Source organism: Eucalyptus grandis, chromosome 2 (genome assembly GCF_016545825.1).
Source record: "Eucalyptus grandis isolate ANBG69807.140 chromosome 2, ASM1654582v1, whole genome shotgun sequence".
NCBI classification, from domain to species: domain Eukaryota; kingdom Viridiplantae; phylum Streptophyta; class Magnoliopsida; order Myrtales; family Myrtaceae; genus Eucalyptus; species Eucalyptus grandis.
Genome location: NC_052613.1, coordinates 21,091,723 through 21,163,811, shown reverse-complemented (window position 1 = coordinate 21,163,811; position 72,089 = coordinate 21,091,723). Strand labels below are relative to the sequence as shown.

At 38.5% G+C, this 72,089-nt stretch overlaps 2 protein-coding genes and 2 long non-coding RNA genes across 19 annotated transcripts; 3 read left to right on the top strand and 1 right to left on the bottom strand.

Moving 5' to 3' along the window:
- Nucleotides 1-22,248: 22,248 nt before the first annotated feature.
- On the top strand, nt 22,249-24,447 carry LOC120289408. Its single transcript, XR_005547372.1, has 4 exons — nt 22,249-22,390; nt 22,478-22,702; nt 23,465-23,600; nt 23,688-24,447. It is a non-coding gene; the product is annotated as an uncharacterized LOC120289408 (long non-coding RNA).
- A 4,831-nt stretch (nt 24,448-29,278) lies between these two features.
- On the top strand, nt 29,279-35,550 carry LOC104428400 (glucose-6-phosphate isomerase). 6 transcript variants are annotated; one of them, XM_018868209.2, is made up of 9 exons: nt 29,279-29,309; nt 29,716-29,783; nt 29,986-30,037; nt 30,125-30,205; nt 30,294-30,346; nt 30,781-30,935; nt 31,099-31,363; nt 31,513-31,738; nt 35,301-35,550. In XM_018868209.2, the coding sequence occupies exons 1-6, from the start codon at nt 29,280-29,282 to the stop codon at nt 30,821-30,823; spliced, it is 327 nt and encodes a 108-aa protein (XP_018723754.2). In that variant the 5' UTR covers nt 29,279; the 3' UTR covers nt 30,824-30,935; nt 31,099-31,363; nt 31,513-31,738; nt 35,301-35,550. The 6 variants fall into 6 exon arrangements, with proteins under 6 accessions (XP_018723754.2, XP_039162268.1, XP_018723753.2 ...); XM_039306334.1 differs by having other exon boundaries at nt 30,762-30,935; XM_018868208.2 differs by lacking the exon at nt 30,781-30,935 and having other exon boundaries at nt 35,301-35,369; nt 35,509-35,519.
- A 1,361-nt stretch (nt 35,551-36,911) lies between these two features.
- LOC104428430 lies at nt 36,912-43,637 on the bottom strand. 11 transcript variants are annotated; one of them, XR_005548148.1, is made up of 17 exons: nt 43,213-43,637; nt 42,413-42,547; nt 42,094-42,332; nt 41,940-42,018; nt 41,759-41,827; nt 41,489-41,663; nt 41,229-41,285; nt 40,953-41,043; nt 40,772-40,870; nt 39,398-39,931; nt 38,704-38,878; nt 38,465-38,588; nt 38,248-38,308; nt 38,068-38,165; nt 37,707-37,947; nt 37,452-37,561; nt 36,912-37,246 (listed from the first exon to the last, which is right to left on the bottom strand). It is a non-coding gene; the product is annotated as an uncharacterized LOC104428430 (long non-coding RNA). The 11 variants fall into 11 exon arrangements; XR_005548147.1 differs by having other exon boundaries at nt 36,912-37,243; XR_005548149.1 differs by having other exon boundaries at nt 36,912-37,238.
- Nucleotides 43,638-47,870: 4,233 nt separating this feature from the next.
- LOC104428455 (probable transcription factor At1g11510) lies at nt 47,871-49,650 on the top strand. The gene is made up of 2 exons (XM_010041443.3): nt 47,871-48,026; nt 48,301-49,650. Exon 2 carries the CDS (start codon nt 48,352-48,354, stop codon nt 49,219-49,221), a length of 870 nt encoding a protein of 289 aa, XP_010039745.2. The 5' UTR covers nt 47,871-48,026; nt 48,301-48,351; the 3' UTR covers nt 49,222-49,650.
- The last annotated feature ends 22,439 nt before the right edge of the window (nt 49,651-72,089 follow it).

The window sequence follows — 72,089 nt, the reverse complement described above, 5'->3', positions numbered from 1 at the left end:
AAAATCAGCTCAAACCGCCGGCCAGAACATGCGAACGCATCTCCTGCAGAATCGCGAGCTACAGTGATCCGATCGCCCGGCTAGAGAGAAAACCGTGAACAGTACCAGGCGAATTCCGAAATGGCCTTGCTTTCGCAGTTGTTTTTTTTTTTTTTTTGGTGACCCTGGGAACCGCCACCCGCCGTTCGCGGTCGCGTAAACCCGTGGAGACACGTGAGGACCCCACCACCCACGTGCTCCGAGTAAGACCGGCATGTATCGAACACCGACGACGCAGAGTTTCGAACTCAGGCCCTTTCGTGAGAGGTCCCTTGCTCAAACCACTATGCCACCACCGTGGTGGGTTGCTTTCGCAGTTGTTGGTCTTTCATAAATCTAAGAATTTCACCTCTAACTATAAAATACGCATTCCTCCAACTGTCCCTATTAATCATTACTTCGATCCCGAAATTCAACATAATAGGACCGGAATCCTATGATGTTATCCCGTGCTAATGTATACAGAGCGTAGGCTTACTTTGAACACTCTAATTTTTTCAAAGTAATAGCATCGGAGGCACGACTTGGTCAGTTAAGGCCAAGAGCGTATCGCCCGTAGAAGGGATGAGCCAATCGATGCACACCATGAGGCGGACTGGTTGACCCAACTCAAGGTCCAACTACGAGCTTTTTAATTGCAACAACTTAAAAATACGCTATTGGAGCTAGAATTACCGCGATTGCCGGCACTAGACTTGCCCTCTAATGGATTCTCGTTAAGGGATTTAGATTGTACTCATTCCAATTACTAGACTCAAAGAGCTCGATATTGTTATTTATTGTCACTACCTCCTTGTGTCGGGATTGGGTAATTTACGCGCCTGCTGCCTTCCTTAGATGTGGGAGCCATTTCTCAGGCTCCCTCTCTAGAATCGAATCATAATTCTCCGTCACTTGTCATTACCATAGTAGGCTACTATCCTATCATCGAAAGTTCATAAGACAGAAATTTGAATGATGCGTCGCCGGCACAATGGCCGTGTGATTCGTCAAGTTATCATGAATCATCATAGCAACGGGCAAAGCTTATGTCGACTTTTTATCTAATAAATGCATCCCTTCCAAAAGTAGATTCATGATACTTGATGGATCGTATGGCCATCGTGCCGGCGACGCATCATTCAAATTTCTACCTTTATCAACTTTCGATGGTAGGATAGTGGCCTATTATGGTGGTGACGAGTGATGGAGAATTACGGTTTGATTCTGAAGAGGGAGCCTGAGAAATGGTTCCCACATCCAAGGAAGGCAGTAGGCGCGTAAATTACCCAATCTTGACACGGGGAGGTAGTAACAATAAATAACAATACCGAGCTCTTTAAGACTCGGGAATGAGTACAATCTAAATCCCTTAATGAGGATCCATTGGAGGGCAAGCTGGTGCCAAAGAACTGTAATTCCAGCTCCAATAGCGTATATTTAAGTTGTTGTAGTTAAAAAGCTTGTAGTTGGACCTTGAGTTGGGTTGACCGGTCCGCCTCATGGTGTGCACCGATTGGCTCATCCCTTCTACCGGTGATACGCTCCTAGCCTTAACTAGTCGGGTTGTCCTTTCGATGCTGATACTTTGAAGAAATTAGAGTGCTCAAAGCAAGCCTACGCTCTGTTTATATTAGCATGAGATAACATCATAGGATTCCGGTCCTATTGTGTTGGCCTATGGAATCGGGTAATGATTAACGAATGTCGGGGAATGCCTATTTTATAGTTAGAAATGAAATTCTTGGATTTATGAAAGACAAACAACTACGAAAGTTAACCACCCGCGGTGGTGGCGTAGGTGGTTGAGCAAGGGAACTTTTCACGAGAGGTCCCGAGTTCGATCCACGGCGTCGTCGAGCTTTAAGTGCAAGCCGTGTCTTACCCGGGGCACGTGGGTGGTGGGTCCTCACGTGTCTCCCCAGGGTTTATCCCAGTCGCGAAGTGGCGTACGGGGGTTCCCTGGGTCATCAAAAAAAAAAAAAAAAAAAACAACTACGAAAGCTAAGGGTTTGGCCATTTCGGAATCTGCCGTGCATTGTTCATGGTTTGCTCTCTAGCTGCCCGATCGCTGCACTGTAGCTCGCGAACCTGGAGTTGCTGCGTCCGCCTGGTTTGACCGACGGTTGAGGCTCATCTTTGGCGACAAGAGGCGCCTTTCACCGCTCCTTAAACCCCCACTGAAGCATCTCCTGGTACGTCCCCTCTTCGCGGACTATATTGAGATCGATGGGTTAGGGTTTTGCGTTTTTGTTTCGCGAGTCTGCTGTAATGGAGTTTGATTCGGTGAAGAACCGAGCGAATGTTGAGGGGCTGAGTAGTCGGTCTTCCCCTCCCCCTAGGATTGTGCGACCCCCTTCGGTGATTGCTGGAAACCATAATACTCGTCCTGCCCTTTCTGGTCCTGCGAATTCGCGACTTCCACCCGTGTCTGTTAGAGGAAGGCCGAACAGCAGGGGAAGATCTAAGACAAAGCGACCCTTTTCTAGAGGTGTTTTGAAAAATCCTGGTGTTCGTTCTTGGGCTGCAGTAATGAGTGCTGCTAACAAGGGCTATGATCTGGATTATTCGCCCTCGCAGATTGTAGACGGTAAACCAGTCGTTCATATGGACGAGTCTGATAAGGAAGCATCGAATCCTAAACTATTCGACTGCCTTGTTGGTTACTTCATCGGTAGGAAACTACCGTTTAGGATTGTGGAGGAGTCCCTCAGGAGAGCCTGGGGACAGGCGTTGCTCGAAGTTCTATCCAACGGTAGAGGAATATTTCTTCTGCGTATTGCTGACAAAGAATTTATGAGGAAAATTCTGGAGGGCGGTCCTATTACAGTGGCAAGAATTCCATTTGTGTTGCAGCAATAACAATCGGGAGTCGAGCTTAAGAAGGATACGCATATGTCTGTCCCAGTATGGGTAAGACTGAGAAATCTTCCCTTTGCCTATTGGTCTGCTCAGTCGATCAGCAAAGTGGGGAGTGCTATCGGTAGGCCACTATATGTGGATCAAAGAACGAAACAGATGTCTATGTTGGCATTCGCACGTGTTTGTGTGGAAATAACGGTGCCGCAGCCACTCTATGAGACTATAGATCTTACCACAGATGGGAAAATTGATGTAGTTGAAGTGGAGTTTGAATGGAGACCTCTGGCTTGCCTTAAATGTGGTATTTTCGGTCACACCTGCAGGGATACTGTTCTTGTTCCTAGTTCTGAAGCTTCTGTAGAAAATGCAGGTACCTCTAAGGACATCCCTCTATTGTCCAAAGGCAAAGGAGTGGCTTTGCCGCACTCATCCTCACAAGGTGGTGATATCCCACTCAACTTCCAAGCTGGGCGAGTTGTTGCAGACCCTTCTGTGGTGGCGTATGATAATAGAACTCTGTTGTGTGGTGAGTCGAGTGCTCCCCGGGTGGATCTTCCAGGACCATCTGAATATATGGCTAATCACCCTATCATTGCTGAGTCCTCTGAACCTGAAAAAACTACGATATGGAGTGGAAGCAGTGAAGCGGAAAAACAAAAAGAAAAGAAAGAAGCAGGCTCAAAGAGCTGCCGCAGTTGCTGAGGCTACTCAAAAGGCTGAAAATGATAAGGCTTCTTTCGGCCTTTCACCTCTTACGGAAGAAGGGCAGGTTTTAAAGCGAGACTCCGGTTCTTATTCGGAAGTTCCGCAGGGTGAGCAGCATAACCCTGTAAGTGTTGATCCTCCTTCTCCGACCGACTCTCCTACTGTGGATTCTTCGTTGGTGGTGGAGGAGAGCTCTGAGGACATACGCAAATCGAGTGCCCATGAGGAGGCTTCAGACAATGATTCCTCCTATAGTGCCAAGCCTTCAGTTCAAAAACCGCCCCTGCAGTGGCCTGCTAATCTCCAGGATCAGTTTCTTAAGCTTTTGGATGATTCTCCCCTTCTTGTGGATCCGAAAAAGGCCTCTGCGGCCTCAAAGACCTCTAGAAAGAGGTAAGTCTGCTCTCTCGGTGTTTTTTGATGTTTTTTAGATTCTGGAACATTAGGGGCATTCTTGATCCGCTAAGGCGTGCCGAGCTTAGGCGTTTTATAGCGGTAAATAAGCTGTGCTTTGTCGGCTTGCTGGAGACTAAAGTTCCGGAGGACTTTTTTGAGTCTATCTCTTCCACTCTGATTAGGGGTTGGAAGTGGGTTGCAAATTATAATTGCTCTCCTCGTGGGAGGATTTGGGTTGGGTAGAACCCTGAGCTAGTTTCGTTTTGCCCTATCTCTATTTCTGATCAAGTTATTCATGGCTCTATCAACTGTATCCTATTTGGTTTGACTTGTTCTATCTCTGCCATATACGGTGAGCACTCTTTTGTCCGTCGAAGGCCGCTTTGGGAGGACTTATAGCACTATGATGAGATCTTTCAGGATGTGCCATGGTTAGTCGCTGGAGATTTCAATGCGATAAAAGATCCTTCGGACCGAGTCGGAAGTTCCACCAACCTGGATTCCGTATTTTGATGAGTTTGCTCAATGTTTGGAGCAAACCGAGTTGGCGGACCTTAGATTTGTGGGGCTCCGTTACACTGGTCCACTTCGGTTGGAGCATTGAGAAAGTTGAGGAAGATAGATCGTGCTCTAGTGAACAATGAGTGGAACCTTCGATTCTCATTCTCTGAGGCGTCGTTCTTTAATCCAGGTATCTCTGACCACACGCCAATAGTGGTCAGAGTCCTTCATCCGCCCCGTAGAAGGAAGCCATTCAAGTATTTTGAATTACAGGAGCAACATCGAGATTTTAAATCCATTGTGCGGCGGGATTGGAATACGCGGTTTCAATTGTTCCTATGTTTTAGTTAGTCTTCAAGCTTAAAATGCTCAAGGCCCGCCTCAAGACTCTCAATCAGGAGTCATGTTCGGAGATCTCTTGCAGAACTGATGAGGCTAGAGCAACTTTATCTGTGCTTCACTCCGATCTTCAAGCTGACCCGGCGAACCTGCAGGTTGCGGAAAGGGAGAGATCTTATCGCGAGGTCTTTATTGAATTAAGGAAACAGGAGGAGTCCTTCTATCGACAAAAGTCGAGGATTAGTTGGTTGAAAGAAGGGGATAAGAACACGAAATTCTTCCATCATTCGGTGAAAAGAAGCAGCTTAATAATAGGATTCTCTCCATCAAAGATTCAGCTTGGAGCTGTAATATCGACCCGATGTTGGTGTCTCGGTGTTTATTAACTTCTTTTCCTCCTGTTATCTCCTCATGAAGCCGTATCTAAGCCGACTATTGAGGAGTAGGAAGCGATCATTCGTCGGCCTCGTTTGAAGATCAAATCCGAGCCTTGAATGAACCCGTCTCGATCTTTGTTATCAAATCTACTTTATTCTCACTAGCTAAGGGCAAGGCCCGGGTCCGAATGGGTTCTCCGTTGAATTCTTCAAATCCAACTGGGAGATTGTTGGGCCGTCGGTGTTGTGGGCTGTTCGGGACTTCTTTCAATCCGGGAGGCTCCTAAAAGAGGTAAACGCTACAATCCTCGCTCTTGTTCCCAAGATTTCCGAATGCTAGTGCTGTCTCAGAATTCAGGTCGATTGCATGTTGTAACACTATCTATAAAGTGATTACAAAGATTTTAGCTAACCGAATAGCGATGGTCTTAAATGATATTGTGAGTCAATCTCAAAATGCTTTTGTAAAAGGTAGGAGAATTAGGGATAATATTCTCCTTGCTCAGGAATTGTTTGCGGGGTTTCATCTCCGGCAAATCAAATAATGAACTTAAATTGCATTTATCATGTCTTAGTGGAGTGATCATTTAACATGGCTTAGATCTTATCTTATGTCTATCGATATGTTATTCTATCTTTTTCTTCTTACTAATTTTCTTGGAATAGATTATGATTTTCTATTGACAATATACATACACCTTTGTAAGTATGCCAATCTATCATGAACATGAAATTTGTCCATCCTTGCGAACTGTTATTTATATATGGATGAATCCAACCTTAGTTTAATTTTAATACAATAGTGCAGAATTTCTTTATAGACATAATTTTAACATTATATATAATTATCATCTATAGTCATCAACAAAAACATTTTTTTTACTTTTCAAAAAAAATTATATAGATATTACACAGAAAAGTTAAAGGAGAAAGTACTACTAAACTTTAAAGAGAATTGTATATTTTAACTTACTAATGAATAATATACACTTTACTGTTTAAGTTTATTCAAAATTTTCGTGCAAAATAATTTTTTGGCTCCATATTTCATTAGTGAATCTCAACCCCCAAAAAAATATAATAAAATAAAATAAAAGAACCTTAGCCTGGCTCCGTCTGTGTTCCCATTCAATCTACTTTGGTTCATAGTATTACTTGAACACAATGTTTCCTGAGAATTTAAGAAATACCCTCACCTTGGATATCCATACTTCAAAACATGTATAGAACATGGAAGAGAAAAGGTTAAGATGGTTGCCACACAATACCATATCAACTACTTTCTACACGAGTAGAGGAGAGTGGAAGGTAGGAATTAAATTGAACCCTCATAAATCTTACTAATGATGGATTACTACAGGGCCAATGCACTATCCCATATAGTATCCACGACTAATTAAAATAACATAAATCAATTAATGAAGAATTTCGAATATAAGTACATATCAATAAGAGGTGCCACTTTTGTCAACATGTAGTCACAACATTCCAAGGAAAAAGACTAAAAAGAAAGATGTACAATTTACTTCTTGCTGTTCAGATAAGAGATGAACAGCATACTTCACCATATATAAATTTTACAGTAACACTGCACGATCTCAAGTCAAAACCACAACACAAACTTCCTAAAGGCAACTAAAGGAGCCATGAAAACTGCTTGCCAAAAGAGCTACACCGGGTTTTGTCACATTATGCTGCATTAAAGAAATACATACTACATGCATCCTGTGTCTAGACTAAGAACAGAAAAATGCCCAGCCTAGATTACCAAAGCTAAAGGACCGGCAAATGGTCACTGAAAACCACACGTAAGCCCCAGCAAACTTAGCTTCTTACACCTCGGAAGGGAGTACCAACTTAAAAGACCAAATTTCTCCTCCTGACAGTCCCCAAACACTCAATCTTACTAATTCACAGAACTGCACAGGACACATTGCAATTGACTCAATCCCAATCAAGCAAAAAGGAAAAAAACTTCAAAACTGAACACACAAACAGTAAGTCAAAAACAACATACCTTATAGAGAAATGACTAACGGAGAGCTTGTGTCAGACACTTGAGCTGCGCGATCTCGCTGAGCAGCGGAAACACCGAGGGCCGGCGCAGTGCCTTACTGAGCTCGAGCTCCTTCAGCCCTTCCAACTTATGCAGCGCCAGCCCGTTCAGCCCGGGGGGGCGATATCTTCACCTGCAAGCACTCCAGCCCCACCAAACTCCCAGCTCGCTCGGGAACAGGTTCACCTCGTTCGCGAAGAACTTCAGCGTCTTCAGCCTCCGCAGCTCCCCGACCCCTTCAAACTAAACTCGTTCTCATACAAATACAGGTACTTCACCGTGGACCCCTTCAAGGCCAGGGACAGAACGGATACTCATAAAAATAGCTAATCTTGGAGACATTGGAAGTGCGGAGTTCAAGAGAAGTACTAAAGAGAAACAGGACCATTTATATTGAAGGGTGTAGAAATTTCGAAAGATTCAATCATGGCGTGAAAATTTTCTTTGTTTTTGCACTAAATAATCAATTTCAAATGAGAATCTTTTTTTGTTCCATATTAATATTTTCTTTGAATTTCATTTGGAAATTGTATAATATTAGTCAATTTGACTCCACAATTACTCCATACTATATCAATACGTGAGATAAAGATAAAAGCAGCAAAGGCAATTCCAAAAGAGTTTTCCTGGGCCCATCCATTTTCGACTAGGGTGCTGGATTCGCCTAGTGATAATATTAACCGGGCGTGCAATCGGAACTGAGTGGCTCAGAACGGAATAAGAAGAAGAAAAATATTTTTAGCCTCATAACACTAAAAAGACACAAAAGAAAGTAGAAAGAAAACATGATCGCAAGGTACGAGAGACGAGACGCACAGACATCCCACCTTGTACTGCCTGCATAATTTATAATCGTTTAGCTATGGTCAAAAGAGGAGTACGGTCGCTCGTCTCTTTCCTCTCATCCATCACTTTCCAGAAGAACACTTTCATTCACCTCGTAAACTCAAATCTTTCTTTCAAGTTTCGAGGACTTCAGGACAGGTCACTGAGAAAGGAAGTGAGCTGACAAGGCAACTCTCGATTTGTGTCTTCGTTTGAAATTGTCTCTCGCGATTTCGTCTTGTTCTGCAGAAAATATTTTGTTACAAAAAATAAGTGAAAGACGGGATATTGGGAAGAAGCCTTCTAAGCATGTCCATAAACACTTTAAAAATGAAAGCTTCATTTCGCTTTTTATTTTCATAGAGGTCGGAAAGGTTGGTCTAAATAGTTCAAAGGTACCCATCATGCATGGCATTTCCCTTTCGATGATTTAATTTTATTTTTTTTAATGGGAAGTTGGACAGCTAGAAGTATTAAAGTTTGTGTTGATTATCACACAATAATTCCGCAAACCAGTATCACATCAGTGATTCGGACAAAGATAAGTTTCTTCTTCCATTTGTCTTTGAAAAATTTAAAGAATCACTCTTTACTCATGTTAAAAGTCATACCATTCTTGCAAAATTCGACCATTCAACTCGCTTTCGTCATTCTAAATCTTCACAAATTCCGACTTATTTAACTCATTCCCAATATTCACATAACTACTATCCGTGAACAACATTGTCTTCGACCTTTTCAAGACCAACCAATCCTCCATATCAATAAGCTCAAAAAATTTAAGAGTTCAATTCATTCAGTTGGAGGATCAAACTAGAAAATCACAAGATGTTCAAAGAATAAAATAGCACTTAGACCAAAAAACAGAAGCTATTGGCGTTATCCTGTCGGAGCCAAATTTGGACAATGTTTGCACATGGGATTAGCAATGAAACTTGTGCTGCAAGTCTCTTCACAATCATCAACATATGAATTATTTGTTTCTGAAATTAATGATTTGCCAACGGCTCTATGAGCACTCGTTCATTCATCTGAAAGATTACCAACATATTCAAATAGGTAAAGCATGTCGTTGGCAATTGGATGTCTTGTGTGCTGCAAGTGAACTCTTACCTACACCATGGCAGATTGAATAAAGTAGAGAGGAAGAGGATTAAATATCGAAGAGTTAAAACTAAATGATAAGGAAAGAAAATAGACCTAAAAGCCCGTTATAAGCATTATTTCAATGAAGACCTAAAACTGTTTATGGCAGAAATAAAAAAAAGATGGATGACACGTGCGCCTCTTAATATGAACATAGCTAAAAGTAGAAAATGTTAACGCAGAGATCAGAAAAATAAAAATAAAAATCATACTCTGCTATTTTGTTTTTGCACGGAAATGAAGGCTTATGTTGTATGATTTTTTCTTTTTCTTTTTAAATTTTCCTATTCAATTTCTCTCTTTTAAGTAAAATCATTACACTTTTTTTGAAATTCTTCGCATGGGACAAGGTTCGTCCGTGCCAAAAAGCTGCGGCTTTACATTAATAAAAACTTAGAACGTGGTATTAATTATTTTGTTAAAAACCTAGCTTTTATCTTGAAATCTCCGTTTTGATATTCATTTGTTATTTCTTCCATGAGCACGTCTTTCACTCTTTTTCTTTGTTCTTTTCTTGTTAATCGTGCAATTCCCACCACAGCTTTTATGACTTGCGATTGATTGAAGTATCACCTAAGAAGTACCGATACTCTCCGGAAGCCTTCGTATCATATCCGACACACTTCAATACACTCCGACACGCGGTAAATAAGTGTCGGGAAATTCGACACGTGGTCAACTCTTCCCGACACGCTCAGACATGCAAATCCGAAATTCCGACATGCAATTTTGATAAGCATTGGGTCAATTTTAAAAAATTTCAATACTTAGAATTCAAAATATAAATATAAGAAAAAAATAACGAGAATAACAAAAATAAAGAGGAAATAATAAAATTCTCACTCTCAAACTTCTCATTTATAAGTTTTAACATTCCCGTGAGTGACGATGGAACACCCCTCTTCTCACCGGCGTCGCTCCGCCACCCCTGCAAACTTAAAGTTGTGATTTTTTTTTTTTTGCTTCTTTCCACCTCTCGCAGGCATCACTTATGAGTTATCTCTTTTGGTCTATGTCATTAGCTTGTGAGTAACCTCTTACATTTTTATGGCGAATTTTGTTATTTCATTTTCTTTTGGTCGTACTTGAGAGTTCTTGTCCTAGATTTTCATTTTCTCGAACCTTGTTTTACGGAGGAGTTCCAAACTAGGCTATATCATGAACTCCGAACTTTTTCTAAGACTATAAGAAATCTCACTAATTTTTGACAAGTGTGAGAAAACATGACATGTTCCTTCAAATTTACTCTTTTGTGTTTGTAATTTTTGAATTTTTATTCAATCTTTGTCAAATTAAAACAATGAATGATATTAACAAATTTTGAATTAATATTTTTAGTATAAATTAATTATATTATCTTTTTATTTTATTTTGTATTTATATATAAAAATATATATTTAATATATAACGTGTCAAAACGTGTCGAATTCTCTATTTTTAGAAATAACATGTCGATGTATTATGTCGTATCATATCGCGTGTACGTGTCGGTGCTACATAGATTATCACTGCTAACTCGATCAAATCAATGCATAGTTTCAACAAGGTCTGAGAGAACTTCACTTTGAATGATCCTGCTGTCTAGTGACTGAAATTTAATGAAGCCAAATACCCTAGGACCAAGCATAGAAAAGTGCTGCTAAAATATTAAAAGAAGTTTTTTTTTCTAAGTAAACTGGTCTTATTTCCACCACCTCACTTGAAAGAAAATGAATGGTGTGGATCCCTCAAAAATACTAAAATATTTTATTCTCGAGTCAAGGAATTGTTGAACCGGAATTACATGAATACTCGGTGACCAACAAAATAAGAGTTCTCAAAAATAAAGTTGAAAAAAAAAAAAAAAAGTTGTAGATGGTAAGGTATTTTCCCATTCACATGACAGAAAAAATTTTAAACTCTCCATAAAATAATAGGGGATTACAAAGAATGTCAATGTTATTGAAGAAATTGGTGAGACTGTCAGCAAGAAGAAGACTCCTAATGCCAACAATTTTGTTGCTTCCCTCACGTCGAAGCTGGAGGCTACTATGTCAAATGATGTACGGGACTATATTGATGACAATTAGCACACTGACTTGAGCGGGGAGTATTTGGAGAGAACTAAGGTGGTAGGTGGAGTCAAGGAGAGCTGAGCTGAAAGAAAATTGGAGTGAATTTCACTTTATTGAGATGCAAATAGCGGCATGGAGAAGCCAATTGATTGAATATGAGATCAATCTCGTAAAGGAATTCTATTCTCGATTTTCTTAGAAAAAGGTTATGAACTTTCGAACTGTCTACAAGCCCACCTCCGTCCCGGTGAGTCGTCTGCTACTTACAACTGATGTTTTGTCCCTGCTAAATGCTGATGAGGATGCTAGTCTCCATGCTCCTCTGTTCCTCCGTCATGTTGGAATATTGCAAGGGCGCAACCTTATTTGATGAGTACGTCTTGGAACTGGTTCACACAAGACAATACCGTGAGTCCCACTACTGCTAATCCTTGTAAATTTTATAGAAGCTGTCTGTCCTTTTGAAGGTGTATCCCGACAAGTCACCCGCCTGCCCAGCCAAATTCAACATTGGGACTGACTTTTCCTGCTTAATGAAGCAATGAAATTCTAACCTATGTCAATCTTAAGTTCTTTGGCGACACACACTGACAATTGACTAAAACTCACCCCAACTGTGCTTCTTCCTTCTCGAGGATGACAATATATGCTAACATCACTAGCAGCTGAAGGAAACAATCGATCATAGGTTACAGTATCGGTGAAGTATCGTATATGCTTTCACTTGCAACTCAAGTTGTAATGTACTGTATCTAAGAATAGTGAGCTAAATTTCAAGGGGATTGAAACTAAGATTTCTTGAAATTAATGTAGTGGGTGAATTTTTCAGATTTATGAGTGACTTTCTCTGGCATGGCAAAACAATGTATTAATGATTCAAAGTGGATGCTTGTCAATGTGAAATTTCTAACCCTACTCTGATTGCCACATGTTAGTGAGACTAGATCTTAACAGAAACTAAAAGGCCCATATACATATGTGTGTGTGTCTAGATAGCTCCTTTTCTTGTTCGCACTATACTCTTCCTTGACAACTTAAGAAAGCATACCTCTTTCTTTGGAAAAATCCCCACCACCTTTGCAATATTCTGTGTCTGCACCATCCCACCTTCAATCTACAATAATTAAGTTCTCAAATAATGACACCATTTTGTCTATTAATAATTATGATATTTGCAATCCCTAATGAATCCCAATTTTGCAAATAGTTATGGCAGGAAGTATTTCAAATTGCGGCAAAGCCATAAGCATCTAGAGTAGTAGTGTATTGTTATTGTTTGCAGATATAACAGTTGACAGTACAAAAAGACAAACCACAGAACACAATATTCTAAAGACCTCAAGCCTTGGGTATTTATTTTTCTAGTAAAACAAGCTATAGATAAGTAAGGATGCCTACATGCATTATCCACACATGAAGAAATTCTCTCCGACGTGACTTGGGAATCTATTTTCTAGTGAAATAAGCTTTAGATTCATAACAAAGACAATACACATTATCCAAATATAAAGAAGTTCCCTCCCATATTTTCACAAATGCAACACTTACATGCCATAAAGATAAAGGGTCACCACTCAAATTAAATGTAGACAAAACATCAGTAAACAACAGGCGACTCACTGAGATGAAGACCATAACTTACTTTTGCATAGACCGACTTTTGATATTGATCTTATGTTCAATCAATCGACATCTCAATACCACTACCCACATCTCAATAAGGTGTAGCTCACTCTAACTTTCTTTCGTCGCGGCCTTCCTTACTCATTCAGCAATCTCAGCTCTCTCGAATGCTCTCCGCTCAAGTCAGTTTCAAGATATCATTAATATGGTTCCCTACATCATTTGACGTAGAAGCCTCCAGCTTCAACTTTGGGGAAGTAACAAAAGTGCTGGCACCACGAGTCTTCTTCTTGCTAATAATCCCACCAATTTCTTCAACAGCATTGACATTCTTTGCAACCCCCATAATTTTGTAGAGAATTCAAAAAAAAAAAATCTGCCATGCAAATGGGAAAAACACTTTACCCTTTACAATCTTAATTTTTTTCAACTTTTTCTTAAGAACTTTTATTTTGTTGGTTAACCGGGTATTCATGTAGTCTCGATTCATATTTGCTTAACTCGAAAATAAAATACTTTAATATTTTTGGAATGGTTTATACCGTTTTTGCAAATTCAATCATAGATCATAGAAGCATCAACTCATCTTTGTCATCCTTACGAATTCTAGCTTTTCGACTCCTCCCCGGTACCCACGTCACTACTCTCCGTTTTGACTTCCTCCAAGGAAATGACCGATAAGAAAGTGGACGGCATTGATTTCGACATCTTCAAGACTGGGACCTCCTCCCTTTCTTCCTTCGTATTCAAATGTTGTCAGTTTAGACTCCATTTCGGCTAATCCCTCGTCTGCTGGTCTTTTAATATGGCAGAAAATCTTTCTCCCATGTCTTAAGTATTTCTTTTCTTTCAAGCAAGGCTATGGGAATCAGACTGATCTGCTTAGAAAAAAGCTTTAGCTAATCTCGAGGGCAGAAAATAAGTGTGTTTCGTCAGATTCTTCAATGGTTTTATGGGAAAAATGCAAAGGACGACGCGGCGATGAGCATGCAGGTGGTAGCAAAAGTAAATCAGCTTTCAACACTGGGCCATTTTGTAACGAGGGATATTGAAATGGAGATTTTCAGAAGAAACATAATGAGATGTTTGAATGGTCTCAGGCCATGGGGAATGAGGAAACTTATAATAAGATGTGTCTTGTCGCGACCGCTGCTCTGACCGAGGAAATGAGCTTTATCTGCGCTCCTTCCTTTTTGCACTTCTCCTTTTGCTTGTGCTTGGCCTTTCCCAAGGCATCGTTAGTGCGCCGCCTTCTACGTTACTTTTCTTATGTTCAAACTAAATAAAAAGTACAGCAAATCTCTTTTAGAGGATTTTCCTCTTCCCCTTTCTGTCCACCGCAACAGATGAAAATTACTTTTCTTATGTTCAAATCACATCCAGTCGTTTTGGCGCAATCAGCAAGACCTATCTTTTTAATTAGAAAATTAAATTTTGCTTTTTCCAATTTTTAATGCTATCCACGTCATAAATTAGCTTAGCGATGAAAAATAGATTATTTTCACTTATCACTTTTATGAATGGAGTCTTGCATAATTTTTATTTTTCAATCTCCATCCTCTCCCTCTTTTCGCTTTTCCTGCTTTATGTTTAAACATAACTTATTCTGCACAAGCATCTTTTTTTTTTAATTGTTTTCAGACCTTATTAAAATTATGCATCGATTTGGTCGAGTTTGCAGTGACACTTCTCATCAATCAACCGTACATCCCTAAAACTTTAATGGAAACTGTACAATTATTAACAAAAGAGCACGAAAGAAAATGTGAGCCAAAGAGAGAAATTCGGGAGCCGAGGGGATGAAGCATGACACGACTAGGCCGTGCTGGACTCGTGCCTTTGATTGTGCAAAGAGAGATTCTGATGTTGCTATTCCGAGATGAAAAGGAACCTCAATTCAGTACATGTTGAAAACGATAGGGAATCCCACTGTTTCTACACATGCCTAACCTCAATTCAGTACATGCCAAGGCTATAAACTTTCGACCAAATATAGAAAAGACAAGTTCAATTTTCGGTAGCCAATGAACTAATTACGTGATAGAACTCACTGGGTATATAGCCATCATAAACACATTGCATGGTTATTTTGCTCTAACATTTATTTATAGAATTGACTTGTTTTAAATTATATATTTTGTCTACATTTTTAGACCCAGAAAAATTTAACAAAAATTAACAAAGGATAAATTTATCACAAATGTACCAGTTTAAGATTTAGGGTTTTGGTGGTCAAAAAAAGTAGTTTTTGATAAATTTATTATAGGTGTACAAATTTTTTATTTTTCAGAATATTAACCCTAAAATATTTAACTTATAGAGTTTTAGGAAATTGGTCTGGAGGATGAGGCTTGGGCTCAACTTGACTTCTTTTATGCTGCTGCAGGAGCGACTTCTTCCGTGTCAGTGTTTTAATCTCTCTTTTTTCTATTCATGCATTGGAAAGCAGAAGCTTTCTATTCTTTTTGCCTGCTTTGCTTGCTTCACCTCCCGATTGATCTTTGCATTAGGATTCTGTACAATTTCGAAACTCCGATTTCAGATTTTGGATCTCGATGCCAAAAAAAATTGGTGGAAAGTACTCAATCTTCAGTTTTTAGGATTAGCAATTAAAAAGCTCCCAAATATTAAACCTCTCGCCTCTCTATCATTAGACTAACTAAAATTTATTTATTTATTTACTATTTGGCAGAGTAATGTCAGTGGTTGATGTGCAAGTCGGACCATTGTTCCAGACCGGTATTTCCCTAAAATTATCAATGGAAGTTTAAGTAATTTGATTTGAAGACGATGTAGTAAATTTATCCCAATGGAGTGGCCAAGACTCCCGACAATGGAGGTGTGACCAATATCCTATCCAATCTACTTTGTTGTACTATTCATTCTCGATTATGTCTCGGGTTTTTATTTTCGTGTAGTAATAAACCCCAACATTAAACTAAGTTTTTATTTGGAAATTACTCATTTCGATATTAATATTTTTGGCATTATATTTGCCTAAAAATATTGGCATGTATCTGATGGTGACCATTAATTTCATCACCATGAACATTTATTGTTCAAAGAATGAGAAATGATTTCTTCTGGATCACATTTCCCTTCGGATCTACCTTTTTTTTTTTTTTTTGGTCTGATGGACTCCATCTTTGACAAACTACGATAATTATGTAAATAGTGACTGATGGGATATTACGAAGAAGCCTTCTAAGCATGTCCCTAAACACTTTCACAACAAAAGCTTCATTTCACTTTTTATTTTCATAAAGGTTGCATAAGTCAGTCGAAATGGTTCAGAGGTACCCACCATGCATCATATCTCCCTTTTGATGACTTAAAAGTTTTTTTTTTAAATGTATAGGGAGTTGGACAATTAGAAGTATTAGAGTTCATGGTGATTATCGCATATATTGATTCCACATACCAGTCTCGCTTCAGTGATTCGGGCAAAGTATATTTCTTCTTCAATTTGTCTTTGAAAAATATCAAAAAGCACTCTTTACTCATGTTAAAAGTATTTATCTCAAGAAATGACTAGTGAAAGCTCCACAACATATATATACACACACATATATCTATGTCCCTCGTCGACCGTGACCCAATCAACTTCATCTATTTTGCAATATCACCATGTTAAAGATAAAGCCCAAACCCTTACTCCTTCAATCATTCTCTCATCTCTCATGACTTCGACACCATTCTCCCCCCCTGCCATCTTGTTTTCGAGGCTGGGCCAGCCGTTTTCAAATTGCAACGTTTATTAGCAAACAGTGTTGTGGGTATGGTAGGTCGCAATAGAAATAATGGATGGTCACGCTATCATCTATATATATAAAATCTTCCTCGTTGGTGCCCATCAGCATCACCATCATATTCTTCTTTCTCATCAAAACTTCATAACTTACAAAATCATATATTTTTAAATTAAGCAAATAATTATTTCATGATTTTGTCTTTGTGTTTAAAAATGTAGATCATCTAAATTGATCCATGCAAATTTAGACTGCAAAGCAGTTATGTCCATCCATCAATTGAAGCTAGTCTCAGGAATGGCCAAAAAAGCAAAAATGCTGAGAGATATATAGTGTGTAGACATGACTAGTGTACCTGATACACAAGAAAGTTGCTTCAACAATTAAAACTTCACTTCGTTCACAAAAATCTCCAATCTGAAAAGCCAATGTACTTTTGCGATGGTCTACACATCAGTCGTGGCGTAGTCTTTCACATTTTCTTATAAAAACATTTATGAATCTGATGGAACAAACTCATTTCTGCCATCACGATTTTGAAAAGTTTTGTTTTTAAGTAGATTAGTTTGATTTCCTCCGCCTCACATGAAAGAAGACAAAGGCATGATTTGATTCCAACACCCCAGGCACCCGGAGGAGTCTCGTTCGCGTGCCGCAATGATCCACTTCAGCTTTCCCAGCATTTCTCCGAGGCGGCGCAAAGGAGGGTCCTTTGTCTCTCGTTTGCATAAAATGGTACCAAAGCGAGAGAGAGAGTGAGAGAGGATAAGCAAGGGAGAGCGACCGTAATTAAATACCTCTGCAAGTGCCTTTATTTTAAAAGCTTAGCAAATATGAGGCGGTGGAAATCGAACTAGTCTGCTTAGAAAAAAACTTTTCATAATCTTGAGAGTAGAAAATAAGTTTGTCTATTAGATTCTTAAATATTTTTATAGAAAAAATGCAAAAGAAGACTCGATGGTTGGTATGTATGCAGACGCAGAAGCATATCAGCTTTTGACACTAGAAATTTGCGAACGAAGTGAAGTTGCGATTGTTGGAACAACATTTTTGTGTGTCAGGGAGACGTCTTGTCTGTCCCAACTACACACTCTGTTTTTCGATTTTTCTAGCCATTCTTAAGACTAGCTTCGATTGATGGATGGACTAAGGATGAACATTGGTCTCGAATCCTATTGGTTGCACGGTATTTTAAATATGATGTCGGGATGGTGGGTCTTTTGCTAGCGTCATCCCAGGTTTACCCCGCCGGCTGCTGGCTGTACGGGGGTTCCCAGGTCATAAAAAAAAACAAAAAAAAAACATCAATCTCGGATCAACCCTAGACCGATCATAGAATAGTCCAATCCTATCGATCCTAATCCAAGTCTCAAGAAGACTGGATTAGTCATTAGTTATGGAATTCCTGAACTAGTATTGTGTAAGTTAGTTCTCAATCCTAAAAGTTTAGAATCAGTTCAACTTGAATCAACCCTATATGATATATTATTCATAATTTTTTTTATATAGAGAAAATCCTAAAATAAACAGTATCAACAACGTTAAATAACTCCTTGGTGAAGAGTTCAATTCAAGCAATTTCATACTATTCTTTAATAATTTAAATTTTTAATATGTCTTACGGCATCAACAACCATAATTCACAAATGAGAAAAATGTTTTTGTAGGGAGTTCTCATGGTGTCCTCAAGGGCACAATTAGTTCCTCACAACATCCTCCTTTAGTCATTTTTTTTCTATCTTATATGTCTTCTTAATCTTCAATTTACTAAAATAAAAAAAAACCTTTTCACTCGCCACTCAACATTCGTCTCGCTTGCTTTGGATCTCGCTTGTATTGCTCGCCAATTGATGCTCGCCTGGCTTGTTACTCTCCGCTCGATGCTTGACACTCAACGTTCGATACTCGTTGCTCACCTCACTTAACTAATCTGGCTTATCACCGAACCCATCGGGTCAGTCCGGTTTTCGATTGCCTTTTTAGGGAGTATAAAAAATGAAATAAAAAATTATTGATTGATCTCGAATTGACTCTAAAATCGGATCAAACCCGTTGGATCGATCTGGTTTTCAATCGCCTTTTTAGGGAATAAAAATAAAAAATAAAAAAATTGTCAATTGGTTCCAGGTTGATCATAGAATCGGATTGAACCCATTGAATCATTCTGATCTTCAGTCCCAAATTAATATGGTTGATCCTCAATTCAAAAAATTAAGAATTAGTACTGTGTAGGTTGATCATAGGATTAAAGGGTGAATCGGTCTAACCCATACCATACTCATCCTTAAGATGGACATAGCTACTTTGCACTTTAAGTTTGCATGGATCAATTTAGTTAATCTTCATTTTTAAACACAGAGAAAGAATCATGAAATGATTGTTTGCTCAATTTGAAAACAAATGATTTCGCAACTGATTAAGTTTTGATGAAGGAGATAGACCAACTTTAAGACGCTTAAAGGAAAATTGTGAATGAGCTTCGATGAGGGTAAATTAGTCCACTCAAAAGTTGAAATTTGAAAAAGTTAGGGAAGAGATGTTCATTTTGGTTGCGGAAATATTGTTTTGCTAAGATAAAATGGCAAACATAATATATAATTTTTTTTGTCTAGAGACGTGGACAAAATGTATAAATTAGGATGAGTCAGTGCAATAGATAAATGTTAAAGCAAAATAATTAAGGAGTGTGTTTGTAGTGACTATACATCAAATGCGTTCCTTCACATAATTAGTGCAATGACAAGAGAAAATTGAACTCTAGTCTCTTCTATATTTTGTCAAGAGTTTATATTTTTGGCTTCACATTAAATTTTCTTACCCAAATATTGCATGTCGCTACTCATTTTAATTTCACACTGTAAAATTACTAAAGACCTACTTTTACGTTTCGAAAAATAAGGCAAAACAATATGTTGACATGAAAAACTTTATTTTTGACTAATTTATGTGCTAAAAATGTTTACTTCTTCTTCTTAAACCACTTCGACCTCTTTAAATATTAATTCTGCTGTCACGTTCTAGAAAAGTGCATTTTTTAAGTTTACCTAAATTAAGAAATTTTGGAATGAAACCAACCCTCCTCAAAAGATTCATTTTAAAAAACAAGCGAACCAAAGCTATAACTCTCTCCCTGTGGCATGTAAATCCAATAATTTCCGTTGCCTCCGGTCCTCATTCCCACGTTTATATTAGAAGCCAACGCTAAAGGTCTTCTATTTCCCACGACAATTAATGGAGAAATCTGACCAACAATTTATTTTTTTATTATTTTAGAAATTGAAGAAACTTTGCTTTTTGGATATTTCATTTTTAAATACTTAAACTAAATAGTTTTAGGGGGGAAAAAAGGGCGTGGTCCAACCGTCCCTTCTCCCACTTTCCAAGAAAAATTAAAAGCGCATACGAAAATCACGTCACACACTCTTCCTCTCTGCATAGAACAGAGAGCCAACACCGAAATTATTTCTAAACTTTGCCAATTCTATAGCTGAAGGATCCTCTGATTTTGAAACTTTCATCGTACAGTCATCATTGACTGCCCATTCGCGTTTATTTTCAGGCAAGAAACGTAATCACAGAGGTATTTAATTATGGTCGCTCTCTTTCTCTCTCTTCTTCGAGAAAATATTCAGTGGTATGTGCGCGCCACGTCATCCGCAGATGTGGCGCGCACGTTCCACTCAGCTGTCGACACCTGTCGTGTGGGATCCGCTGAAAAATTAAAAGACTCGCTCGGCTCGGCTCGGCTCGGCTTGCTGGCAGATGAAAAGACACGCTCTGCGCGGCGGAAGAAAAAAAGACAGTCGGCGCGGAAGAAAAGACACGCTCCCGCCCAAAACACCATTCTCTCTCCTCAATCGATTTTTTTGCAATTTTTTTTTTCTCTCTCTCACTTTCTCTCCTTCCGTCGAGGAGAACAAACGCGAACGAGACTGTGTTTCCTTCTCCACTTCCACAAAGACCTGCGTTTCCTTCTCCGCTTCCACTTCCGCCTTCGAGTCCAGCTCTGCCTCCTCAAAAGCCTCACTAGTCTTCTAGCACGTCGGAAGACCTGCATTTCCTTCTCCGCTTCCACTTCCGCCTTCGAGTCCAGCTCTGCCTCCTCAAGAGCCTCACCAGTCTTCTAGCACGTCGGAGCCTCACCAGTCGCAGTCAGGTCCCGACTCCCTCCAGCTCCGACTGTTCTCTCAGAGATCGAGCTGAAGGTTTGTCCGGCTCCGGCTCCCTCCCCCAAAAGCCTCATCTGCCTCTGGCATCCTCCGTCTCCAGCATCTGCTCGTCCTCCCCGTCCCGCCGGCCTCCGCCGCGAAGCCATTGGCCTTCGGCAGGAGGGATGCGGCCTCGGTCTTATTCTCGAGCGACACTAGGCTCTCCACCGCTGAACGGGTGCTGTCCCTAACGTTGGCCCGCTCGGTCGCGAGAAGAAGGAGAGACGCGGGCTGGAGAAGGATTCCTGCCGGCCTCCGCCGCGAAGCCATCGGCCTCCGGCAGGAGGGAGGCGGCCTCAGTCTCATTCCCGAGCAGCACCAGGCTCCCTGCCGCTGACCGGGTGTTGTCCCTGACGCTGGGCTGCTTGGTCACGAGGAAGATCTTGGCGGACCTGGGCGGGGTCGACGGTGCGGAGAAGAAGGAGAGGTGTGAGGTGGAGAAGGATTCCCGCTTGCTGTGGACCTGGGTGGGGTCCGTGCATTTCTCTCTCGATCGGTGAGTTTCCTTCTTCCTCCCCTCTCGTGGGCCGGTTTCGGAATGCACAGTCGAAATCCCGAATGGGTTGTTTCTGCATCTTCTTGGGTTGTTCTGTTGCCAGTGAATGGGCAAGTAGCTAGGGAGAACAAAGATGGGTTGTTATGGGGTTGTTCTGTTGCCAGCAAATGCGCGAGTAGCTAGGGAGAACGAAGATGGGTTGTTATGGGGTTGTTCTGCTGCCAGGGAATGCGCGAGTAGGTAGGGAGAACGAAGATGGGTTATTATGGGGTTGTTCTGTTTCTGTTTCCAGTGAATGCGTGAGTAGCTAGGGAGAACGAAGATGGGTTGTTATGGGGTTGTTCTTTGCCAATGAATGCGTGAGTAGTTAGGGAGAACGAAGATGGGTTGTTCTGGGGTTGTTCTGTTGCCAGTGAATGTGCTGTTCTGTTGTCAGTGAATGCGCGAGTAGCTAGGGAGAACGAAGATGGGTTGTTATGGGGTTGTTCTTTACTTTCGTTTCTAGTGAATGCGCGAGTAGCTAGGGAGAACGAAGATGGGTTGTTCTGGGGTTGTTCTATTGCCAGTGAATGCTCGAGTAGCTAGGGAGAACGAAAGTGGATTCATTCGATCATCATTTGCCACCACGCCTCGTGTTTCTTTTCAAAATTTTTTTTTTTTTTGGTTTAATGGAACCTTGCAACAAGAGTTGTTTAATGCCACAGGAGATGTTGAGGTTCTGAGTTTTCTCATTCCTCATTAATAGTTGAGTTGAGAACTACCACTATTTTTTATTTGTACTAATTTGACAATAGTTTTGGATTGCATATTGATTTTACTATATTTTAATGTATTTTCTTTTCTTTGCTTCTATTTGCACTAAAAAAATCATAACCTTGTTTGCCGCGGATGTTTCTTAGGATGTCCCTCACATGGTGGTGCACTTACGGATGGACATCGCAAGTGAAGAAGACTAAGCTTCCCAGTCTCAATTACTTAAAGAGTTCACTGACATTTGCAATATCGACAAGGCATGGATATTTAAGTCTGAAAATGGTATCGTTGCTTATCTCATCTGCTATCCTTATGCTTACTCTTCCATAGATATACACTATGATAAAAGTGGGTATTGTTCGGTTATAGGTAAAGGCTCCAAGTCTGTTGAAACAAGAAAGGGAAGAGATTCTAAGATGTTTTGCTGTTGCTTTTTCTTGAATCTCTTGGGCCTACCAAAACCTGCAATGAAAGGCTGCATTTCCATTCCGCCAAAAACATACTAATGTGACTGGATTTGTATCCGAGGATATAGCTTTGAAGTGTCCTGAAAATATTTTCAAGGGACGAGGTGTGATTGCTTCTACTTTTAAGGTTTGTGACCTGTGGATATGAGTATCATCTTAGTGGTAACTTCCTCTTGGTATGCAAGAAAAATTGATCTCCAAAACTAATTATGACAAAAAAAAAAAGGAAAAACTGATAGTATGTAATGATATCATTTATGGTTAATTGTGCATTATGTCTTTAGATAGTATAGTGATGACACTTTGTAATGGCAATACTATATTTGGCAATAGGATGACGCCGCCAGGCTAGTAAAGATTTTGCGGTGTTATACTTTATTTTATGTATCTGAATATTGGAGTGTTGTCATGTCTTTTCATGTCTTTTCATGTACTTCTGCTTTTAATTTATTAAATATTTTAAAGATTATAACTTTCTCTTACAAAGTGCTGTTTGATAAAAAAAACAATGTGGTATAATTGCTGGAAGTGAAATTGATCTTTTTATTCTTTGTTTATGATTTTATACATTTGTTAGTTGGTCCTCCAATTTAATTAGCAAAATAAGAGTAATATGTTTGTATAAAATTTACTAGATTTTCATTCTATTTAATTATACTCCAGACTGGTTTCACGAGCCCAAATGGAAGTTAGTTTGGTGGTTGACATTAAAGAAATTCTCTAATATCATTTCTGCTGCCTTTAGTGATAATGTATCAATATGAGAGTGCAATAGAAGTCCCTCACATGGTTTTAGTATGCTATTTATTCTAATGTATTTTCTTTTCTTTTCTTTGCTTCCATTTGCAGTAAGAAATTCATAACATTGTTTGCTGTGAATGTTTCTCAGGCTGTCCCTCACATGGTGGTGCACTTAGGGATGGACATCGCAACTGAAGAAGACTAAGCTTCCCAATCTCAATTACTTAAGGGGTTCTCTGACATTTGCAACATCAACAAGGCATGGATACTTAAGTCCAAAAATGGTATCAATGCTTATCTCATCTGCTATCCTTATGCTTACTCTTTCATAGATATACATTATGCTAAAAGTGGTTATTGTTCGGTTTTAGGTAAAAGCTTCAAGTCTGTTGAAACAAGAAAGGAAAGAGATTTTTGTGAAGGTTGCATCTTCTCTTGATCGTGAAGATTAATGTGCACTTGACTTTGCACATGTGTCATAGAAGAGGCTAATGCCTTGTTTTACTCAATTATGTTGTTTATAAGTGCCTGTGTTTTAGTTTAAGCAACGATTACCTTACAAGATGTTTTTTGAACAATTATTGAATGCTGTTCAGCACTTTTGGAATATGAATATGATAGCTTGCCCTTCTTGGTTTGTCATGGTTGATTTGCAATTGGTGTTATTTTGTCAATGTAATGCATTCCCTACTTATTATTGGTCTTCCAAGCATTGTAAGGTACAATTTTGATACAAACATGCCAAGCACCTTATATTTTTTTCTAGTTGGTATTGGCTATTCTGATGCATTTTGAATCAATGGATCTCATTTTATTTTGGTTGCATTTACAGGAGCTTTCATGTAATCAAACAACTTTTTTCTGCAAATAACTCTATGCAATTTCTTGTAGTTTGGAGAGACAGGATTGAGAATACTGCGTTGGCATTGGGAATTTTTGTCATGCTCATTGCTTTAGTATTCTGTTTTAGGGTAAAGGCAAAAGCCTCGATTCTTTATGATTGCAGTTGTTATTGTTGTTGATGCATAAGTTTCAGACAAGAAAACCTCGGGCTTTTGCGTTTACCTTTGTTCTTGGAGTGCACCCAACCTTTTCGACAATCTTATTCCTATGTTGCCCTATTCTTGGTAAGGTTGAATAATGTTCTTGCTATTAGTAATTTGGACTAATAATTGTTGCTTTTATTTTTATTTCACTTTCAATTTTAGTTATTATTTGCTAATGGATTATTGTTGTTTATGTGACCAGAATATGTTGGCTAAAAGGTTTTTGCAAGTGATTATGAGGTTGTAATTAAGAAGAACCCAATGTTAGTGGGTACCAAAACTCATGTTTGACATTCACTTCCAGTAAAAGTCAAACTATTCTCAGGCGAAATGGGTATGACTTCATCTTTTTAGAATTAATTTGTATTTATTTCATTTTTATTCTTTATATAATTAGATATTTTCCTCAAATTGTAGAGGCTTCAAGTGATAATATCATTGCACACAATGTTAATGAAGAATTTGAATTCAGAATTGGTATGGTGTTTGCTAATGAGAATGAAGCCTATAATACATACAATGCATATGCAATTTGCAAAGGATTTGGAGTGCGAAAAGGACAAAAAGCGAACAATAGTAAAGGAGTATTACGAAGATGCACATTTGTATGCAATTGTGAAGGACACTCTCCATCAATCCCACCTCATGAACAAAGAAATATTTATAGGACAGTGAAGAGAACAGGATGTGAGGCTTGCATTAAATTTACAATTGAAAATGGAGTCTGGGAAGTTACCAAGTTTGAAGATGTTCATAATCATCCTTTCATTGAAGATAAGCAAAAACACCTTATACGCTCGTATCGACATATTACAGACACTAGCAAAGGTATCTTGACTTCTATGACTGGGGCTGGTATAAGGGCTACAAAAACATATTCTTATCTTTGTGATGAAGCGGTGGGGCAAATAACATTGGCTTTACATTGCGTGATTGTCAAAATTTCTTACAATCGAAAAGAAGGAATCGATTGATGCGGTGATTGTCAAAGGCTTATCAATCATTTTAATTACTTACAATCAAATGGAAGCAATTTTTCTTACACATTTCAATTGGATGATGATCGAGGCCGACCAATGTTTTTGGTCGATGGTTTATCCAAGTTGGATTATGATAGCTTTGGAGATGTAGTAGTGTTTGATACTACTTATCGTACAAATAAATACAATATGATATGTGCGCCTTTTGTTGGTGTGAATCATCACTAGAAAAATGTTCTGTTTGGTTGTGCATTTCTTATGGATGAGACTATTGCTTCTTTTGTTTGGGCATTTCAATCATTTTTGGAGGCAATGGGTAATAAAGCACCAAAAACTATTTTCACTGATCAAGATCATGCTATGGCAAATGCTATTAGAACTGTTTTCCCGAATTCTGATCATCGTTTATGTATATGGCACATTGGGAAAAATGATACGCATCATATTGCACATCTTCTTGGAAAGCCAGGTTTTTGTGATAAATATTGGCATAAGCTTCTATATCGTTGTGAATCTGAAATTGAAATGGAGACAACTTGGAAGGCTATGTGTCAGGAGTGGAATTTAAGTGGGAACAAGTGGTTGGATAATCTATATCGCCCTGCGTCATAAATGGTGTCCTGCATTTGGTCGTGATTTTTTTTTCTGCAGGAATTAGATCTACGCAAAGAAGTGAGAGCACCAACAATGTATTTCAAGATATGGCGTGTAAGACGATGACTTTATCTGAATTTGTTGGTTATTATGAGAAGCAAGCTGAAAAAATGTGCAACACTGAAATTGTTGATGATTTTGAGTGTGCTCGAGGAAAGCCACATATTATGGTCGAGACTAGTGGAATTTTGCAACATGCTGCACAAGTATATACTCATGTTATTTACAGGAATTTTCAGGCTGAGTTCTTGCATGTTTTATCTGAACATGTTCTTCAATCAGAAACTGATGCGCCTTTACATACTTATATCGTGGGAACCGGAAGTAGTGAACGAAAGCATATTGTGCATTTTAGTCCAAGTGATTCTACCATTTTTTGTAGCTGCAAGTTATTTGAAATGCAAGGATGGTTATGTAGGCATGCCCTTTACATCTTGACAAATGTTGCAAATATTACAAGCATTCCATCGCAATATATTTTGAAGAGGTGGACAAAAGTTGCAAAACAGAGGATTTATTGTGAAGATGTTGCACAAAGCTCTCATCATGCGGTTAATTCAAAGACACTTTGCGTTTGAAGAGGTTGATGCAGTTAGCTTTCAGTGTCATGAATGATAGTGCCAATCATGATGTAACAGAGGAGCTTGCAACTACAGCCTTGTTGCGTCTTCGTTCTCAAATTACAACTAAAATGCAATCTCTAATAGGTAAAGATCATGTTGATTTCTTGGAGGAAGGTGATGAATCTGAATATGTAGAAAATCATGGAATTCGAGTATTTGATCCCCTTAAGAGAAGACCGAAAGGTGTACCAAATACTCGGATTAAGGGCGCCGCGGAAAGAGAAAAAGAAAAGCATCTTCATGCGTAGGCGGCACCTTGCATGAGGTATGACACTTGTTTAATGTGATCAAATGATTTTATCAATTATCTCATCTTGTTTTTAAATGAAGTAATTCTAATACTTTTATTATGTTTGTTTGCAGAATTGACTTTAATGATGAAACATGGGCAAGATGAAGCATCGCTTTTTGACTTTGAAATGATGAAACAAATTATCTTGAAAGTGTAGATAGTTAACTAATGTCAATCGGTGCAGCTTTTGGATTTCTTTTTGGCTATGAGCATGCACTTCTACATAGGGTAGAATCGATGTGTAGCTCTTTGATTTTTTTGCTATGAGCATGCACTTCTCCATAGGATATGATTAATGTGCAGCTCCTGTCTTTTTGCTATGAGCATGCACTTATAGATAGGATAGGATCAACGTGCAGCTCTTGGATTTTTTTGTATGAGCATGCACTTTTACATAGAGTTGGATCAATTTGTAAACAATTTTTGGGACTTGTATAGTTTACTGCTCCTGCTACAATAAAGGATGCCATATTATGATGTTGAATTATTAATCAACGCAACAATCTGCTTTTGGCTGTAAGCATCTGAAAAAATCTTCTCAATGATCAAGAATCCCTTGCCTCCTCCAATGCCTGCTCAGGTTTGGTTTGTACATTTTTCATGGAGTTTCTTCCCTAGTAATTTGGCTATTTGCAAATGCAATAGTGTGAAGAGCCTGTTTCAAGTATATTGTTCATTTAACATACTTGGCTTTTATTAAAGGAGTTTGTGGGCTGTGGAGCAAATCATCACAGACATCCTCAATGAAAGTGAGGATATGAGGCTTCTCAGTCCTCTCCTTGCTAGTGTTTTAAAAGAAAATAAGGTAATTGTGTTGTTCCTTTTGCCATTTCAGAGTGGTTTCTGTTTGCTTTAGTTTCTAATAAGGTGTATAATGTGATTTAGAAAGTTGCACCTTTGTGTTGGAAGCTTGGAGACAGGGTCATTACCAGCTGTGTAGCTAAGCTTGGACCTCTTCTTTGGGGAGCAGTACAATCCAATGGCTCTACTGTGGATGATTACTCTCCAGTTGTGGCTTCTGTATGTGAAAATGAGCCAACTATGGAGAATAATCATGCTAATGGTTCTTCACATCCAGTGGTGCATCTTTTGATTTTTATAGGACCCTATGCTTTCTTTTGTTTGCTGAAGACAATGGTATTGCTTCTGATTTGCCATCTTCCATGGAATAATCTTCTAGATGAAATGGACTTCGATGCCATCCTTTTATTGTCATTTCTAATAAAGATTCTTCCATTGCCCATGATAAGCTGCTGAAATCTTCAAATTTTTTACTCTGGCTACTTCATCCCATTGTTGTTCTCTTACATGGTGGATATACAATGCTTCCATACATAAGCTGATTTTCAGGGCTTGATTTGTTGGAGTTGTCATACTTCATCTCTAGCTTTGCTCATCTTTCTGTCGGTCATGTATCACTTACTAAACTAATGGGGATAACAGTGAGTAGTGAGGTGAATCTTGCTTCAGTTCTTTGGCATGGTTCATGACGATTATATATGTTGTTAAATTAATTGCACTATTTGGATTTTGAGGTTCTGCTATGACATATTAAGTGGCTGTATGAGCCAGAAAAGACTTTGGACCCACCCAAAAAAAAAAATGAAGGTAAAAGACTTTAGACAAAATAAAATAGAAGGTCAATAGAGAAGTATTCCATAACGTCTCTTTCTCTAGCACATGTCCACCATTTATCTGATGCGCCCTCCACGGTTTGGCTGTTAACAAACAAATCCCTCATTTAATACAGTTTTCCTTCTAGTTTTCCATTCCAGTAGACTTTCTCTCTATCTGTTAGTCCTTCTCTTTGTTTTCTTTTCCCCTTGGCTAGATTGAACCTATTAAATAGCTGAACAGAACCATTATTCTCACATTCAAAAGCTTTCCCACAGGTGGCTTATGGGGTCGTTTGTTCCCCTGGAGAAGTTGTTCCTGAACTGGATAGTGCTCCTAGATCGAACACTAGTGATGCTGCTGTCCTTCTTTTCCCCAATGATATTGTTCCTGTTGCTAAAACAAGTACAAAAAAGGCTCATTCTGCAGATTTTAAGGGTTCACTAAAGCTGGGAATTGACTTAGAGGCACTTCCAAAGAAAAGGGAACATAAATCTAACAAGTTGATGAACCCTGATGAAGGCTATGACCTCTCTTGGCTATATGCAGAGAGGCAAAAATATGTCGTGTAAGGGTCCTTGGGAATGGACACAATCTTTCAGCTGCCTCTAAAGTTCCCTCAAAAATGAGAAGAATGCAGCAATTGTTAAATATTGAGCCAGGTGCAGGTGAGAGCACTGTTGCTCGGGATGAGGAAGCTCCAGTCCTTGTTGATATTGCCGGGAAAAATCAAAGCTCCTGGTAGTGGGGAAAGATGAGCAATTATAACAATGCCGTATTAGAGGTATAATCGTAATTTTTGCAGTATAATCTGATTATGTTAATTGGTACAGTGCTATATTTTTATTATCTTTTCTTAATTAGAAAGCCTTTTTTTTTCCCTTCAATTAAAATACTGAAGTATATCAGAAAGTTTCTATTGAACATTTCTGATACAATAGTCAAACAGTACTGGAACTGCTTCTGCTGCTATTATTATTATTATTATTATTATTAGGTAGTAGTAGTAGTAGTATAGTAGTAGTAGTAAAACTGAAGTAGTTTAAAAAGCTCCGCTGAATTTTGTGGTTACAGTAATTAGATAATGTTGACACGTTTTTTCTTACTTTTTTGTAATACTACGTGGTTTAATCTTTGTGCCCTTTTTCTAAAATTTTTATGTACTCATGTATTTTCTTAATAATTTTCAGGATGCTGGAGTGCTCGCTGAAGGATTAGTTGGACTTAGAATAAAGGCCTGGTGGCCATTTGATGAGATGTGAGCACTCTAGACATTCACTAGCAATACTTTATTTCTGTCTTGGTTGAGCATGTTATTTGTCAATCCTCATCTCCTTCTTTCACTTGTGACTGCTGTTCCTTCAGTGATGGCTGGCTGCTGCTGTTGTTCCAATAATGGTCTACAGCAGTAATGGTTGTTTATGTCATTTTATTGCTATTCCTGATCGTTTGTTTTACAGGTTCTATGATGGCCTAATTCAATCTTACAACCCTCTAACGAAAAAGCGCAAGGTGAGGTGACTATCAGTCTTTGAAAGTTTTTCCCTTTCAGTTTGCAGTCATTGACAATTGTTTCACTTTTTAAATTGCTGCTGTCAGGACATGGTAATTCTTCCTTACAAAGACAGCCTTCTGTTATTCAGTTGGTATCTGCAACAATTTGATTTGGATGGCAATCGGGTATGTGTTTAATTTTTGGTGAAAATAGGGAGTTCCGTCTCCATCTGTAGTTTCCAAAATGTTAAATCTCAAATTGTTCATTTCACAGGTCAATCAAGGGCTTACTGTTTATGGGAATAAAGGAAGCACAGATCAGCATGCGTAAGTTATTTTTTGATAAAGTAATGCCACTATTACTTTTACATGTTGGTGACATGATTATTCCTGATGCATGTTATTGTCTAATTTCGATATAGCTACAAACAACATCTTAGAGAGGGTGTGCACAACATCTTCGTAACATTCATTGAAGTGCTTTGTGAGAGTCCACCTGGTCATGATTGGGAGCTTGAACCTAGTGTTACCTGTGGTGACTATCTGTTTGGAATGCTTCAAGTTAATTTACAATAAGAGCTACTAATATTTACCTTTAAGAAGATTCTAGCAATAGTCGAAGTTGTTATGTCTATTGTTTCTGAAGTTTAAGATCTCACACTTCTCTTGGAAAGGAGACATGAGTACAGTGGATGATTTACTTATAGTCACTCGGTTGTTTTCTGCAATTGATCTCTTTTAGATATGGTGAACTTTTGTAGGGAATGGGCTATGCTCTATATGCCAATGATCGTGAGTCTATAAGTCACCGTTGAAGAAGTGACCCCTAGATCAGTGGGGGCTCTTATAGCATTGTATGAGCGAGCAGTTGAGATATTCGCCTCATTAGTTAATATTAATGCCTATCATCAACCTGGTAAATAGTTTACCTCATAATGCTTATTTAAATTAGATGGTTGCTATATGTTCTGGGCTTATTGCTGTTGAGAATATGTGTGGCCTTCTGAGTCAAGAAATTAAATCAATTCGTCCAACTGGCTTTTTTTTTCTTGGCCCCGATGTGCGACTGAAATTCTTAGGTGTCGAAGCTGGGAAAAAGGCAGCAGCAGAAGTATTTGCTCATCATAAACGGGTTCTGGCTGTACTCAGTGAGGCCAGGTATCTTACTATAACAAGCTTGTCTAAGATGGAAACTATCAGCTCTTAAGGAACGGGGAACACTTAAAGAAACTATTGAGTGGGGGGTGGTAGAAACATGGATAAGAAGAAAGCAAGCTCGTAGGCATTGCAGATGATGGACAGAAAGAGATCCGCATTGAAAGGGCAGATGAATTTGGCCGAATAGTAAGTTTTCAACGAAAAAAAGATATTAATCATAAAGCCTTGTAATACTAAATTGTCCATTATAATTTCTTTTGCCTCTGAGAAAGAAATGCCAATTCATTACTTTGATGTTTTTATGCCAATCTTCTTGTTTTGAATGTTTGCAACAGTTAACCCCAAAGGAAGCGAAGCTTTCCGATTGCTTTCCCATAAATTTCATGGAAAAGGGCCTGGCAAAATGAAGCAAGAGAAGCGCATGAAGCAATACCAGGAAGAGTTGAAGTTGAAGCAGATGAAGAATTCAGACACGCCTTCTTTGTCTGCATAGAGGATGAGGGAAGCTCAAGCTCAAATGAAGACACCTTATCTTGCGCTTAGTGGTCATGTTAAGCCTGGGTATGTTTTCCTGTGTTAAAAAATCAAGTTACTAGTTCTTTATTCATTGGCATTTAAGTACATAGCATTTTAGATTAATAAGATGTCAATGTGGAGTGTCTTGTTCCATGACCAAAGTGCTTGACTGTCTTTTCGCTTTGCTGCTTCAAATTTTCTATTTATCCCAAATCCCTCAGAGCTTGGGCTCTGCTGAGGAGATGTTTCTGTTTGCTAATGTACAGCTCCATGGATCACTGCCTGGATGACTCTTTCCAGATTATATTTCCCCAGACGTTTGAGGGAATCTCCAGTTTCAAGACTCGCGAATTTGTTAACTTAAAAATCATAGCCTATGACCATGCATTATAGATCAACCTATAGATGTCTCCATCTTTATGCTTAAAAGGCGGCACCTTAATAGAAATTTGAGTTGTCTGAGTTGATTGATGATAAACAATCTATATCTGAGAAGACAATCAGACACCATCTAATAAGTGTAAGCTGGACTTCATGCAATGTCTATTTACCATGGTAATTGAATGATAAAATAATGATTAGATTTTTGTTACTTTCTGCCTGTTTATTTAATTGTTTTTTTTTTTCGTTTTTCTTCTGGGGTGTTTCCAGTCAAAACAGTGATCCAAGAATGAAGTCAGATCCACCATTGAGAAGGATCCCGGGAGCTTAACGCCCATTGCTTGGAGATAGGAAGGTCAGTGTCGACCCAAGTTTGTTGCTTTTTCATCTCTAAATATAGAGCGCAAAGAACAAATAGAGAAAGCAGGGGAGAAAGAACGAATGAGAAAAGAAAAACAAGAGAGGGAAAAAAAGAGAAGCTGAGGGGAAAGCTGGCAGCAGAACATGATCATCTATCGACTGGAGTCCAAGATAAGGGAATTACGGCAAGTCAACAAAAGTTTAATCATGCAGTACACACAATTGATTCTCTGTAGTCAACATGATTCCAACAATCTGGACATTTGTTGTTCTGCATAGCATGCTGTGGAAGAGAAAGATGAGTTTTTAACACCGGCAAATGAGGAAGAGTCAATTGTATCATCTGAACCTATTGTTGATGCTGAAAGCAAGGTGGCTAATAGTTATATAGATGCAGAAGTACTTTTTCTCAACTCTTTTGCTTTTATTGCTTTAATGTGACTGCAAACCCTTAGATTTCTCTGGTTAAATCTGGTGCAATCATAAGCAAGTATTATGTCGTAGATGCTTTTTGCTTACCACAAGTACTGCCTTTGCAATGAAGCGATATGCATGAAATTTTTGTTCTCATACCAAACTTTGATTTCAGTCAATCATAGCAGCAAAAATGTTATGGCTTGGCGGAAGTGAATGTCTGATAGAAATCGTGTTGGCCATAGAAATTATAGTCGTCCTCATCACCTTCATTAATGGACTCCTCTTGTCTCGTGTTTTTATGTAATATGATCCCATTCGATGCTTGGGGTATCTCTGCTTTCTCTGACATCATTCCTTGCAGATGAATTGGTTAAGCATACTCCTTTTCTGCCATTGGCAGTGTATGAAACATAATTCACATGTCATGGAAAATTCTGTTAGATTTAACTCAGCATGAAAAAATATATTCTGATTACACTTTTGACTTCTAATAGAAAATGCAGCTTTTTTCTCAAAATTTGGCAAGAACAATCTGATTTCTCAGTGTAATTTCCATCAAGTAGATACAATAGGTTTGAGAATGAATATCTTTACTCGAGGTGTCTACATGACTGCATCTTACTTTTCTTCCTCTTGCCCAATGCAGAGCATTTTATTTTTATGGAGTTTCTGAAGTTCTTGTGGGTTTGAATTTGAAATGATCTCAGATATCTCACTTTAGCTGGCTTTTCCAGAACTCGTGAATGATTGTTTTATTACTTGTACGGAGATGACGCATCTGAGAATGCTGACGAACTGTCAAAGGAAGAGTTGGGTCAACTTGTTGCTTCTCGTTGGACAGGGAAAAGACAGGGAAGGAAAGCGGGAAGACTTTGCAAGAGATAATAATAATGAGGAACAAAGTAGGGAGATCCCAAAAGACACGCGTGATGGTATTGATGATATATATGCGTTAGAAACTGCTGACAGCGAAAAGAATGAGTATGATAATGTGGAAGATGCATTTGATGAAGATTCTGCAGTGAACGATCATTATGATTTCAGTTCTCATTACAAAGATGGATCAGTTAGTGACTCAGACGATGAATTAGACTTTGAAGGTTCGCTTTTACGGCTTCCTGTGAATTTGAATATCCTATTTTAAATCGAGAAATTATTCAGTAGTATGAGCGCGCCACGTCATCTGCTGACGTGGTGCGCATCTACCACTCAGATATCGACACATGTCTGTAGGTGGTTAAGACTTCTGTTTTCATATTTACTTTTTAAGAATCTTTCATTTATTCTTGAGTTGTTTATGCTCATAATTCATTGAAATTCATGATGGACAGACTATAATTTGCTCGAGGAAGTGAAGAGGGTGACTGAAGCAGCTCACAGAACAAGAACTAAATTAAGTGTGCATCCTTATTTTAAGTTGCCGTTTCCCCTCCGAAACCTCCGGCGTGCAGCTGCTAGTAGGAGAACGAAACTCTTGTTCCTTCCAAGTGGACTGTCAAAAAGGGGCCGAAATCAGTCTCGATATGAGCAAAGGTGTGATGTCAGAATCTTGACCTTAGAGTGGACTATATATACTATGCTATCGATTTTGTAAGATGGCTACAAGTTCTGCACAATAGGTGTAGATGATTTTTGTGGTAGGCTTTATGCATTCTTCTTCTTCTATTTATCAGTTACTTCCTTTTTTTGAGTGGGGTCATTCTCTTGGCTGGGGTATACAACATTATATCAGCTGGGTCCTTCTGAAGGCATTAAATATTTATCTTTAAAACCTGATCTTGCTCTAGGGATTTAGTGATAACAATGTCAGTATTTACTCTACCTATGATGATGTGATCTCCTTCTCATCTTTTTTCTCCTTAAGTCAATAATCAAGCTATCTGATGATAAAAGATGTATTATCGAAGGTTAAGATCAGCTCTTCTATCTCTATGTCTCTGAATCTTCATTATATGGGTTTATATCTGGATCACAGTTGCAACTCCTAAGAATATTTGGAATCAATCATTCAACTAAGAAAATGCTATCAAGAAGTGATTCCTTCTATGCAATTACATTCATCGATCAGGAACATTTCTTAAACAAGCATGGTTGAACTTATCTAACTTGCTTATTTAGGTTTTAATCTCATTTGCAAGTTATTTTATTGCCATGAGATTAGGAAGTGCAAGACTTATCAGGTGTTGACTCTTTGGTCACGCTTTGGATATACAAATTAAAAGTGTCCGTAAATGTCAGTTTTTTTTTAGAAATGATTCTCATTGAATTTTGTAAGTATTTTTTCGGTCTACTTGAGCTTGACATTCCCATCCTTTTGGCTAATACTTCCGCCTTTATCAGCCCTCTTCTTTAAATATGTTTTTGCTTAAGAAGATTTATAGTGCAGATGTGATTTTGGAATAGTTTTGTAGTTTCTCATCTATGAACTGTGCTTTTTTAAATGTTTCAGGAAGAAATTTATTTCATGGACGATTGAATGGCGCTTTCACTCGACAGATGTGTTATCATGTGACCATGGGTGAGTCGTAGTTAAGCTTGATGAAAGCTGATCTGCAGTACCTATGTTCACCTCTAGAGATGAGAATTAATTTGTGCTACTGTCCATTCCAAAAAGCAATGATACCATGTTCAGTGGTTGAGGATGGTTTTTATTGCAGAATACATGAGGTTGTGGCCCTTCATCTTGATGCAGAAAGTCTTGTCTGAGGAGACTGTTTCAGAAAGTCTTGTCTGAGGACTGTTTCAGGTCATCCCGAGACTGACACTGATCAGTAAATTCAAGGCAGGGGAGTGATAATATATGGAAATCACAATTCTTTCATGGGATTGGAAGCGTTAGGTGCTTTGCAGATGGTGGCTTAAATTCTTTTCTTGTAGACTTTGACTATGGATAGTGAGTAATGAAACTACAAAGATAGGGACGAATCGACAAATTAAGACACCTCTGTGTAAAGCTTTTGTCATAGAAAATGAGATTATAGTGTTAGTTGATGTACATTCGTCATACTCAAATGTTGCAGGTGCTAGATTAGCATAAAAATGAGTTAGTGTGGGCGTTTAACCAGAGTGAGGTTGCTGAGTGGCTCTGTCCAATACATCACCTTTAGATCAAGTCAAATGGTGCATTTACCTTTCTTTTCTTCGATTGCCTTGTTCTATCTCTCCAAGCTTTTAGAAGCTTTTAGAAGGTTCTTCTGTATGAGACTAAAAGCTTGTATCATATATATCGTATCATCAAAATATCACAATTTTTCTATGTCAATAAGGGTTCATTTGCTAGTTGTAGTGTGATGAATTTTTTGCATAGTGAGCAATACCAGCAATCATGAAAAGCCATTGTTAAAACTTTGCCAAGCTTTCAAAAGGACAAAGGGGAAATGCGCATATAGTTTGCCTAATTTGTGCATAATTTCTTATAGATTAATATTAATCGAAATCAAGACCATGAGACTGTAGAGTGTAGAGTTTTATCTCTTCAAGCACAGAAACATACTTGGTGAAATTGAGTTTTACTATGATGACCAATCAAAGGAAAAAATGGGTATGGAGACTACTAATGAGATTTAACCAGCTGAATTGAGAGCGTAAAGGACCAAAGTGAACAGACTTATAACTTATTAAACCAACATCTCGTCAGAGTTGAATAATGTTGCGTCTTCTTGCCCACATTATCATGCGAAATCGAAGCAGTGTATTTGCTATGACACTGGTATTCTGTAATCGAGGGCCAAAAAAAACTTGAACACAGCATTTCGATGTTTGAATAACAAACTTTTCAAGATATCTTCCAACAAATACAAACAGTGAGAATTAAAAACCACCATATTCTTTATAACAATAATTAAAAATTGAAGATTGTTTTGATTTCCAAAACTAACTGAAAGTTAACTAATGTCGATTTTGTTTGTATATCTACAAACACTCAAAAGCTGTAGAAATTCTTTAGATCCTCTTTCTTGGCATACCAGCTTGGTATAATATAAATAATAGCTGCTGCACTAGATATGGGGCTCCTCTTGCAAAATTAGAGGATAAAAACAGAGGAGAATACGTTCAGCACTTGAAAAGGAACAACAGTAATGCATTTGAACTAAACCTGATAAGTAAACTTTATACACAGCAGGTCTACATAGACGAACCTGCTCAAAACACGTCTTTCAACCTCAATAGAAGAAAGATAAAATGTCGTCAACCAAGTTATACAGTTTTTTACTCTTCCTCCAGCTTTACCATTAAAATTCCAGCCGATAAGAGAATAACCATTGAAAAACATTCAGATTGTGCAGTTTGATGTCACTGTCAATGCTTATATCAGCTTGTCTATCATCAACGAGTCCACCCATCTCCTGCATCTAAGTTGATTTTGCTGGAAGTACTATGTTGATGTCTGTCCTGCTTCTATAGAACAAGTAAACTAACATAATTAAGGATGTCTACAATACATACAGAAACATAAAACAATGAACTTGCATCATTACCTCTAACACGATAGCCCAAAACCCGATCAACATGAAAAGCAGAAAAGTGTCAAATGAATTAAGATGGATTCTAAGATTGATCACCAGAATCAAACAACAAAGTTGGTCATAAGTAGATTTACCTGCTGAAATTCACTCTGGCGGTGCCGCTTATGCACATTGGTGTGTCATTCACATGACGGTCTCTTTTCTTTGGCTTTACGGGTGGGGTTTTCAACTCTCCAGAAACCTTCTGCACCACAAAATCAATTTTTAATATATCATCAAGCCTCAATTAAAAGGACTTTCCCTGTGCCTTTGCACGTGGAAACCATCAACTTAGAACTACCAACCAAAATATATCCAGGGCTCCTCTCCTGGGGACAGATCTGGCTTACCTTCCAATGGCTGAACTTCAGGTGTTACAACAGAATTCCCTCCACTCAAAGACCTCTTGCTTGGAAAATGGGAGCCACCAAGCATTTGAGATACTTTTTCCGTGCTAGACAATGTCTCGGATCTTGACCCACAAATTTTCATCCGAGCTCGGTTCAAACTGGAATCGAGATGGCTTATTAGCTCAACTGAATCACTTTTCGAGCGGCACTTAGGACATTGCAATTTCCCTAGTGGAATCCGCTGGAAATGGAAAACCATAAAATGAGACAACTAAATTATCTCAATCAAGTACGATAAGACAAATGACAGCAATTAACACATCTAACTCAAGGCAAGACCCCTCAAATAGCTATGAACTACCTTGAGAGGAGGATCAAGGCATATACGTTCCATCCCCAAAACTCAGCAGAACCTCAACACAGCATCTAATTCTCTTTATCCCAAGACATAAGCTCGTGCTGCGAGACACAAGCATGAAGTGTGAGGCACGTGTCAATCATAGCTAACGAAAAAACAGAAAGGAAACGGTTAACTAGTTACCAAATCGACCAGGTCCCATGAATGGTTCAGCTTCATCTGTCACACCACCTTGCTGCTGCTCCTGAAATTTTTCATGTGAAAAAGCGAAAAAATCAGTTGCCTCAAAGATTTTACTCTACGAGAACGACAGCTAGCTGTTAATTTTGTGATCCTGGCTAGATAGATAAAAGAACGACTCTGTTTTAAGAAATTGGAGTGTTGAAAGAAGACGTTCTACTCATGGCATCAGTCTCCATTTCAGCAGCTGACAGCAACCTATTTAAACAGTGTCCAGATATTTTGCAAACCAAGAGCTCATTGCCAGGATCCATAACAGTTTTCTCTGCACGTCTCATCACAGACTGAAAGAAAAGACGATGATGAAGGAAACCTCATTAGGAAAGACATTCCTGCACGACACATATAAATTGGATATACTAAAGAGACTTGTCATTGTTAGCAATTAAAGTATTTTACCCTGAACATTTCCAGTCTTCTCACAAACAAAGACATCGCCAATTTGATGATAAGAACACGTTTCTCCTGAACAAACATGGTCCAGAACCAATGCATCAGTGAACCCATTGCTGCTTTTCCACAAAGACACTTGATCAGCAACTGTCTTGTCAAGAATTATCCAATCATCATTCACCTTCAGAAGCAAACATGCATGTGAAATTAAAAGGATGAACCCACGAGTCCTTGAGCAAACCAGAAACATATGCGGTACCACTTGGAATAATCCCTGAGGAAAGTAACTCTAGTAAAGCATGTTGATCATAATTGCTAGGTCAAGAATAATAGTGTAGTAATGCTAGTCAGGATTAAATCTCAAGCAAAAAAGCCTTTACAAATAAGAGCCACTAAAGCAGCAACCATCAAGTCTTTTTCCTTTGACCAGTTTCCATAACTTCATTACGGTTGTAACGAAAAAATGAAGAGGATCAACCAGGATATTATTAGTATAAAGCTAAGGAACTAAATGTGAAAGTCACATCAGAAGACACCAAGTGCACTTCTACCCAACAATCTTCTTTCTGGAAGAAATCCAGTCAACGTTTGAACAAGCTATAGCACTGGCACCAATTTATACAAAATTCCAACAAATCTAACCTTTGACCTGTAATATCATCACAATGAAGAATCCTTACAAAAAGCAAGCTCCATCTACCTGTGAAGGAAGAGGTGCCTGGCTTCTCTTTGCAGCTTGCATTTGGATACTACATTGTTCCTGGCGTAGTCTCTGAGACCTCCAAGGCTACTGAATTCTGTTCTTTATCATATTTCTGAGTGTCAGGACTGTTCTTAAGTACTGGGGACAAAAGCCTCGAGCTAAAGCTTGCCATGTAAGCTCGAGACTGAAAAACTTCTACAAACTCCAGAATTTAACAGCCGATTCATCTCGATCCAGGAGCAAATAATACATTCCTCAGGGATATCTATGAGCTCAAGACAAGGGATTTTGTACAACTCGCATTATGCAAAACCTGAAGAGATGGACCAAGACAGGCTAAGTCAAAGAATTTTGGTGAGAGAGATTGAAAAGGCCTCCATGCACCAGCTTCTAGTAAGATGTGGATGCTTCTGACAACTTCATATCTGTACAAAAGAATTTTCCTTGACAGAAAGGTATAGCTGACAAAATTGCTGCCAATCCCAGAGTATCCCCTTCCTCAACCGTTGATCCCGGAGCAAATGCTCCTATCTAGAAGTCGTACAGAAGATGAATCAGATTGCCTAGTCGAAAGTTATGTTTATGAATTTCCTATCACAAGTTAAACAAGATGGGCTATAAAATAGATTTCACCTATTTTTTAGTTCATGGACGAAAAACCAATATATTTTGAAGCCTAATGAAGGCAATAAAATGGCCCAGGAACATAAACTGGAACCTGGCCCTATATTTGCTACTGTAGTAAATGTTATGCGAGGATTACAGATCCTACTGATAATATAGTTGTCTTTGGCTCAGAAGAAAGGAAGAAACCAAAAAGAAAAGATATCGGCAAAGCGTTAGATGCGGCGAGTTCATCGTGATCCATCAGCCAAAAGAGCCCATTTAGCATGTGTCCCACTGTTTGATCATTCTCATTACACCTCTCATGTAAGTGAAGGGAGATAGAGCTCCATGCGATGAATATGTTCATTGTTAATCAAAATATGCAAATAACTTTCACATAACTAAGATCAAAATCATTAGATGTCACCAGGGAATCAATTAGAAATTAGAGGCATCTAATAATCAAATGAGAAGTATGAGTGAGATCTTAAGCATAGTGCCCCATGGTAATGACAGAACGGATTAAGCACTGTTTGCAAAGCCCAAGGACAGATTCAGAGGAGTAAGCAAACAAGAGGCTCAACAATATTTGTTTTGAGTGGGACTAGCATGTGGAAAGAAAATGAGATCCATCACAATTATCATCACATTAAGAGGTTACTCTGTCAAGAACTTGCATGTTGTCTAAAAGTCACTTTGGGGAGTTTAAGAAAGCAAGAGCAATTAGTTTTCAAATAAAGAAATGACTGTTGATGGGATGCAAACCTGTTTCCTCACGGTGAGTATGAGGCCTCTTTTCAGTTCTTCGCTGTAAGGTTCACCTTCCACCAGAATGACAAAGGCATAAATGCCTTGTCCTTTCACCTAGAGACAAAAACATGATTTGTTAGCATTTAAAGCAAGTGCAATGAAAATTTTATCATCAATTTAGTCCTCTCTAAAGTACCTCATGCTCAACACCAACAACCGCAGCTTCCGCACATTTGGGATGCGAGACAAGAGCAGATTCAACTTCTGCTGTTCCAATCCGGTGTCCACTGCAGAGGCAAGTGAAGCATCATCAGATAACTAGTCCAGAATTCAAGGCACTGGGTGCTTTAAGAAGGAAAAGAATTGGTCTTTCGAAGTTTCTCAACAAAAACAAAGCCACATTGTATGAGCACATAAAAAATGTTTGAATGAAGGTACCAAAAGAGAAGATCTTGAGAAATTCATGTAGCACCTGACATTGATGACATCATCAACTCTACCAGTCAGCCAGTCGTAACCATCCTTGTCCCTGAATGGGTTGAGCGAATTAAAAAATAAGGAAATCAAATTGCACAGCTTATGCTGCAAAAAATATAACCATAACTACACCTTCCAAAGATATAGAAGCGCAAGATTATCATTCAAGTTAAGGAATTGTATAAACATCCCTAGTAAGAACCCAGGCATAATGCAAGTACCTCAAGCAATAATTTAATAGTTGTATCAACTAACCTGCTGCAGCCATCACCAGTAAAATAGTATCCTGGGAATGGTTGAAGTATGTTGTTTCGTATTGCTCATGATCACCATAGACTGTACAAAATGCCCCAGGCCAGGAACTTTTAATGCACAGGTATCCACTACACTCACCTTCAATTTCAACCCCCTTTTCATCCACTATGACAGGCTGCACAAAACAAATGTGGAAATTAGTCGGAGAGACACCTTGTGAAAGGCTCTTAAGTTGTTCAAAAGTCAAAGGGAATGAAAGAGTTTAGAGACCTGAACCCCAAAGAAAAGAAAAGTAGCAGATCCAGGTTTCTGTGGCCAGGCACCAGATAATGGTGTGATCTGCAGGGAAGGTAAGCATCACTGGAATCAGACTGAGACCATAAAGTGGATATTGTGGGCATTCTTTGTAAAAATTCTAACATGATAAACCCAAACAAATAACAAAATGTACCATGAAGCCACCAGTTTCAGTTTGCCACCAAGTGTCAGATATAGGGCACTCTGAATCCCCGACTACATTGAAAAACCACCTGAAGAAATGTACACAGGTTTATGGATCTACTGAAACATTATCTACATTAGAAAGTTAGGATAAAGCTCAGTACCTCCACGCACTTGGATTGATAGGCTCGCCAACACTTCCTAGGACCCACAATGATTTGCGTGAATACTTACCAAATAAGCTTCCAATTCAATGAGTTACTTTCACACGGCCAGGTGTTCCAATCATTATATCGACCCCTCTCCTCGATTGGCTCTCCTGAGCATGATAAGGAGCTCCACCATACAAACAACATGATGTTAAGCCCACTGCTCCACCATTAACTTCAAAATCAGAAAACACCTAAAATAATAGAGTAAACAATGTCGGACATCTATCTCTGTAAAAAGATGAGATTATTTCTATAAGCTTGATTCCAATACCTGCTTGGCCAATTCCCTAGTAGGTAAAAGCACCAAAACACTTGGTGGCCTACCACATCCTGTCTTCCTTGAGGTTTTTGCAGGCCCATTCGTCAGAGATTCCAAAATGGGCAAGACAAAAGCTAGAGTTTTGCCCTGGTACAATTCACACAGTGAACAAGGTGATAATCAGTGCTCAAAAATTAAAACCCATCAACTACAGCAATGAGCAACCAGTTCGAAAACTCATGTTCCTAGCAGCCAATCATCTTTAAAAAACTTGAAATGCAACTGCGGCCAAACAGTCTTCACGCCACTTTTGGTTTTTTTATGTCAAATAACACCAATGAACTAATGTACAGATGACTCTGCCACAAACTAGAAAACTTATATAGCTGTAGGTTTTTTGGTCGAATTACCAGCTGTAGGTTCGAATGCCTGAAAAGATCGGTCGGAATTTGACTTTTGCAATGACAATCGGGCGAAATACGGGGATTTAGGACCAGAAATGCACGAAAGACATTTCACGAACCAAGTGCACTTTGCTACACTCTACACCATGATTGCTCTGTCGTGCTGTTAATTAAAACAATATTCACCAAGCTCATACATCAACCATTCACTACTCATAGAGCAGATAAAACCTGCTTCTCTTTTCATATATGTCAGCTTCGTGACCCTTTTCCGCATCACACACTATCATTACTCCAACATCCAGACCATTCACTTCTCTAAATTGTCAGTTAATTAGCAGATTTCAAACAAGCACGCGACCATCAACATGTCAATCCTGTGAAATTCAAATAAAAAGATGTTCATACCTGACCAGTGCAGGCACGGCCGACCAAATCAGTCCCATCGTGGACGATATCAAACGTCATGGTCTGAATGGGAAACAGCGCCTCGATACCATTGTCCTTCAACTTCAACCTCAAGCTGTCCGAGATCTTGAAATTCAACACAGCGTTGGGTTTCTCCTCCTGAGCCACCTTATTATTGCCGTCGCTCAACCTCGCCTTCTTCTTTTTCTTCTTCTTCCCCTTCAAGTTCTCGGGGTCAACCAGCTCGGAGCTGGTCTCGCTCTTGTCTTCCTCGTCGTCCTCGCGCAGCTCCAGCGCCTTCCTCTTCTTCTCCTTCTTCGCATCCCCTGATGCTCCGGGAGCTTCGGCTGTTTGGATTCGGAGCCTTTACTGCCGCTCTTCTTTTCCTTCTTGTGCTTCTTGTCCGACTCTGCCGAAGACGCGAAGCCGCCATCGAGCAATTTGGAGTTCTTCGGGGTTGAGCTGAATCGGGCACAACTATCGAAGGCATCGATGAAGCTGTCCGGAACCACGAGAGGAGTTTAGGTTACGGGAGGGGAGGGAAGGGGGTGGTTTTGTCCTTCTCTTCTCTTCTCCTCCTGTGCTCGATCTCCGCGTTGAAAATAGTCGAAGGCGGAGGCGAGGGCGAGGGGGCTCGGGAACCAGCTGCACCGCCGGGGCTCTCGAGGGGGCAATGTGTCGGCGGCGGATGACCGGCGATGCTTTTGGGAGGCGGGGAGCAGAAGAAGCACGAGGCCCTCACGTCCCGACCATCGACCTCGAGGACATAGAGTCCAAAGACCTCGGGCTACTCGGAGTCGGAGCTGATGACGCGTTCGTCGGAGGTCCAAAAGTTGCCGAGTAACCAACGCGAGCACAAACCTTGTGCTCGATCTCCACGTTGGAACAGCCGGAGGCGGAGGGGTGAGGACCCGACTGCGACCGGCGAGGCTCTTGAAGGAGGCGACGACCGGCGAGGCTTTTGGGAGGCAGAGGCGGAGCCGGAACCGGATGAGCGGAGAAGGAAACAGACGGTCCTTCTCTGTTTGTTCTCTGCGAGGAGAGAGAGAAAAAGCCAATAAATTCAATTGAGGAGTGAGAAATTTTTTGGGCGGGAGCGTTAAAGCATTTATTGACCTGACATTGTTTCTGCCAACGAGCCGAGCCGAGCCGATCCGAGCTGAGCGGATCCTTTCATTTTCCAGCGGGTCCCACACGACAGGTGTCGACAGCTGAGTGGAACGTGCGCGCCACATCTGCGGATGACGTGGCGCGCACATACCACTGAATATTTTCTCCTCTTCTTCACTTACGGTACGATTTGATGCAAACGAGAGACAAAAGGACCTTCCTTTGCGCTGCATCAGAGAAATGCGGGGAAAGCTGAAGTGGATCACTGTGACAGGCGAACGAGGCTCATGGGTGCCTAGGGGTTTTTGCTTTTCTTCGGGCTGAACGGTATTTATCGTAGCCCAGCACTGTTTAGACTAGGCATGTGTATAAACAGTGGGAATTCCCTAACATAAGATATCAAAGAATCTCTTCGCACAGTTGAAAGTACGATCATCGCTCAGCGAGAAAAGCAGAAGCAAAAAATGACCAGGCGTCCTCTCATCCTGCCCCGCTCCCAACTTCTCCAACTTCTGGATCTCTCTCTTCCCCTCTTCTTTTTCTTTTGATCTTTTCTAATTAATTGTACAATTTCCAACAAATTTCTCTCTTCCACTCTCCTTTTTCCTTCTATTTTATATTTAATTGATGGCCACACATTTCCATTAAATGTTCTGGAAAACGCAAGAGCTTTGGCAATTTCATTCCACAATTTCTCAATTCAGATGAACTTAATATACTCTTTATGGAAGTTTAGAACTCGATGGCCGAATCACATATTCAAGGGCAAGGGAGTGGTTTAAAGAAGAAAACATATTTAGCCCTTTAACACCCCAAAAACATATTTAGCCCTGTCCCAATGCTATTTACCTAAATGAATGATTTAGATATTAACATTGATTAGGCTTGGATTCCCTAGACTAGAGTTAGGGTGTAATAATTGAACATAGATCATAAATCATTTCTCCAATTTCCCAAAAAGACCTCTTACATGCTAAAAGGAAATAATAATAAAAAAAATCCAATTTATTACATAATAAACATTTTCTGAAAAAAAAAATTTGGGGGATAAGCCCATTGTTAAAATTCCTTTATAAATGAAGAAAATCATTATAAAATGCACATATAAATTTAATTCTATTTTTTGTTTTAGGGGCCTAATTTTTCTATGCAAGAAATAGATGATTAAGTTGTCAAATTTTAGGTGTTAACATAGACCTAGACTTATTTTTTATATAAGCTGGAGCACTTCAATTCAAGACCAAGTGCTATGTATCTTAATTGCACCCAATTTCAGTTGCATTGCCTCGGGGGAATGTTCAGTATTTTAATAAAGGAGAAAAAGGAAAAAAGAAGAAGATTTGAATGTAAAAAAATTAAAAATGAAACTTCAACTCCCTATTAAATGCATTTATTGGGTACGTGAGAAGATAATGACAGAAAATTTTAAAATAGAATCACGGTGGATGTTATCTCACTCTAATTAGTGTTTTTCAAGTTGTGTCTCGTTTCCTTTTTGGGTATTTATTCACAATGCCGACTATGTAAATATTCATGACAAGGCATGTACATGCAGCAGTACTATATATACTTGTTATTTTTATGGTTTGACAATTTTCATAACACGTGTTATTAATATTTCGAAAGATTGAGTGCTTTCTATTACTTATTGAGATAACTGAGTCTCTTGATTTCTTACTCGGTATTCTTTTTGGAACAAAGAAAAGTTCCTTTTATTTGATAATATTCATTCTTATATAGGAAAATGTCTCTAACTTATGGTAAAAAAGAAGGAACACAATGGTATCATTGGAATTTTTTTGCCAGAAAATTGTACCAAAGAATATTGTTTAAGTTGCTTTTTCCATAAAAGAAATTTAATACTTGGTACTTGATAATTGATAGTGGCAAATCATGCGTGCGATAACTTGATCCTCATAAACTATTCGATGACTTTATTTTTGTTTTCCACTTATATGTCTATTCCACTTGCATGTGTGATAGTCACATTGCTCAACACCAGTTCTATTTGATTAGTGGACTCAAAGGCTATCAAAGGTCGATGATTTGCTAGTGGTGTCATAACAATTACTCGTATGAAAGAGGGGCTATCACGATAACTATACATTTTTCTTTTCATAGTTATCGGTGTATATAAAGACATTTCTAATGAAATATAATCGACAATTCATTTAATCTGTCATTATATTTATTGTTGAAAAATTATCTCGAACAAATAATATTTGAAATTAAGATGATATGATAAAGTAGATAACGTAGATAAGAGATGTTAATGAAATGTGTCATGATAATTTTTATATTTTATTTTAGTTTTGACGCTTATTATTTGAGATTTAACTTTCACTTAATATTAAGTCATATTTGTTAAGTTACTATAATGGATGCCTTTTCAATTTTGTAGAAAAGGTGCGATCAATAGTTTCGATAAGTCCATCCATATAGCCAGAAACTTCTATCAATCACACTGTAAACTATGAAAATCAATATATTCCCAAATAAATTATTTGCCTTGTATTTGGAAAAAAATTATACCATTTGTTTTTAATGATTTGAGCTATATTTGTTTAAAAATAATTGCTCATATCAATTCAAAAAAGAAGGAAGGAAAAAAATTTCTATTTTTAACAAAAAATATTTAGAGATAAATTGTTAATAACAATGAAAATGATCTCATTGATTACTTTTTCTCAAAATATTTTTTTTTATGAAAAATATATTTCAAATAATTTATTTTGGGCTAAATAACATAAATTAGAGGGAGACTTTAGAGAAATGTCAAATATTTAGAAATTGGAAATAATCCCACCAAAACATTCAATGGCATAAAAGAGCACCTAAAATTACGAAGTATTACTAAAATAGAAGGAAAAAAGACCAATGGATGTTACCAAATATCTTTTGAAAGAACATAAGAGTCAACCTCGTTCAATTGTGTCCGTTGCCTATGTTGAAAACATTTTGCACATTCATATTTAGATGAAGACTTGTAAATGAATTCAGTTACATAATTATATATATAAACATAATGCGTAAAAAGAATTTCTATGCTAACAATTGACCTAATAAAAGTTTAACATTTATTATTGAGAGACTCCATTTGGAAATTGTGAGAAATGAAGAACTTCTAAACGTGATGATTTACACCATCTTTTTTTTTTCTTCTCTTTGATCAAAGTGAAAAGAATGTTAGTTAAGTGATCTCCTTTAAAAGACAAGATTTACATTATTCTTTTTCTGATATTTCTATGATAGATAAAAATTCATCATTTCTTTAATAAACACTATTTTAAGAACGAGTCCTAGAGAATTAGTGAGACAAGCTTTAGCATCTGAAAATTCACTTTGTATGTTGGTACGGGCTTGGCCCGATAAGACTTCCGCGATAGATACGCTATCATTTCGTTTCTCCACGCTCTCATCATTACCTTCTTGCGGAGCACGCCAACTTCGGTCGCAGATGGCTCCATCTCGGCCACAGTTTCACTTCCTCTCTGTCGCATGTCACTTTCCCTAGTCAGAAACACCAAGGCGTCGCGTAGAGCTAGGGTTTCTGCGACTCCAGCCGAGGCGTCTCTTGTCTTCTTCGCGAACTTCGCGAACCCAGCCAACTGTCTTCTTCGCGAAAACGGCCATCATACCTGCGGTTGAAGTTTCCGGGGAGCTGTCGACCCACAGTCCGTTCACAATCAGGTTCCACTCTTCCGGTAAGAAAAGACTCATAGATGCCTGAGACCAAATCGCTAAGTTCCTGTTCGTTACTAGGGCCTCGTCTAGAATGGATTGCGGATTAGGCTTGCATGCTTGAAATAAAAGAGATTGCGCGAAAGTATAGCCGCCATCCATTCACCCAAATGTGCGTTAGATTCCTTCAGTCATTGCTCCTAGAAACCATTTCTCTACTTTGGTTATGTTCCACGGGATATACTGATATTTAGCCTTGGGTCTGACCAAATAACCGCATTTCTCTACTTTGACCAGTACTTGGAAGAAAAAGAAACATACTCAGACCTCGGAGCAAAACCCTCTCTCATGTCTTCAAAGCGTAAAGTTCTTGTCAAGGAGAAGCTGCCGGCGGCTAAATCGGACAATGAGCAAAAGAATAATGAGGAAAGTCCCTCGCAGCCCAAGCCTGCCCCTCCTCGACCGCAAAAATCGGCCCCGTCTTTGAAGAAGTTGAAAACAGTGCCATCCACTTCGTTGAAACAAGTTGAAGTAGAAAAGCTTGGACATGCCGGAGAGGAGTCAAAGAAGCTGGCATTCCAGAAGATATGGGGCGACGACGACGAGATAACCCTTTTGCAGGGTATAATTGATTACTGTGAGAAGGGCATGGACCCCTTCTCAAATGTTAGTGCATTTTATCATGATGTCAAGGGATTACTTCGGGAAGACTTCACGGAGAGCCAATTGGCCAACAAGGTTCGGGTTTTTAAGAAGAAGTATAGGAATAATAAGGGGAAGGGCAAGGTTGGAGAGGATCGGGTGTTTTCGAATTCTCATGAGGGGAAAATTTTTGAGTTGTCGAAGACGATTTGGGGTGTTGAGATGCGAGGCAATGCCACTAGCGGTAGAGAAGAAATTGGTGTGACTATTGAGAATAAGAAGACTGATGGTGCTGGAATGTTTGTGGCTCCCCCCTGGTCAAAGTCGGAGGCATCAAAGTCAAATGATTCACAGGAGCTTCTTGATGACATATCGCACATGTGTAGGATCGGCTTGGACGAGGGATCTTTGAATCAGGGGTTGGCATTGTTGGAGCCCTCAAAGAGGGCGGAGTTGAATGAAAGATGGAGTAAATTGTTCTGTGCTGAGATGCAGATAGTGGCGGAGAGATGCGCAGTGATTGAAGATCAGCTCAAGCTCATTTTGGAGGCCTATTATCGCTCTACTGAGAAGTAGGTTGTGGGCTTCAAGTTTTTTGATGGGTGGTATAGCATTCTAACAATGCTGTTTTGGGCACCATGGTTCTGATGACTATTTTCGATCATTTTGTATATCCTTTTTGGGCTCCAGATTTTTTGATGGGTGGCATAGTGTTCTAACAATGCCTTTAGGAGCTCTAATCTGATGTAAAGTTATATTAGACGAATTAGAAGGATGCAATTGGAAGTACTGTTATCCTTGTTCCCTCCAACATCTGTAATTTGCTGATGTTGGTTACTCACCAATTGCCGTGGTGATGGAGCTAACCTCTTTTAGGTGCTTATTAGATCCAAGAGTTACCGATTTACATTTATTTGCACCTTTTTTTGGGATGCACGAAGCTTAGCAAATTACTTATAGTCCAAGAACGGAGGACTGTCTGTTGCATATAAATCGTTTTGTTTAATTGCCATAAAGTGTGAGTGCTGCTTGTTTTTTTTGACTCTCTTATAGATTCTTGTTATGCTTGATTTGTTTGATGCAGTCTTGCATCACATGTGCTGGATGAGTACATGTGCACTTGCTTGTGACTGAATGTTTCCTGTATTGTTATAATGGTTTTCATGCTGCAGCAATTTTTATATCAATATGACTTAAATTAATCGAAACCAATTTGTGTATTTATTAGATAATTGAGCAAAGCAAAGTTTCTAGATCCTTTCCGTGAAGCCAGACCAGAGCATGTCAATTATTGGGTAACAGCCACAAAATAGTTATGGATGTTTCTAAAATTTTCCGGAATGGTGATTCAATTTTCATTTTCAGACTGTTTGGTTACCTGATTTGAAATTATCTGTATGCTATCAAGGAGCGTATGTCTTGGCTGAGGGAGTTTTTAGATTATTTTACTTATATGGATGGCAAGGTTGCATCTTGTCTCGTTGCTTCACGGTGGCCACCGATCAAAATTAGTAGACATTCTGGTATGTGATGCTTCCATGTTTCTCGTTTGAAAATAGCATGCTATTTTTGTCCTGAGAAAGAAGGAGAGATTTTTCATGAAATTTTGTTTGAAGATCGTTTTCTGAGAAAGGAAAGATGCGTCATAAATATGTATCAAGATCATAAGGACCTTAAGAACCGACACTATTTTCTCAAGAAATTTTGTTAGGCTGACCTGAGCAATGGTTGATGATGATATTATTTTCTATTTAGTACCGATACGGACACGTGACACGTGACACGACACGTCGACACGTTATTTATTAAAAATAGAGAATTTCGACACGTTCCGACACGTTATATATTAAATATATTTTTTTATATAAATACATAAATAATAATAATAATTATAGCCTAGAATTAATTTACACAAAAATATTAAATAATATCATTCATTATTTTAATTTGTTACAATAATACACAAAACTTAGAGGAAAAAAACATTGTTTAAAGAAAAATGCTGAAATGATATTTTTAAATTTATTTATTTATCATATATAGCATTTTTTATTACTTCTTTAAGAGTAAAAGACTTTTAAAAAAAATAAAACAATTCTAAAAAAATAAAACTGAAAAAAAAAATTGACCCAGTGCGTGTATATTTATAGCAATTTTATTACTTCTTTTGTGTATATTTATATTTTTGACCCCTCAAGTATTAAAATTTTTAAAATTGACCCCGTGTGTGTTGGAATCGCGTGTCGAAATTCTGGACTCGTGTGTCGGAGCATGTCGGAGAGAGTTGACCACGTGTCGGATTTTTCGACACTCGTTGACCGCGTGTCGGAGCGTGTCGGATACGTGTCGGAGCGTCAGACACGACACGAAAGCTTCCGAAGAGTGTCCGTGCTACATATACTATTTTCTCCACATTAATTTGTAGATTTTCAAAATATTAAGCAACTTATTGATAAACAAACCACCTTTGGGTCTCAGAGCAAATTCATAATTTATTTTTGATAAGCTATGCATTGTTTTCCAAAAATGAGGTGGAAGTGCTCAAATTATATGCTTCTCCTTTGCAGGATTATAGGTTTTTAGTTATTCATAGAGCCATGTTTAGACAATTAGATAAAATCCTTCTTGCAGCAACAAATGCCATTTTTGATCTCATCTTGTTAGATAAACAATCTAATGACAGTCTTACCCCTTCAAGATTCGTCAAGCCAAGCCAATTGCAGCCAGCAAGCTGATGCGTTCAGCTGCATGGATGGACCTCTCTGCCAAGAGCTGATTGGTTTGCTCCAGAGATGCTTCTATCAGCAGGTGTTTGCTTTTGAAATAATCCTCCTTGGTTTTTTGAGAAATATCTAGGGCGTGCATGGAAACATTCCAAAGAAACGTTTCCGGAACACTTCTGTACGGATTTTGTTCCCTGGAACAAAATAAGAACAAAAAAAAGAAACAACAAATTGTTGTTTCTTGTTCCAGAAACAAAAATGAAGAAACGTTTTTGTCTTCTCTCTCTTCTCTTCTCTTCTTCTTTTCTTCTTCTTTTTTTCTTCTTTTTTCTTTCGCCGGCCTTGGCCATGGCCGGCGACCGGCCGTCGAGGGCCAGCGATGCCCTCGAGGGTCGGCGACCTCGCCGGCCCCCGGCGAGCCTCGCCGTGGTTGGGCGAGGCTGCCGGCCCCGTCGGCCGGTCGCCGAAGGCCGGGACCAGCCAAAAAAAAAAAATAAAAAAGAAATGAAAAAATGAAAAAAAAAATAAAAATGTTTAAAAATTTAAAAAAATAAAAAAAAAAAGAATAAAATTTACCAAACGTGTTTCTATTCATTTTTTATTCCCGGAACAAACGTTACCAAATACATTCTTTTGTTAAAAAATATTTCTCCAGAACAGAAACATTTTTTTTTGTTTCTGTTCCCTAGAACAAAAAAAGAATAGAAACGTTACCATTCGCACCCCTACTTTCTTTTCCGGTTCATTTGTCCTTGACTGCACTTTTAACTAAAGTTGGATTGCAGTGTTGAGGCAGAAGTAAAAAGAGTCATGTACTCTGGACTTGTAAAGTCCCACTGGACCGATCAATTGCTAGGCCGGTCCTTGATTTTCTCTTGCGTCATTGCCTACGTTTTCATTAAGAGGTACCAGTGTTTAATTTTTCTCAGAACGTGAAATTTTCTTAAATTATTATGGGCCTGAGTATAGTGCTGAAAGTCTCAAGAGTCAAACCTATTGAATTGATCTCCTTTATTAAGTTTCATGATTCTTTTCAATCTTTAGCCTGTATGATCTGTTGAAAATGCGCTAATGCATGTCCTTGCTAGAAGTAGCTTTTGGTTTGCACGAATTTATAAGTTGCTTGAGGAAATTTTCTAGGAGTTTTCACATATATATTATTTTGAACATATATGTTAAGTCTCCAATTCAGTCAATTACCTTCTGGGTTCGCTGTCAACAACAGAAGGAGACAAACTTGCAGATTATTTCACGGCAGTGCTTCCATCCTGCTTTTGCTTCTTCTTGGCAACAACTAGTGCCGTTTCCATGACTACATCTGGGATTTTTGTCCACGAGTCCTTTGCAGAAGACTTTTTCTTAGTGGAGAAAATACAAAGAAATCTTCACCATCGGGTTCTAATGACTGGGTCTCAGGATTCTGATGTGGCAAAGCTATCGTCCTTCCTTTTCTTCTTTTTGAACTTCTTGCAATTCTCTCCGCTTGGAACTTGCTCAACTTTGACAGCAGAACTCCTATCCATCACAGATAAGCAGATCCCAGGCAAAGTTGAATTTTTCCTTGTTGCAATTATTGTTTAACCACTTTCATTAGTGTCTAGCCGACCGACTAGTGCTTGCCATGAGAATACAAATAGTTCGCAAATGCTAGTGGAAAGGTCATCGCTCAACATTTACCCTTGAAGAAGTCATGCTGAGCTATCTGCACTAACAAGCCATAACACCAAGAGTTCCAAGACGAAAAATTCCAAAGTTTGCTCGAAGGCTTCAAGCACAACCATTTTGGAAAATTTCTGGTTGAGTAACTAAAACATAAGTTCCAAGTCTCACCATGGTCGAGAGTCCTTGAGACGGTACCTGACCTATTCAAATTGAGATAAGTGCGAAGCTGACGCATTTTCAGCATATAAATGACTTCTCTTCTCGTAAAAAGAAGAAGGTAAAATAGGCAACATATTATCAAGTCTCTAATTCAGTCAAATGACTTCCAGGTTCGGCGTTGACAACAGAAGGAGATAAACTTTCAGATGATTTCACGGCCGTGCATCCATTTTACTTTTGCTCCTTCTTGGCAACATCTAGCGGCGTTTCAATGACTATATCTGGGACCCTTGTCTTTGAGTCCTTCGCAAAAGACTTTTTCTTCACTAGAGAAGATACGAAGAAATCTTCAGGGTCAGGTTCTGATGACCGGCCCTCGGGATTTTGTTGTGGCAAGCTATTGTCCTTCATTTTCTTCTTTATGGACTTCTTGCAATTCTCTCCACTTGGAACTCGCTCAATCTCAACTGTAGAACGCCTATTCATTACAGACAAGAAAATCCCAGGTAAAGTTGATTTTTTCCTTGTTACAAGGATCGTGTAACCACTTTCATTAGTGTCTAGCCAACCGACAAGTGCTTGCCATGAGACTTAATACAAATCATTCACAAACACAATTAGAAATGTCATCGCTCAACCTTTACTCCTGAAGTAGTCATGCTTAGCTACCTGCCCTAACAAGCCATAATAATAAGAGTTCCAAGACAAAAAATTCTGAAGTTTGCTCGAAGGCTTCAATTCAAGCACAATCATTTTGAAAAATTTATAGTATTTCAATCTTTCATCATATACGTATATGTGGAGTCACTGACATGAATAAAAGGTAGGTAGGGGCGACATACAAATGGAGGTCTTTCATAATTTTAAGATGGGTCCAACTTGTTGCTACATCACGTCAAAGATTACATGTGGAATGAACCCTAGGACACCCGGCTACAGGATCAATGCATTAAACCAGGTACCATTACATATATGAGTTTGGATAACGAGAGTCAATAAGAACGTGAGGACATAAAGATACTTTTTACTCATTTTTTTTTTTTTTTTTTTTTGCAGTGTCGATTCCAATGTATCAAGATGTTAGATGGAATATATGCATCCGAGTGTATCTGATTTTATAATGTTTGTAGGGAGGCCCTGTGCTTTATACGAGTAACTAAAACATAAGTTCCATTTCTAACAATAGTCAAGAAACCATTCCTGAACTATTATCTTCAGTTAGACATTACATAACCTATTCAAACTGAGATAAGTGTGCAGACAAAACATTTCCAGCAAATCAATGAAAACTCTTCTTGTGGAAAAAGTTAAAAGGGTAACATATTGTTAAGTCTCTAATTTAGTCAATTACCTTCCAGGTTCACAGCCAACAAAAGCAGACAAACTTTCAGATGATTTCATGGCGGTGCTTCCAACATGCTTTCGCTTCGTCTTGACAACATCTAGTGGTGTTGAAATGACTACAACTGGGAAATTTATTTCTGAGTTCTTTGCAGAAGACTTTTTCTTAAGTAGAGCGGATACAAAGAAATCTTCCTCATCGGATTCTAAAACAGGGCCTCCGAATTCTGCTGTGGCAAGCTATTGACCTGATCAGATCCGCTAAATTCATGATTTTTCCTAAGTCGTCAATGATGGTCTTTTCCATTCCTTTTCTTGTGGTTTGGTTTCTCCTTCTCTGTTGTAAAACAATTATTTGTAGACACGTCATATAAACATTCTCCTAAACTGAAGATGCGAAACTGAGCAGAACAAGAGCAATCAACATCTGTACTTGTCCATGTAATGCCATCATACGAGTATACGAAGGGAAATCAACTTAAAACTTCAAAGTCAAGAATGCTAACAACTATAAAATATAATCTGGCATGATCTGAGTTCCTAAAACATTAATAAATCCATGAAAAAAAAAAAAGAATAATACAATATGACAACTCTATCACGGTGAAGGTCAAAAGAAAAATGCACCAATGACATCACATGAATACAAGAAGGAGGAGCAATTCAAAGTGAAGAATGGCATCAGTAATATAAGATTACGTGGCAAGCATGAAAATAGAAGCAGAATCCTCTGACATCATATTCTTTCTCTATGGTCACACAATCATATAAATTGCTCAAACATCATAATCTTTCTCTATGGTTACACAATTAGTATATTTTGTTTGTGATCGTTGATACTACATTATAGATAAAGCAATCCAAATAAAAAAAAATGCTGAAGGCGAAATTTTTAAAGAAAGTCAATTTCTTCATAATTAATGATCTTTTTTTTCTAAAAGATAAAAGCAACAACTCATCGGAAGATTTTGATGCAAAAATCTTTAGCAGCAAAAAGTAGACTAGACTCAGTGCACGAGCTCCACATTTCATTTTACAAATGCATGCCTAGGCTACTGGTACTTAGTGACCCAAAATGCAAATTACTCAAAGATTTAAATTTCATTGAATCTTTAAAAAAAAAAAAAGGAAATTGAAAGATTAGTAATAGGAGAAGGTGGAAGGAATTCAACATCAGTGTCATTGTTAAAGCATCTTCATACTCGTTGTCATCCTCAGAAATATCTATCTCTGTGTCTGCAATATCTTCGCCATAGGACTCTCTAATGATCATTGTAAAAGAATGCAACTCTAGAATGAAGCCTCTATATTTAGTGTATAAAACTGTTTAGAAAGTGAAGTCCCTAAGGACACTGATTTGTCATTCTTGACTGTGACATCTTGATTTTCAACTCTGTTTTCGATGAGATGAAATTGGCTTTTCATTGACGCGTCTATAGCATTTTTTCTCTGAATTGGCCACTTAAGAGATAACTAGCCTATTAAGTGAAACCATTAAGGGATCTTAACGTAATAGACTTGAGAATTCGACTAGGAATCGACTACTCGACCGTGTTCATATGCAAAGGTCATTACGGCACCGTCAAAATCGATTAGAGACCGGAGATAGGTCGATTCAATAGAGGTATGTGATTATTGTGTGGGTGATTCTACCTAATTGCAAAATTTCTATCGAATGACACTAAATCAATTTTTCTGTCATTTTCGTATCCTGTGTTCATATTTGAAATCTTGAGATTTTCACGACAACCGAGAGTCACCAATGTGTTGAAGATGTACAATGTGGCTTGAAAATAATCAACCACGGGTCAATTGCACCAAAAATTCCTAAAAGTTACTAGGTAGGTTAGGTCACGCTAAAATCGCACCAGATCGAAATTAATCGCGAAATTGAATCCGATTGAGATTCCTAAAAGTTATGTCATGTCATGTCATGTCATGAGTCATTTTAGGACCGTTGGCTCATCTTTCAAAGATTTTTCTGCAAACCAAGATTTTCGACAAATCCGAGGATCATTTTTGGTCGCGTTTTTGGGATTCGAGTTGGATGGATTGTCAAGGAAAAAATGTGAATTGGAGTGTGAGCACCTTGGTTGAATTTATGGGGATCGAATTGAGTTCAATTGAAGGAGAATTGAATCAAATTGAGGGAAAATGTTTCAAATTCGTAGCCCCCCCATGATGTGCAACATTTGGACCATTTGGGAGGCTTGTTTAAGAAGCCAAGGAGTTGCAAATGGTTGATGATGACAGCCTATGTGGTGGGGCTTGTTGGTTGAGCGCAAGGGGACAAAGAAAGCCATCTAGAAGGTTGGTGGCCCCCCTTCCCTTGCAGCTGGCTTCTCCCCCTTTAGTAGATCACCTTTCTCCATTGTTGGACAATTTTGGAGCTCCAAAAACCAGAGAAAACCGAGCAGCAGCCCCTCCTCCGTTGCACGCTCATTTGACCATCGCTAGCCTAGCCGCTCGCATGCCGCTGTTCTGCCACCCCTACTCGACGTGCGCTTCTGTTCACCCACCTAGCAGATCGCTTGGCCGCCGTGGGTTGCCGTTTAGGCCGCCAGAGCCACCGTTTGCCTCCGCCTAGCCTTGCAGCAGCTCCGTCGGTCCTCCTTCATTGTTTTAGCTGCTGGAGTGATTCGGTTATGCTCCCTCGACTAGCAAGCAGAACCGGAAGCTCAGCCAAGCCGTGAGGCTTCGTGGAACTTTTCTGAGCTTTTCCCGACCTCGCTTGGTGTCGCCGCTTCGGAGTTTGTCGCTTGTCTCTGTGTAACCATCGCCATGGATTCATTAGCTCGCAAATCCAATGAGTTGACTCACTAAACCTTGCTTAGGAGGTTAATTATGCTTAGGGGGTAATTAGTTTAAGCTAATTAAGAATTATGTGGTTAGTTAGACTATATTAGTGATTTAATTATCCAATTTTGCATATCAGGTGATTAGATTAAATTAATTAGGGACTAGTCAGGTTGTATTAATTATCTAGATTGGTTTAGAAATTTTCCGGGCCTGTCTTGGTATTTAATTAGGTTTTTCCGGCCTAAGTTCCTATTTATAGCATTTAATTGTATTTATTTAATTAATTTTGGTAATTATTTAATTATTTATTATTTTTAGGAAATTAGACCGGGATAGTCGGTGACCGAAATTTCGTGCTGATTACAATGGTGTGTTTAGTTTATGCAATTGGATGTTAATTTGTGCCAATTGAGTACTGATTGGATTTTTGGTAATTTATTTCAAAATTTGGGAAATTTCATTATTTATTTAGAAAATTCCGGGTGTTGGATTTTAACACCGAAAGTGATTTTATATACTATATATAATAGTGAGATTTTAAAAAGAAGGTTATGAATTTTTCGAGTTCGATCTGACCGTGTACCCATACACGACTATTTTCACCAGGTGTTTTTAATATGAAGAAAATAGGCCAGGATCATTATTTTAATTAAGACATTTGAGTGCAAAGCACGGTATCCTAGACCGAGAGTGAATGGTTGTGTGTTGGTTAAGAGAACCTGTCACAAGCGTTTACGCCGGACGTTACCCATTCATTGGGATTTGGGTCGCAATAGATTCTGGACCTATACTCATTGAGTTAGATGCGCCTGATTATGAGACAAAACTGTGTGGCATGGTATGGGACGTGTCATAACAGTTTGGCTTTATAATCGATACCTTTTAGGTCTGATTGAGTTGAGTGAGGCGTTTCAATTGTTGTATGCCTTGATTTTATGCAATTCGTGTATATGAACCATGCTGACGTGCAGGAGGGAACTGAGGCAAGATAAGTTCTCTGCATTGTGTGGTTAGGCCACCATTGGGTGTATTTTCTTCATAATAAGGGTTTAGGAGGGTGAACTTGCTGAGACAATGTCTCACCCCGTCGTGGGCTTAACTTTTCAGGTCCTTAGATTGTCACGCTCCGATCCTCTGAGTGCATGCTCATCCCTCGATAGTAGATTAAATTGCGACGTCTTAGGACGCGTCACCGACCCATTCATTTTAATGCGCATGCAGAAGCGAATAATAATCCCTAGACAACAATCATATGGGATAGGAAAGCAGGGCCACAAATTTTCGAAAACCACAACACACTTATATACACATCAAACTAAGTCATATACAATATTAGTCTATATGTACAAGTCTGCAAAAGATGGAAAAGCTACAGGTCCTCTAAACATTTGAGTCTTCAACTAAATACTTCGGGGACCCTATATCTGATAGACTCGGGTTCACCATTGAACCACCTGAAGGGTCAGCCGTACCTTTTCTAAAAGTTACCTCCAACACCAACATAGGGATCTTAAATTCCGGTAGGGGACTTCCTCTGGGTCCATTTCGCTCGTGACGATACCATGATCTGTATTGATGGGGTACCATCTAAGATAGACTCGCATCAACCCAGGCGATGGATCTTACGAGCTTATAGACCCATGCCCTTGGGTCCCCATGAAGCGGAATGTAAGATACCTGCTTGATGACCTTCTTTGGCTTGCCAAAATGCTCAGGAGAAGCCTCCATCTAAGGACCTGAAAATGTTAGCCCACGACGGGGTGAGACGACGTCTCAACAAGTTCACCCCTTAAACTCCGACTAGGAAGGAAATACACCTCAAGTGTTGCCTAAGCACAAGCACAAATCAGAGAACTTACCTTTGCCTCAGTTCCTTCCTGCAAGTGAGTACAATTCATATAATCATCTAATCATTTTAATTCAATTCACATAAAACATCGATTAGTTGACTCACTCGACTCCATACCATCAATACCATCCACACGATTTGATCAACTCAAACATTGCTCACCCTAAGCTGACAACAGATAGTATAGTTCATCGAAGCTGATCAAGTATACTGCTCACTCTAAGCTGATATATCAAGGCCCTTAGGCTGATATAGTATACTGATAATGCTCACTCTCAACTGATCAATAATATAGCTTGCTTTAAGCTGATAAGTAATATAGCTCGCTCTAAACTGATAAAGTATACTGCTCACTCTAAATTGACATATTAAAGCCCTTAGGCTGATATAGTATACTGATAATGCTTACCAAAAGTTGCCAAGGTATACTGCTCACTCTAAGCTGATATATCAAACCTTGTAGGCTGATATAGTATATTGATGATGCTCACTCTAAGCTGATAAAATATGTTGCTTGCCCTAAGTTGATATTTCAAAGCTTGTAAGCGATATAGTATACTTTGTTCTCACCAACGAGAATTTCACAATTTTTATCATACTCGATAAAAATAATCGTGTGTGGGTACATGATTGGCCTTAGCCAAAATACAATATTTTCCTTTTCAAAAATTCCACCATTTAATGTAATCCACAAACTCATTTTTGGCGTTGTAAACCGACGTTCGATATTTTCTAATTAAATACTGAAAATACTCAAATTTGGGATAAATTTCCAAAATTACAAATTCCACTCAATTAGCACAAAATAGCATTAAATTAAATAAACCAATCACACCATTGCAATCAGCACGGAATTTCGGTTACCGGCTATCCCGGTCTAATTTTTGAAAAATAATAAATAATTAAATATATACTAAAATTAATTAAATAAATACATTTAATTACCGTAATGCAACTTAGGCCGGAAAAGCTTAATTAAATACCGAAACGGGCCCGGAAAATTTCCGAACTTATCTAGATAAATAATACAACTTATCTACTTGCTACGTACACTACTTTAACCACCTAATATGCAATAGTGAACTATTAAATTGCTAATCCGTTCTAACTAACCACCTAATCCAAGCTTAACCTAAACTAATAAACTCTTAAGCATAAATAACTCCCTAAGCAAATTTTAGTGAGTAAACTCACCAATTTTGAAATCCGATGAGTTCACGAGGACGGCAAGGTGGAGATGATCGATAAACTCCGAAGTGGGGACACCTTTCGAGGCCGGGAAAGGGTCCAAAGTGGGCCTCGAAGCTCATGATGGGTTGCTGGGTTTCGGTTTTGGATGGGGGATCGAAGGGTGGCTTGGATGGTTGGTTGGGCGACCAAGGATTGGTGGAGGCAGTGGCAGCCAGGTGGGTGGAGGCGGTTGTTGTTCGGTGGTGTGACGGGCTTCGACAACCTCCACGACGGTTAAGGGACGTGGGGGACAGTGGCTGGGCATGATAGGAGGCGAGACGGCACGATTGGACTCGCAGATAGCGGGCGGTGCATGCGGGCTCGTGGCTAAGCGCCCGACAGCAGCGACGGCAGTGATGGCGTTCCAGGGCTTCAACGGACTGCTTGACGGCTAGGGGGATGCTGGCTTCCTTTCTTTGCAACTTTTGGGAGCTCAAAGGGTTTCTAATGGGGAAAGCAACTGCGAGAGGAAGAAGAAGGAGACACCAAAGCTTGTGGAGGGTCCTAACTTGCTTCTTCCTATCCCTTTTGTCTCTTGGAGAGGTCCCACCAGTTGGGCTGGCTTCCTCAGCACAATTGCAGCAGCCAAAGCTTCCTTAGGAAGCCAAGGAGGTGGTCGAAAAGGTCATGGACCAAGGGGCTACGAATTTTGGACTTAATTTCCCAAAATCCTCTTCAATTCTCACTTGAATTGATTCAATTCGCCCTCATAAATTCCATCATCGTTTCCATGATCAAACTGACATTTTTCCTCGCAAATAGAACCCACTTGTATCCCAAAGATGTGATAAAAAATGGTCCTCTGAATTTTCCGGTCCAAAACGGCCTATATCAAATTTTCGCCAAAAATCTCGGTTTGCAGAAAAATTTTCGGAGGATGGATTGACGTTCCTAAAATGACTCGTGACATGATAGAACTTTCAATTTCTAAAATCAGATTTAAATTCGTGGTTAATTTCAATCTGGCGCGATTTTAGCGTGACCTAGCCTACTGGGTAGCTTTTAGAATTTTTTTGGTGTAATTGACTCTTGGTTGATTATTTTCAAGCCACAATGTACCTTTTCGACATATTGGCAACTCTCAGATCATGAAAATCTTGAGGTTCCAAATATGGACACAGTACCAAAACGACAGAAAAATTAGTTTAGTATCGATCAACGAGAATTTTGCAATTTAGTGGAATCCCCCACGTTTAGCGACACATCTTAGTCGAACCGACTTATCTCTGATTTCTAATTGATTTTTAACTGTGCTGTAATGATCTCTATAGATAAGCACGGTTGAGTAGTCGATTCCTTGTCGAATTCTCAAGTTTATTGCATTAAAATCCCTTAATGACTTTCCCAGATAGTTTAGTTATCTCAGGAGTGATCAGCTTAGAGAATAGCACTATAGGCGCGTCGATGAAAAGCTCGATTTATTTAATTGAAAACATGATTGAAATTTCAGGATGTCACATAGATGGTGTTGGTGGAGGACCCGAAGCCCGGAGTTTGTGGAGGTGGAGTTTGCAAGATCGGCATATGTGTCCGGCTAGTTTGTTGTAGGACCGTTTCTTTTTGAGAGTCGATATTTTGTAAACTTTTGGCTAGACCCTTTTTGTACCTAAACCTAGTGTGTTTATAAAAGGTGTTTTGTGGAAATTTGTATCCTGCTATTTCTATCCCATGCTATTTATTGTTAGGGAATTATTATTTCACTTCCACATGCGTATTAAAATGAATGGGGCAGGACACCACTTGGGAACGTCGCATTTGTATCGACCATTGCGGGATGGGCGCGCGCTTGAGGATCGGGGTGTGACATTGACATTCTTAGCTCACCCCAACATTTATAAATGTTGTCATAGATAAAATGATGTAATTGAATCCAATCGATCATCTTATAGAATTAAAAAACAAAAAATATATGAGAAATTAGATAATAGTAAGAGGAAATAAGATAACATAACCATGGATACGAGTCATCATCAAATTCTCGACCTTCACCTAGGTAGTAACCTGTACAAAGTGAACACTGCGAACACCGAGAACAGAAAAATGACTTGCTGGGCTTCCTTAATCCAAAATTATCTGAGCAGATTCTTCTTTTTCTTGGACACAAGGAGCATATAAATACAGGAGTAGCATCGCCCACATTGCATTGGACCATGCTCTTGGTGGTGGCTGATAATGCTAGTAAGATTACTTAGATGAGGTTGAATAGGTGTTAAAAAAAATCTTAACAAATAATTGCGGAATAGAATAAGTTGCAAGTAAAGTTTGGATGAGAAATAAAATCAAATTCACAAAGCACAAGACTTCTGGTAGATATTCAAAATCTGTTATACGCTGGAACAGACTGTGGCACCACTTGATGGCCCCCAATCCGTTAGGGTCACCACAGGTACTTGTCACTCATCCTATTACATACTAGTAAGGTAACTTTTTAATTAAAGTGAAACCATAGTTCATAGGGGTTGATCAATATAATACTTTTCCATTTCTTTTTTTTGTAAATGTCCCAGCAGTTCATCGGCGGAAGCATAAACGTATCTCACCACTCCTCACTTCAATAACAATAATGCAATGCACACCACCTACGCTTCATATGAAAAGACAAAGCCGAATCACTTTTATTTATATTTTCACGATGGATATTTCGGGTCGGTACAACAAAATGTCAAGATTTTTAACTATACTTGGCTATAACTCAAAAGAGAACTCGACCCTACATCAAACATGTACACCTCTCCATCAACAAGCGTCGGCCATCCCCAAAAAGTGTTAGGTCCCACCAGCTATACGTGCCATCACACCCAACTCGGTGCATCGGGCGGCATCCCTAACATCACTCCACCACACCGGACATGAACAGACAAAAACTCTTGGATAACCAGGCCATCAGGAAGACCCACATCGTACATCACTAAGACACGGACTCGGACATACACCAGACCAAGTATACTAGTACATGAATGCTCTGTGCACTCCACCTCGACATCATATGGCAATCCATAATAGGTACCGCGTGCAACTGGTAGCAAAGGCATCTTTCTTATCTGAAATGTTAATCCCCAAAAAGGGGTGAGTACAACCACTCAGCAGTAAAGATCCACCAAACTACACAATATGTCAAACATAACAATCAAGGTATCAAGAATAAAACACATATCATTCATGCATTCAAGCATACCTCACCTTACAGCCATGCATATATCACCATACAACATGCATAAATCACCATGCACTTGTACTTATATCATTGAGCAGCCATGCATATCATCATGCAACGTGCATATACCACCATGCACTTATATATGTATCATCAAGTAGCCAAACTTATATCACTAACATTCATATCATCCATGCTATCAAACATACATCCATGTGCACGATTCAATTCTCGATCTTTATTTTTTAATTAGATCACATCATTTTTCTTTCCAGGGACCAATGTTTGCATCCCACAATTTATCGCTCGCATCCAACCTGGCATCGAGAGGAACCTTCGGCACACACCTCTGGGTATCCGGCACACACACTCCGGGCATCTCGAAACTCCTGAGGCATCGTCGGCTCACACTTCCGACGGTCTTGTTATTATCTTAATTTATATTTACACATGTATTTCAATTTCAACATAGCATTTGATGCAACAATATCAAGGTTTTCAACCGGCTTTTGATTTCATATAACATGCCATATGTCACCACATATGCAGCATAATCAACCACTCAAAACATCATATCACATGGAGCAATTTCATTTATTTTGAAAATATAACTAAATTTCGGATAAAAACAGATTACGCTCCTTTGGTCATAATTCTTGGAAAATTAGTAAAAAGCCTTATTAAATTCTAAAAATTTGACATGTTATATAAAATATCTAGAGGAAAGTATTCCGTGAAGAAAACATATCAAAAGAAAAACACACAAATCAGTACAATCCACGCATCACAGTCCTTAAAATTTCGGAATATTGCCATACACAGTTTCATTCACAAATTCGGTAAAAATCATAAATTAGCTCCAAAAATTCTGAAATTTTTATATGTTATAGAAAAGGTCCAGAATTAAATATTTAATGTAGAAATAAAAATCATATTTGTGATAGATTAAAAAATATAATCACCGTAGCCGTCTCTAACTCTCGGAAAAAATTCCCAGACCTGACCATTTCAAATAAAAATAATTTCACCAACCTAAAATCATCCATTTCCTCTAAAATTTTAGTATGTTACTCCTTAACATGTCATCTTAAACTTCCATTCAGAACACAAGATCAAATTTCAACCGGAGAATTTTATAAAATTCACAGAATCATACTAGGTCAGCATTTCGATTCCAGATCTGACTTCTCCAAAGAAAAATAGTTTCACCAGTCTATACTTGTTCATTTCTTCTGAAATTTTGATATGTTACTCTCCAAGAAGTTCTCTACAACTTTCATCAAGGAGTCAAAATAATATTCCAACTAAAAAGTCGCATGCAGCTCACAAATTCATCAAAGGTTGGACTGCCTTCCTAGAAAACAGAATGCAAGGCTATCATATTTCTCCCTAGAGCTTCGAATTTCTTCACTTCTACCACAACCAAAGTTTATCATCCCTCACAACACATATCACAGCAGCAAAGGGTAGGTTTGTGGACTCCACTTGCCTCAAATCTGAGCACAAACACAGCGACAAGGATGGCGGGGCAAGGCGGCGAACGAACGGCGGCGACTAGGCGGTGAATGACCTCCTCCTTCTTCCTCTTCTTCTCTCGCACGCTCGCTCTCCCTCTCTCGGACCCACTCTCTCTCTCTCTCTCTCTCGGACGGTAACTCCCCCTCAATCCGCCCCCTCTTCTTTTCTTTCCCTTCATCATTTGGTTTGCATGCAATGCCACTTGGCCCTTGGGGAAAGACACTTGGCATTTCTCCCATGCACATGATGGGCTAGAAGATGGGCCGGGCCTCCTCCCCCCCTTGGTCAACGGCAGCTCCTTTCACCCTTGGGCTTCGCAGGCCAGGCCTAAATGGCCGAATGGTGGGGGCTTGTGGGCTGGTCTTTGTCTAGTATTTTGGCCCACCCTTCTCTAGTTGCTCCCATTTAATTACCACCTAATTACCCATCATATAATTTACCTAATTACACTTATTCACTTGGCCATAAAACTTACAACATTAATTAATAAATTCCAGCCTATAAACCACATAGCCAAGAGTAGAATTTTCTTTCCTATCAAATAATTATCCATTAAAAACTTGGCCATAAATCTTATTGCAAATTATGGATTAAATGGCTACAATACAACTTGATGGTACTTCCATCACCTATTCATAGGCCTTAATGTATCTGGAGGTCGCCATGAATTTTGGGATGCCACACAGACTTCTACGATAACTTGTAATATTGCAACAGACTTAAGTAAAGGGAGTTAAGAAAAGAGAAGATTACACACGATTTTTATAATGGTTCGGCTTAAACTAAGCTTACGTCCACTCTCTCATGCTAACAGCTTACTAGCTGGATTTTACTATAATACCAATAGAGAATTACAAATTGTCAATGCAAATACTCAGTGATAGAATCTTCTAACTCACCGGGTCACTTTTTTTTTTTCTCTTGAACACAACTTATAAGGCACACTGAAGAAGACAAGTAGTTGAGAGAAGTTTCAGACTTTGGAATTCTAATTTTCACGTCCCCCACTTCAGCTTGACCGAATGACCTCCTTTAAATACTTCTCCACGCCACATTAGCCATTGACATTCTCCTGAGGAACTTTTTCCAATCACCTCTTTGGACAGAATTTATTAAAGAAATTTTGTAGCCGTTTGAAGATAGAAATGGAAATTCCACTGATTTTGGTTGTTCATACAATCAGAATTTACGTTTCCATAAGTAAAACTTCATCATAAAGAACTTATCTTCAAGATTGATATTGTCAAATTTGTGATTGACTTAATCAATGTGTGTATATATATATATATATATATAAAATTCATTTGTGCCACACGTTGTTGAGTCTAGTTTTGGACTCTTTCTTGTTCTGGACATTATCTCAATCTAGACTTCATCAAAATGGAAAACACTTTTGGGATGAAATAGACTTAAGCAAGAGTCTTCGATAGAACCTTGATAAGTCATTAGAAACATAAAGTTTTGTCAACTTCAAAATCTTGATAGAAGTTTTCTTAGTAGTCTCCCTCTTTTGATGGTAACAAAATTTTCATACAAATTTATAGAACAACACTACAAAACAACACTTTAGTAGCACAAGATATAGAGTTTACAAATAAGCAAACATTAGATAAGCATAATACTTATTGAAAGCAATCACAACTCAAAAATCTGCGAAAATATGCACAAAAAGCACACCAACACACCAAAACATTAAAATATGCAAAGTCTCCCCCTTTTTGTCAACATCAAAAAGAGAAAAAAACTAGCACAAAAACATAAATGAAGTTTTTAGGAAAGATTAGGGGTTTTTAGGAACACAAACAAAACGAAAATCTTCCCAATTCTACATGGTCTCCTCAAGCTTTGTTAGGCAATGATCAAAGACAGTCTCGATCTTAGCCAAATTCTGAGTTGCTTACTTCTTGGTTGATGGTATGAACTTTGTCATCAAGAAACCGTACCTTCCCATTAAAAGATTCTACGGTAGTACCAAGGGAGCATGCAACTTTTGGATTCAACCTCCATTTCATATTGTTGTGCCTCAATTTCTAGAAGGAGCTTGACTATCCAAGGATATTGAATCTAGTTCGGTTTGAACAATAGCTTCTACAAAGTGCACTAGAGGGATATCCAAATTTGAAGGAAAATCAGTCTGTACTTTGGAAATATGTTGCTCTCCCTAAACATCAGCCTGTTGATTCTCAACTCCAAAAGATTCCTTAAGGAAATGAGAGACGTAAATGTCCTTTGTGTCTGATGGAGAGCAACTGATACCATCAGTTATGGTTGGTTTTGCGATCGGGTCCAGAAAAGGATTTTTCTTACCCACTCTCCCTATCTTAGTAACTTCAATATGAGGAATAATATCTCCACTTTTTGGAATACTTCTTTTTCCAGCACCTTTATAACTGATTTGTTGATCATTTCCTTTGTTCTTATTTCCAGCATAATCTTTAGCATGTTCCTTTGCATCATCTCATTCCTTGTTAGGATGATCCTGTTCTTTATTCTGATCGTCATCTTCCTCAGCTTCGTTTGGGTTGTCCTCCTCTCCTTCTTTTTCTCTAGTTTCTTCTTCTTCACTTTCATTTTCTAGTTCTTTCTTGCTTTCTTTAGTTTCTTCTTTAGAATTCATTATACCTATAATTGGGTCTCTCATGGAAATATTTACCACAATATCAGAGATAGTTTTGTCTTCATTTTTTTCCTCATCCTCATTTCGTAACAAAAAGATAGGGTTTTTTTTTTCTTTTGGGGTACTAGAGACTACACTTTTTCTTTTCCTCTTTTTCTTAGCTACAACTCCTTTCTTAGTCGAATTAGCAGATTCATTTTTCATAAGTTTCAAAACATCAGAGATCCTTTAATCTCATTTTGTTCAATTTGCATAGGAAGGATGGTTTTAGAGCAAAGGCTAGATGGAGGTTGAATATGAAAATGTTGAAAGAGCCTAGTTATCAATGCTGCGTAAGGAAGTTGACATTTCTCCTTCATTACTCTTTTGTACATGTGCAGTAGAATAGTGTGAGGTAGAGAGAAGGCAACTTCGTTGCAAATGGCCCACATTATTTTGGTCTCAAATTTCAAACATTAGTCTTGGAGGCTGCCTTTGGTTTGATGCACTTGATGACAATCTTATAAAGCAAAATATTTGAAACAGACATCCTGGAATAGGTTATACTTGCCCTAGGAATCTTATCTTTCACTAGAAACTAAATTAGTTCATCATTCGAGGCATTTATGGACATAAAACCACTTCTTTCAACTCCTAGAATATCAGCCATTAGATCAACATGAACATCAAACACTTTCTCACATACAATGAATTGAATATGTGTGGGATCCAGAACAGACAAGTTTGAGTAAATTAGGCAGTTAATTCAGGATAAGTATCGGACGACTCCACACAAAACTTCTCGATTTGAAGTTTAGAAATTTTTTTTCTCAAGTGTACTTTGATTGAATCTAGAAAATCAAAGTCCACTGTGCGAGGATTGATAACACCCATGTTTAGTATTTGCGCATAAACCTTTTTGTGCTTTTTAGGCCTAAACAACTTCTCTTTAGACCCAATAATCTCAGCAGCAATACCCATTTTGGGTTGGAAATTCTTAAACATCCTCTCATCGTCGTCTTCCTTCTTCCCTTCAGGCTGACTTTCCGTTCCAAATCTAGGGTCAGCTGAAAAGACAATAAACTCCTCCTTCACTTGTCTAGGTTTCATTAACCCCATTTCCCCATGGTTTTTAAAAATATTGTCTCGTTTCCGTACCGATTTTCTTTCAAAAAATTTATGATAAAGTCCATAAGACTCCCTCCTTTCTTTAAGAAATTATAATGCTTAAGGAGAACATTGAGTTTCCTTACCAAGATGGGAGTTGCATCTTAAGTGACTTATTCCTTTAAAGACGGTTGATTTGTGCTTTGCGGTGATTCTTCTCTTGTGATATCAAAGTGTGTTTGAATATCCTTCATGAAATGAGGCCCACGACTGGCAATGTAGGATGACTTCTACTGTGAATAGATCGAGATAGACTTAGAGGATTTTGAAGACATGATGACGAGTGATCGAGGCTAGGATTTGCAAAGAAAGAGATGATCAAAAATGAGAGAGAAAAGAGAGTTTACAGAGATTAAGTTTTGTGAAAGATTTTGTAGTCGAATGAAGAAAAGTAGTAGGTTTATTTAAAGGAGCTGAATCGAGGCAAATGAATGGATACAAGGAAGAAAATAACTTCCATTTTGGAAATTTCAAAAATAACTGTAAAAATTTTGGAAATATTGAATCCGAAAAATTAGGAAGTAAATAAAATATAACAATTTCCAAAAACCATAAATGGCAAGTAAAAATTCAATTAAAATATTCATACCTGTTCGAGAAGGAAGGGAACTTATGTGCCAAAATTTGAAATATAACTACTTGAGTCTAGAAATGCTTTCAGAAGGATATCTCTTCTAGAAGATTGAATTGACGAGTTTGCTTTGCATAGACTTTGACCAAACGTATAAGTAATATTCAATTTCTTACGAATGAATTCAAATGAACCTTTCTCTAGGGGCTTGGTGAAAATATCTGCTAGTTGATTATTTTGTACAATAAATTGAACGTTGATTTCACCATTTGGTACATGGTCTCTTATAAAATGATGCTGGATTTCAATATGCTTCACTCTTGAATGGAGAATGAGATTTTTGGTGAGATTGATTGTGCTTGTGTTGTCGCATCTAATTTTAGTTGAAGATTCTTTTATTTCAAAGTCTCTTAGTTGTTGCATAATCCGTAAAATTTGAGAACAACAAAGACCAAGAGCAACATATTATATTTCTACTGTTGCGAGTGCCACAATGTTATGCTTTTGAGAATACCAGGACACTAACATTTGTTTCAAGAGTTGGCATGTCCCACGTACTTTTCTGTCGACTTTAGAACCAGCTAGGTTAGCGTCGAATATCCAGGTAGAGTAAAGTCTTCTCCTTGTAGATACAATAGACCTAATTTTGGATTAGTTGCAATGTATTTGATAATATGTTTAACAGCACCGAGATGTAATTCTCTAGGATTAGCTAGAACCTAGCACACATTCACACACTAAATAAAATATCAAGCCATGAAGCAATAAGATAGAGAAGAGAATCGATCATGCTTCTGTAAATCTTTTGGTTCACTTGCTTCTTGTCTTCATCTTTGTCAAGTTTGGAGGAGTTGACATAAGAGTTTCAGTCTTCTTACGTTCTCCATTTCAAACTTCTTGATGACATCTTTGGCATATTTCTCTTGATAGATAAAGGTTCATTCTTTTGATTGTTTGACTTGTAGACCTAGAAAGAATGTCAATTCACCCATCATGCTCATCTTGAACTCTTCCTGCATAGATATGGAAAATTTCTTGCACATAAGTTCATCAGAAGAACCAAAGATGATATTGTTTACATATATTTTGAATAAGTGGAAAATCTTTACCTTCCTTTTTGATAAATAAAGTGGTGTCAACCATACCTTTCTTGAAACCATTACTCACCAAAAATGTGCTCAGTCTCTCATACCAAGCTTGAGGTGCCTGCTTCAGACCATATAAAGCTTTCTTCAGTCTATAGACAAAGTCTGATTTTCTAAGGTCTTCAAATCCTGGCTGTTGTTTTACATAGACTTCTTCTTGGATGAAACCATTTAGGAAGGCACTTTGACGTTCGTCTAGAATTACTTGAAGTTATCAAGATATGCATATGCAAGTAATAGCTTTATAGCTTCTAACCTAGCTATCGGCACAAATGTCTCATAATAGTCTATTCATTCTTCTTGTGTATATCCATTTACTACGAGTCTTGCGTTGTTTCTAGTCACTCTACATTTTTCATCCATGTTGTTTCTGAACATCTACTTTGTTCCAATTACAAATTTTCCTTTTGGCTTGGGAACCAACTCCCAAACATTATTGATCTTGAATTGCCTAAGCTCTTCTTGTATTGCTTCTATTCAGCTTTCATTGGTTAAGGCTTCTTCTACTCCCTTTGGTTCCTTTTCAGAAATAAGGGCTAGAGAAGTTGAGTCTCTGTTATCCTTGGATTTGTTACGGATTCCTTCTTCTATATTGCCAATGATGAGATATTTAGGATGACTTGATTTGTGTTTCTAATTCTTGTTGAATATGTCCTTATCTTCCAGAATTTGCCGAGTCTCTGATTTTGTCGATTCTTCGGTCTTTTCTCTAACTTGATCTTGTTCGACAGAAAGCTGGGTTAGTTTAGGAGACTCATACTTCATTTAGTCTGAAACTAACTTAGATTCTTCAAGTTGAGTATGATCTTGTTGGTGTTGGTCAACTTCTTGAAACCTGACATGCATTAATTCTTCAACATTTTGCGTGTTCTTGTTGAAGATTATATATGCTTTGCTTGCCGTAGAATTTCTAAGAAATATCCATTCATCTGACTTTTCATCAAATTTACTCAGACGGTCATTGGCATTTTTCAAGATAAAATACTTGCAACCAAAAACATGAAAATAAGAAATATTCAGCTTTCTACCTGTGTAAACTTCATGGGGAGTTTTCTCTAGGATGGGCCTTAGAAAGACTTTGTTAGAGACTGCTTCTGCTTAGAAGCAAGAAGAGATTTTGCTTGTAATTAACAGAGTTCTAGTCATTTTCTGTAAAGACCGATTTTTCCTCTCTATAACTTCATTATGTTCTGGAGTGTAAAGAGAAGAGAAAGCATGTTGAAAATCATTTTCATCACAAAAGCTTGTAAAATCTTGATTTTCAAGTTCTCCCATATGATAAATTTTGATACTGGAAATAGCATAACCTTTCTAATTTTGAACCTTTTTAGCAAACTTTGAAGACTAAGAGAAGGCTTCTACTTTATTTGCCAAGAAAAGAAACCCATGTATATCTTTAGTAGTCATCTACAACTACCAAACAATATTTGTTACCGCCGATAGTTTGGGTTCTAGTAGGTCCGAAAAGGTCTATGTGAAGAAGTTGCAAGACGTGGCTAGTGAAAAAATGATTTATGGATTTGAATGAAC

Excerpts from the sequence above, each read along its gene's own strand:
- LOC104428455 (XM_010041443.3), top strand. The coding sequence starts at position 48,352 with ATGTCTTCAAAGCGTAAAGTTCTTGTCAAGGAGAAGCTGCCGGCGGCT.
- LOC104428400 (XM_039306331.1), top strand. The coding sequence starts at position 29,280 with ATGAGCAATTATAACAATGCCGTATTAGAG. Across the intron at positions 30,038-30,124 it reads CTCTAACGAAAAAGCGCAAG|GACATGGTAATTCTTCCTTA; the intron begins GTGAGGTGACTA and ends TGCTGCTGTCAG. Across the intron at positions 30,347-31,098 it reads GGAAGCACAGATCAGCATGC|GTGTCGAAGCTGGGAAAAAG; the intron begins GTAAGTTATTTT and ends TGAAATTCTTAG.